General features: G+C 40.9%; 2 protein-coding genes across 2 annotated transcripts; one reads left to right on the top strand and one right to left on the bottom strand.

Annotated features, from left to right (window-relative positions):
- LOC107640833 lies at window positions 31,198–42,022 on the bottom strand. Its single transcript, XM_016344334.1, has 2 exons — window positions 40,748–42,022; window positions 31,198–31,392 (listed from the first exon to the last, which is right to left on the bottom strand). The coding sequence occupies exons 1-2, from the start codon at window positions 42,020–42,022 to the stop codon at window positions 31,198–31,200; spliced, it is 1,470 nt and encodes a 489-aa protein (XP_016199820.1).
- LOC107640834 lies at window positions 67,392–68,417 on the top strand. Its single transcript, XM_016344335.1, has one exon. It carries the CDS (start codon window positions 67,392–67,394, stop codon window positions 68,415–68,417), a length of 1,026 nt encoding a protein of 341 aa, XP_016199821.1.

Here is a 72,089-nt window from a genome sequence, read left to right as displayed (position 1 = left end):
CTCATCACCATTCTCAACCTATGAACGCGTGCCTGACAACCACCTCCGTTCTACCTTAGATTGAGTGTGTATCTCTTAGCCTCCTGGTTCATGATGCATGGTTGCCTCACCTGACAATCGAGCCTTCCATTCCATGAGATCAGAGTCTTCGTGGTATAAGAGAGAATTATTGGCGGCCATTCCTGAGATCCAGAAAGTCTAAACCTTTTCTATGGTATTCTGAGTAGGATCTGGGAAGGGATGACTGTGACGAGCTTCAAACTCGCGAGTGTTGGGCGTAGTGACAGACGCAAAAGGATCAATGGATCCTATTCCAACATGATCGAGAATCGACAGATGATTAGCCGTGCGGTAACAGTGCATTTGGACCATTTTCACTGAGAGGACGGGAGGTAGCCATTGACAATGGTGAAACCCAACATAAAGCTTGCCATGGAAAGGAGTATGAATGATTGGATGAAGGCAATAGGAAAGCAGAGGTTCAGAAGGAACAAAGCATCTTCATACGCTTATCTGAAATTCTCACCAATAAATTACATAAGTATCTCTATCTTATTTTATGTTTTATTTATCTTTTAATTATCAATTCTCCATAACCATTTGAATCCGCCTGACTGAGATTTACAAGATGACCATAGCTTGCTTCAAGCCGACAATCTCCGTGGGATCGACCCTTACTCACGTAAGGTTTATTACTTGGACGACCCAGTACACTTGCTGGTTAGTTGTGCGGAGTTGTGACAAAGAGTTGAGATTACAATTGTGCGTACCAAGTTGTTGGCGCCATCGATGATCACAATTTCGTGCACCAAGTTTCTGGCACCGTTGCTGGGGATTGTTCGAGTTTAGACAACTGACGGTTCATCTTGTTGCTCAGATTAGGTAATTTTATTTTATGATAAAGCTTTTTAATTTTTATTTTCGAAAAAAAATAATATTCTGTTCTTCGGAGTTTTTAAGAATGAATTCTAGAGTTTCATGATGATTTGTTGAAGTCTGGCTGGTTGTGAAACCATGTCTAAACTTTTGGACCGAGATTTCAACTTATCATCACAAGAGCTTGTTGATTTCTATCAATTTTGCTATTGAAAGTAATGATCTGCTAAAACTTGGCTGGCCATTGGCCATGTCTAGTGTTTTGGACCGAAGCTTTCACTGAAAGCTTGGCTGGCTAGTAAGCCATGTCTAATTCCTGGACCGGAGTTTTAGACTAACATTGCATGATTCTTGGAATTCTGATTAAAAATTTTGAGTTTAATTATTTTCTCTTTAATTTTCGAAAAAAATACAAAAAAATTAATAAAACCTTAAAACCAAAAATATTTTGTGTTTCTTGTTTGAGTCTAGTGTCAATTTTTAAGTTTGGTGTCAATTGCATGTCTTTATTCTTCTTGCATTTTTCGAATATATACATTATGTTCTTCATTCATCTTCAAGTTGTTCTTGATGATTTCCTTGCTCTGATCTTTAAATTCTCTTGCTTTGTGTGTTTTGTTGTTTCTCATATGTATTCTAAATTTGTTAGTATCTCTAATATGAAAATTTCTAAGTTTGGTGTCTTGCATGCATTGTTTATTTGATCTTAGTTTTCCATGATTAGTTTCATTTTGTTGTTTCTCATCATTAAAAAATTCAAAAAAAAATTTTAAAAACTATGTCTTTTCAAGTCAATAATACAGAGAATTGAAGATTCAGAATATTCAGCAGAGGAATTCCACAGAAAAAGTTGGGCGTTCAAAACGCCCAGTGAGGAAGGAAAACAGGCGTTTAAACGCCAGCCAGGGTACCTGGCTAGGTGTTAAATGCCCAAAAGGGTAGTATTTTGGGCGTTAAACGCCAGAATGGTAGAATGGATACCATTCTGGGCGTTTAACGCCAGGATGGCACAAGAGGGAAGATTTTGTTTTTAATTCAAATCTTTTTCAAATTTTCATAATTTTTCAAAATCAAATCTTTTTCAAATCATATCTTTTCAATCATATCTTTCCAAAATAAATTTCTTTCCATTTTTTTATTTTTTTACTATTTTCAAAAATCCTTGCTAACAATTAGAGATGTGATTCAAAAATTTCTTCCTTGTTAAGAAAGGTTCAATAATTGAATGTTAGAATCATATCTTTCAAATTTCTTGTTAGCCAAGGCATTAATTTTAAAAATCAAATCTTTTTAATTGTTTGTCAATCATATCATTTTAAAACCAGATTTTCTCAATCATATCTTTTCAACCACATCTTTTTCAAAAATGATTTTCAATCATATCTATTTTATTTCTGATTTCAAAATCTTTTTCAAAATCACATAACTACTTTCTCAATTTTAATTTTCGAAAATTACCAATCAATTTTTTCAAAATTTCTCTTAATTATTTCAAAATTTTTTTTATTATTTTCGAAAATTCTTCCCCCTTCTAACATTCTCTATTTAAAAGACCAACACTCCTCCTCAATGTGCAATTCGAACCCTATCCCTCTTGATAAGTTTGAACTCTCTCCTCTCTACCTCCTCCTTTCATTCAACTTTTCCTCTGACACCTCAAGGAATCTCTATACTGTGACATAGAGGATTCCATACTTTCTTCTCCTCTCTTTCATATGAGCAGGAGCAAGGACAAAGGCATTCTTGTTGAAGCTGATCCTGAACCTGAAAGGACCTTGAAGAGAAAGCTAAAAGAAGCTAAAGCATAACTCTCTGGAGAGGACCTAATAGAAATTTTTAAACAAGAAGAAGCCATGGCAGCCGAAAACAACAACAATGCCAACAATGCAAGGAAGGTGCTTGGTGACTTTACTGCACCTACTCCCGACTTCTATGGGAGAAGCATCTCTATCCCTGCCATTGGAGCAAACAACTTTGAGCTTAAGCCTCAATTAGTTTCTCTGATGCAACAGAATTGCAAGTTTCATGGACTTTTATTGGAAGATCCTCATCAGTTCTTGGCTGAATTCTCGCAAATCTGTGACACTATCAAGACCAATGGGTTGATCCCGAGGTCTACAGACTTATGCTCTTCCCTTTTGCTGTAAGAGACAGAGATAGGACATGGTTGGACTCACAACCTAAAGAAAGCCTGAACTCTTGGGAAAAGCTAGTCAATGCCTTCTTGGCAAAATTCTTTCCACCTCAAAAATTGTGTAAGCTAAGAGTGGAGGTCCAGACCTTCAGACAGAAGGAAGGTGAATCCCTCTATAAAGCTTGGGAAAGATACAAGCAATTGATCAGAAGGTGTCCTTCTGACATGCTTTCTAAATGGAGCATCATAGGTATCTTTTATGATGGTCTATCTAAACTATCCAAGATGTCATTGGACAGCTCTACTGGAGGATCTCTTCATCTGAAGAAGACGCCTGCAGAAGCTCAGGAACTTATTGAAATGGTTGAAAATAACCAATTCATGTACACTTCTGAAAGGATCCTCCATTAGAAATTTGGAGGCACAAGTGGGTCAGATGAGTAAGAAAGTTACTGAACTTCCTCCTAGTACTCTCCCAAGCAATACAGAAGAGAATCCAAAAAGAGAGTGCAAGGCCATCAACATAACCCACACGGCCGAACCTGAAGAGGAGGAAGAGGCAGTGATCTCCACTGAGGAAGACCTCAATGGACGTCCACTAGCCTCCAAGGAGTTCTCTAATGAGGAGGAACCATGGGAATCTGAGGCTCATACTGAGACCATAGAGATTTCATTAAATTTACTTCTGCCATTCATGAGCTCTAATGAGTATTCTTCCTCTGAAGAGGATGAAGATGTTACAGAAAAGTAAGTTTCTAAGTACCTTGGAGCAATCATGAAACTGAATACCAAGTTATTTGGTGATGAGACTTGGGAGGATGAACCTCCCTTGCTCACCAAAGAACTGGATGACTTGACTAGGCAGAGATTACCTCAGAAGAGACAGGATCCTGGAAAGTTCTCAATACCTTGTACCATCGGTACCATGACCTTTGAGAAGGCTCTATGTGACCTAGGGTCAAGCATAAACCTCATGCCTCTCTCTGTAATGGAGAAGCTAGGGATCCTTGAGGTACAAGCTGCAAGAATCTCACTAAAGATGGCAGACAATTCAAGAAAACAGGCCTATGGACTTGTAGAGGATGTCTTGGTAAAGGTTGAAGGCCACTACATCCCTGCTGATTTCATAATCTTAGACACTGGAAAGTGTATGGATGAATCCATCATCCTTGGCAGACCCTTCCTAGCCACAGCAAAAGCTGTGATTGATGTTGATAGAGGAGAATTGGTCCTTCAAGTGAATGAGGACTCCCTTGTGTTTAAAACTCAAGGATCTCCCTCTATAACCATGGAGAGGAAGTATAAAAAGCTTCTCTCAATGCAGAGTCAAATAGAGCCCCTACATTCAAACTCTAAGTTTGGTGTTCGGAGGCCATCAACCTGCTCTGACTATCTGTGAGGCTCCATAAGAGCTCACTGTCAAGCTACTGACATTAAAGAAGCGCTTGTTGGGAGGCAACCTAATTTTATTTAATCATATCTATTTATTTTCCATTGTTATTTTATATTTTCTGTAGGTTGATAATCATGTGAAGTCACAAAAACAACTGAAAAAGCAAAAATAGAATGAAAAACAGTATTAAAAATAGCACACCCTGGAGGAGAAGCTTACTGGCGTTTAAACGCCAGTAAGGGTAGCAGAATGGACGTTAAACGCCCAGTCTGGCACCATTCTGGGCGTTTAACGCCAGAAAGGGGGCACAGAACTGGCGTTTAACGCCAAAAATGGGCACAGAGCTGGCGTTTAAACGCCAGAAATGGGCAGCAACCTGGCATTTAACGCAACCTGGCGTTTAACGCCAGGATTGGCACAGGAAGGGGCGTTTACATGCCACATGGTGCAGGGATGAGAAATCCTTGGCACCTCAGGATCTGTGGATCCCACAGGATCCCCACCTACCTCATCTCTCTCTCTTCTTCACACCTTTCCATAACACCCTTCCCCAAATACCCTTCACCTATCACCTCAATACCTCTTCCCCAAATACCCCTCACCTATCAAATCCTACCCTCTTCTCCATAAACTCTTCACCAATCCACATCCATCCATCATAAACCCCACCTACCTCACCATTCAAATTCAAACCACTTTCCCTCCCAAACCCACCCAAACATGGCCGAACCCTACCCCTCTCTCCACTCCTATATAAACCAATCTTCACTCCTTCATTTTCACACATCATACACCCTACTCACCCCCTTGGCCGAAACACTAACCCTTTCCATCTCCTCTATTTCTTCTTTCTCTACTCTCTTCTTTCTTCTTTTGCTTGAGGATGAGCAAACCTTCTAAGTTTGGTGTGGTAAAAGCTAAAGCTTTTTGTTTTTCCATAACTATTTATGGCACCAAAAGCTGGAGAAACCTCTAGAAAGAGGAAAGGGAAGGCAAAAGCTTCCACCTCTGAGTCATGGAAGATGGAGAGATTCATCTCAAGGGTGCATCAAGACCACTTCTATGAAGTTGTGGCCAAGAAGAAGGTGATCCCTGAGGTCCCTTTCAAACTCAAAAAGGGTGAATATCCGGAGATCCGACATGAGATTCGAAGAAGAGGTTGGAAAGTTCTCACCAACCCCATTCAACAAGTCAAAATCTTAATGGTTCAAGAATTTTATGGCAATGCATGGATCACCAAGAACCATGATCAAAGTGTGAACCCAGACCCTAAGAACTGGCTCACAATGGTTCGGGCAAAATACTTAGATTTCAGTCTGGAAAATGTAAGGTTAGCATTCAACTTGCCCATGATGCAAGGAGATGCACACCCCTACACTAGAATGGTCAACTTTGATCAAAGGTTGGACCAAGTCCTCATAGACATTTGTGAAGAGGGCGCTCAATGGAAGAGAGATTCAAGAGGGAAGCCGGTTCAACTAAGAAGGCATGACCTCAAGCCTGTGGCTAGGGGATGGTTGGAATTCATCCAATGCTCAATCATTCCCACTAGCAACCGATCTGAAGTTACTATAGACCGGGCTATCATAATCCATAGCATCATGATTGGAGAGGAAGTAGAAGTTCATGAGGTTATAACCCTAGAACTCTACAAGGTGGCGGACAAGTACTCTACTTTGGCAAGGTTAGCCTTCCCTCATCTCATTTGTCACCTCTGTAATTCAGCTAGAATTGACATAGAGGAAGACATCCTCATTTATGAGGACAATCCCATCACTAAGAAAAGGATGGAGCAAACAAGAGATTCCACTCATGGACAAGAGCATGAGGAAATTCCTCATCCTGAAATCCATGAGATGCCTCAAGGGATGCATTTTCCTCCACAAAACTATTGGGAGCAAATCAACACCTCCCTAGGAGAATTAAGTTCCAATATGGGACAACTAAGGGTGGAGCACCAAGAGCATTCCATCAGCCTCCATGAAATTAGAGAAGACCAAAGAGTCATGAGGGATGAGTAACAAAGGCAAGGAAGAGACATTGAGGAGCTCAAGCACTCCATAAGATCTTCAAGAGGAAGAACAAGCCGCCATCACTAAGGTGGACCCGTTCTTTAATTTCCTTGTTCTTTATTTTTCTGTTTTTCGAATTTTTATGCTTTATGTTTATCTATGTTTGTTTCTTTACTACATGATCATTAGTGTCTTAGTGTCTATGCCTTAAAGCTATGAATGTCCTATGAATCCATCACCTTTCTTAAATGAAAAATGTTTTTAATTGAAAAAGAAAAAGAAGTACATGAATTTCGAATTTTAAAATAGTTTAATTATTTTGATATGGTGGCAATACTTTTTATTTTTCTGAATGAATGCTTAAACATTGCATATTTAATTTGTTGTTTATGAATGTTAAAATTGTTGGCTCTTGAAAGAATGATGAAAAAGGAGAAATGTTATTTGATAATCTAAAAAATCATAAAATTGATTCATGAAGCAAGAAAAAGCAGTGAAAAGCTTGTGAAAAAAATGGCGAAAAAAAGAAAAAAAAGAAAGAAAAAGAAAAAGCAAGCAGAAAAAGCTAATAGCCCTTTAAACCAAAAGGCAAGGGTAAAATAAAAAGGATCCAAGGCTTTGAGCATCAGTGGATAGGAGGGCCCACAGGAATAAAATCCTGGCCTAAGCGGCTAAACCAAGCTGTCCCTAACCATGTGCTTGTGGCGTGAAGGTGTCAAGTGAAAAGCTTGAGACTGAGCGGTTAAAGTTGTGGTCCAAAGCAAAAAGAGTGTGCTTAAGAGTTCTGGACACCTCTAATTGGGGACTCTAGCAAAGCTGAGTCACAATCTGAAAAGGTTCACCCAGTTATATGTTTGTGGCATTTATGTATCCGGTGGTAATACTGGAAAACAAAATGTTTAGGGTCACGGCCAAGACTCATAAAGTAGCTGTGTTCAAGAATCAACATACTGAACTAGGAGAATCAATAACACTATCTGAATTCTGAGTTCCTATAGATGCCAATCATTCTAAACTTCAAAGGATAAAGTGAGATGCCAAAACTGTTCAGAAGCAAGAAGCTAATAGCCCCGCTCATCTAATTAAGACTGATCTTCATAGATGTTTTTGGAATTCATTGTATATACTCGTCTTTTTATCCTACTTTGTTTTTAGTTGCTTGGGGACAAGCAACAATTTAAGTTTGGTGTTGTGATGAGCGGATAATTTATACGCTTTTTGGCATTGTTTTTAGGTAGTTTTTAGTATGTTTTAGTTAGTTTTTATTATATTTTTATTAGTTTTTAAATAAAAATCACATTTCTGGACTTTACTATGAATTTGTGTATTTTTCTATGATTTCAGGTATTTTCTAGCTGAAATTGAAGGACCTGAGAAAAAATCTGATTCAGAGGCTGAAAAAGGACTGCAGATGCTGTTGGATTCTGACCTCCCTGCACTCGAAGTAGATTTTCCAGAGCTAGAAAAGCCTAATTGGCACGCTCTTAATTGCGTTAGAAATTAGACATCCTGAGCTTTCCAGAAATATATAATAGTCTATACTTTGCCCGAGATTTGATGGCCCAAATCGGCGTTCTAAGTCAGCATAAAAATTCTGGTGTCAAAACGCCAGAACAGGCATAAAAGCTGGAGTTAAACGCCCAAACTGGCACAAAAGCTGGCGTTTAACTCCAAGAAAAGTCTCTACATGTGAAAGCTTCAATGCTCAGCCCAAGCACACACCAAGTGGACCCGGAAGAATATTTCTGCATTAATTACTTATTTCTGTAACCCTAGGCTACTAGTTCTCTATAAATAGGACCTTTTGCTATTGTATTTTCATCTTGGTTCTTCTGGTTCCCTCTCTGGGGCCGAAGCCAATGACCACCATTATCACTTTTGTATTTTCAACGGTGGAGTTTCTACACACCATAGATTAAGGTGTGGAGCTCTGCTATTCTTCATGAATTAATGCAAAGTACTATTGTTTTTCTATTCAATTCAAGCTTATTCTTATTCCAAGATATTCATTCGCACTTCAACTTGATGAATTTGATGATCCGTGACACTCATCACCATTCTCAACCTATGAACGCGTGCCTGACAACCACCTCCGTTCTACCTTAGATTAAGTGTGTATCTCTTAGCCTCCTTGTTCATGATGCATGGTTGCCTCGCCTGACAACCGAGCCTTCCATTCCATGAGATTAGAGTCTTCGTGGTATAGGCGAGAATTATTGGCGGCCATTCCTGAGATTCAGAAAGTCTAAACCTTGTCTGTGGTATTCTGAGTAGGATCTGGGAAGGGATGACTGTGACGAGCTTCAAACTCGCAAGTGTTGGGCGTAGTGACAGACGCAAAAGGATCAATGGATCCTATTCCAACATGATCGAGAATCGACAGATGATTAGCCGTGCAGTGACAGCGTTTTGGACTATTTTCACTGAGAGGACGGGAGGTAGCCATTGACAACAGTGAAACCCAACATAAAGCTTGCCATGGAAAGGAGTATGAATGATTGGATGAAGGCAATAGGAAAGCAGAGGTTTAGAAGGAACAAAGCATCTTCATACGCTTATCTGAAATTCTCACCAATAAATTACATAAGTATCTCTATCTTATTTTATGTTTTATTTATCTTTTAATTATCAATTCTCCATAACCATTTGAATCCGCCTGATTGAGATTTACAAGATGACCATAGCTTGCTTCAAGCCGACAATCTCCGTGGGATCAACCCTTACTCACGTAAGGTTTATTACTTGGACGACCCAGTACACTTGCTGGTTAGTTGTGCGGAGTTGTGACAAAGAGTTGAGAGTAAAATTGTGTGTACCAAGTTGTTGGCGCCATTGATGATCAAAATTTCGTGCACCACAACTCTTTTTAAATTGATAAGCGGAATTTTCGTCGGTTAAGAACTATACTTGCAACAATGTTGTTATTATAAATTCTTAATCGGCAATTTTTCGCCCGTCAATTTTTGGCACCGTTGCCGGAGAGTTGTAACAGTGTGCTAAATTTTTGGTTGGTGTAAATATTTTTAATTTTACATATTTGCAATTTATTTTATTTTATTACCATGAGTTGTATGCTTCTTTCATTGAATGACGCGTTCACTACCTGATCCGAGCTTAGCCACGTTTGATCCTGAAATCGAAAGAACTATTTCACGTATTAGGCGAGCTCGGCATCAATTAGCCTCTGAGGGTTGTGAAGTGGTTACTACCAATTCACCAGTCTCATCTGAGGGCGAATCTGAAGCGCCATTCAAGGAAGAAATAAGCTCCTCTTCTACTGATTCTGTCAATTTACGCGCAAGTAATATGGCGGAGCATAGAAGGATTACTCTCCAGGAAGTAGGAGCTCCGGACTTTACACTGCAACCGTATCAAGCGCGTCATCCAAATCTGTCTGCAGATTTTGAACTAAAGATTGCGCTAATCAACCTAATACCTAAGTTTCATGGCTTACCTGCTTAAGAGCCTATCAAGCACCTTAGAGATTTTCAGATAGCCTGCTCAACTACTAGGCGTCATGGTGCAGATGAGACTACTATTTGGCTATATGCCTTCCCATTTTCTCTTGAAGGAAAGGCAGGGGAGTGGTTCTACACTCAACCTGAAGAAGTTGTTACTAATTGGGATCTGCTCAGAAGGAAATTCCTGGACAAATACTTTTCGGCTGAAGTTACAGATAGACTGAGGAAAGAAATTTCGTGCATTATCCAAGGTGAATCAGAGACTCTTTATGAGTATTGGAAAGACTTCAGGAATCTCCTAGACTCATGTCCCCACCACAAGATTGACCAGTTGGTGTTGATTAGCTATTTCACACAAGGCATAAAGCCTCAAGACAAGACTATATTAGATGCTGCGAGTAATGGCTCTCTGACTAAGTACAAGACGGCGACAGAAGCGTGGCAACTGATCAACGATCTAGCTGAGTCTACCCAGAATGCAAGGCACAGAAACAACCATCCCAAGGCTATTACGGAGGTTTCCTCTAGAAGTGAGACTTCTGCTCTCACACAGACCCTGGGAGAGATGACCAACATACTGAAGCAGCTACAGTTGAATCAACAACAACCTCAACCTCCCCCACAACAACAGTGTCAACAGTTGGTTCCTCATAGAGTGTGCGGAATATATGCCTACTATTCCCATAACACTGATGAATGTCCCCAACTCCAACAAGAAGACAACACCTTGGCAGCTACTAGCAACTATTACAACCGTCCGAATCAAAAATACTATCAACAAGGCGGTAATTATAATCAAGGTGGGAACTACAATCAAGGTTGGCAAGATAACTCCAACCAGGGATAGAGAGATAATTCCAACCAAGGGTGGAGAGACAACTCCAACTAAGGGTGGGGAGATAATTCCAACCAAGGATGGAGGGACAACTACAACTGAGAAGGCAGAGACAACGGTGGAAATCAGAGGTGGAACAACAATAACAAACAGCAGAACCAAAATCAGCCTTACCGAGCACTTCACCAAAGGCAGTCACAAGTGCCTCAGAACAACCAAGAGCATGCCCCTCAAATTACTTACCCCCTTCTCCCTCTAATGATGATATGCTTCGCTCTATTGCGCAAGGATAATAAGACATTCAGAATACAATTAACTCTTCCATAAATGGTCTTAGCTCCACCATACAAGCTCTCATCTCCCGGATGGAATCATTAACTACCCCCAACAATCAACCTTCAAGCTCCAGTGCACTTCCTTCTCAACCTTTACCCAACCCCAAAGGTGAAATCAATGCCATTACTTTGAGGTCCGGAACCATACTGCAAGAGAGGAGTCATGAGGAGCCAAGCTCAAAGGAAGACATTCAAGTTGAAGACATTGTTGAGGTAGAGGATGTTGAAGAGGAGGATGAAGTAGAAGACATGGTTGAAGAAGAAGCAACTCAACCAGGGAATGGAGCACCAAAGGAAGATGCAGTTACAAGAGAAGCCATTCCCATTCCCTTTCCACACCTTGCTAGGAAACCCAGAAAGCAGATGGAGCTCAACCCCAAGATGGTAGAGATCTTAAAAAAGGTTAAGGTAACCATTCCCCTTTTTGATGCTATTCGCCAGGTACCTAAGTATGCTAAGTTTCTAAAAGATTTATGCATGAAAAAAGATAAAATACATTATTTAGAAACTACTGCTCCAGGTGGCTCTATTTTTGCTTTAATGGGTGATATACCAGAAAAATGTAGTGATCCGGGTCCATGCATAGTTACTATTACTATAGAGGGTGTGCAATTTTTTTACTGCATGTGTGATTTAGGTGCGTGTGTGAGTATTATGCCATTATCTGTATATGATGCCTTGAGGCTCCCTCCCTTAAAAAGATCGGCAGCACGTTTTATTTTGCCAGATAAAAGTATAATCTCGGTGGTTGGAATTGCTGAGGACGTGCTGGTGAGCATTAAAGGGCTAACATTCCCTATTGACTTCTACATCTTGAAGATGCCCCCTAATGACTCAGGAAGACCATCATCCATTGATAAACCCATATTTTATGATATATTTTGTGCTTAATCTGAGTGATTTATTCAATCCTTCACCCACTTATTCATATTAACTGCATGGTTTTACTTTCCCTTCCTTATTATGTGATGTATGTGAAAAACATGTTTCCTATGCTTTAAAATTAATTATTTTAATTACCTTTATTTCCATTCGATGCCGTGATTAGTGTGTTGAGTAGTTTCAGATCTTCTAAGGCAGGAATGACTCAAAGGATGGAAAGGAAACATACAAAAATGGAAGGAAAGCATAAAACGGAGTTTATGAAGAAACTGGCAGCCACGCGATCGCATGGACGACACGGCCGCATGCCAGTGCGATGTGAACGCGTGACTGACGCTATCGCGCGCCTCGAGCAAAACACATATGACACAGTCGCATGACTGACGTGACCGCATGCCAAGGAAAACTCCGAATGACGTGACCGTGTGACCCACGCAGACGCGTGACAGAGGCCACGCACCAGAAATTGCAGAAAACGCTCATAGCGATTTCTGAGGCCCTTTTTGGCCCAAATCCAAGTCCAGAAGGCATAGACCAGAGGTTATGAAGTGGAGGAATGCATCCATTCAAGGAGAGTCTCCACTTTAGTTAGTTTTCATGATTTAGATTTAGTTTAGAGAGAGGTTCTCTCCTCTCTTTCCTCTCTTTAGGATTAGGATTTAGAATTAGGATTTTATTCGCTTTCAGGATTATCTCTTTATCAGGTTCAATATTCCCTTTTATTTACTTTTGCAATTTAATTTATGAATTCTCCCATGTTACAGATTACTCTTTTGAATTAATGTTATTTGAGGTATTTCAGTTTAATATTGCTTTCTTTTATTTATGTTATTCCCATCTGAAGACATTTTTATTCCAGTAGATTTACTTTTCTCCTTTTGGTCTTGGTTAAGAAATCAGTAACTCAGGAGTTATCAAACTCAAACATGATTGATAATTGTTATCTTTGTTAATTAAATTGAACTTCAATAATCCCAATCTTTTCTTAGGAAATAAATAGGATTCGAAGATCAAACCAATTAATCCCTTGACCTTCCTTTATCTTAGTAAAGGTTAACAAAGTGAAATTAAGATTCAATTCTCATCATCATTGATAAGGATAACTAGGATAGGACCTCCAATTTCTCATACCTTGCCAAAAGTTTATTTGCAGTCATTTATTTATTTTACTTGCCATTTAAATTACTTGTTCTTCATTTACTTTATTTGCTAATTAGACTATTCACTTCTCATTCTCAAAACCCCAATTTACAATCTCCATAACCAATAATAAGAACATACTTCCCTACAGTTCCTTGAGAAGACGACCCGAGGTTTGAATACTTCGGTTATCAATTTATTTAGGGGTTTGTTACTTGTGACAACCAAAACGTTTGTACGAAGGGATTTCTCTTGGTTTAGAATCTATATCTACAACGCGACTATTTTTATAAAATTCTTTACTAGCAAAAAACCCCAACGTCAAAATGGCGCCATTGCTGGGGAGCTGCAATCGTGTGCCTTATTATTGGTTATTGTAAATATTTTTCTTTTACTTGTTTATTTATCTTTATTTTCCCCTTTTTATTTCTATTAGCTACTATGAATTCTCACCCCTTTCGCTTTGAGTTTGGTTCTAATGTTATTGAAAGGAATGGAAGTTATAACAGGAACATGCATCAAGGTCAGAACAATCAAAGATGGATGGAGCCAAGAGGATCTGATCAATCCTTTAGGCAACAACACCCTCCAAGATATCATGGACAAAGACCATTCTACAATGCATACCAAGCCAATAGACATGGTGGACAACCTTGCAATTACCCACAAGCCCCACCATGTACTTATAGACCATCCTCTTAACATAACTTCGAACCACCACACTCACAAGCTCCTTTTCACCATTCACCACCGTATGATCCTCATCTACCCCGATTCCAGTCAAATTACTCCCAAACATCACCACTTCTCCATGTACCATATCCAATTCTATCACCCCGAGAATCAGAAGTTCATCTCAAGAAAATAGTAGATCAACTTCAAACAACCCTTCATCAACTGGAGCAAGCAGTAAGTCTATTATCTTCTAGACGTTCGAACATTCAAGGACCTCCCACAGCCTCGTGTGGACAATCTAACGAAGAGCGGAGCATGAAGGAGATACTAGAAACTCCAGTGGATATGACAGAGCATGGCTTCGTCCTGGAACAAGTAGAGGAAGCTATCATTATTAAAGAAGAAGAGTTGGTTAAAGACTTAGGAGACGCTGAACTTCCATGGGAATCCAGAGTTGTGGAGCATTCTGTCAAGGATGTTACAATTGATGCTAAGGAGGATTGTGCGCAATCCCCAGAGCAAGTCCTTCAAGAAGAACTAGACAGAATAACCCAAGAAGCAAGTTTCCTTGATGATGATAATCTCAAGTCAAATTCTTCTAGTAATGAACTTGCATCCGCAAGTGAATTCTCTGAGATTGAAGGATCTTCCCCAAGTGACTACAAAGATGATACGGAGGTAGATTTCTCTCAACCTCCAATCTATGACTTAAGTGATGAGGAAGACATAGATGGCTTTGATCAGGACATGGATATGTTTGAAGAATCTTGCAAAGAAGTGGAGAAATTCACAGAAGAGCACAAGGGAGTAGAACTCACAGAACCACTGGAACCACCTATCCCAAGGCCATTACCACCCAATACAAGCTTCAAGTGGGTACAATCCTTAACCTTTAACTGTATTTTTCTATTTGAATATGGTTTGCTTGAAACAGATGGCCAGCTTAGAGCTCTCTGTGGCTTTAAGAGTAAGCGGGACATGGCTCGTACTCAGAGCTGGTGCACAAGGTTCAATAAGGTTCCACGTTTCAACTCGAAGTGTAAGGATTGGTTTCATATTCAATCAAAAGGATCTTGGAAAGCGTTTGGTCATCTCAGTGGGAATCCAATTTTTAAACCTCCCAGATGGAAAAGTATAGATAAAGATGAAGGCGGATTTAAAAGCAAAGTTTGGGATCCTGGAATCTATTCTGACATTCGTCACCCCGGGAGCCTGACAATCTGTTTGAAGCTGCTCGGAAGCTTTACATGCCTAGTTTGGGACCCCGGAGTCTATTGGCATTCCAAGCATTGGTGGAGATTTCTGGATGAATTTAAGCATAAGCCGCCATAACAGGAAGCTCATCCAATGTCCAACTTAAGGACTTTAACTAAAAGTGCTAGGTGGGAGACAACCCACTATGGTATGATCGTTCCTTTTTCAATTTTTTTATTTAGTTTTATTTGTTTTCAAGTCTTATTTCATTTTATTATATTGAACCTGGAGTTTTGCATCGCATTCATGTTAATCATTGCATTCTGCATACTGCATAAAAAAAAGGTGTGAGACGCGACCGCATCACTCATGTGATCGCGTCAAATTGCGAAAAACACTACCCACGCGACCGCGTCATTCACGCGGCCGCGTGATCTGGAGATCAGCGTAAACATCCAACGTCCAGAAAGTTAGGCTGTAATCGTGCGGCCATTGTGCGTTTTGCACAAAATGCCCACGCGATCGCGTCCCTGACGCGATCGCGTCCCTTGCACAACATCAATCCCACACGATAGCATGAGCGACGCGATCGCGTCGCATAGATTACACAACACCCCAAAAGGAGACAGAGAGTTGCGCTGAAACGACGCTGGATTTGTGCGTTTAGCACAATTTCCAGCGACGCGATCGCATGCCCCAGGCGATCGCGTCATTCACTCTTTTAGCTATTCCATGCGATCGCGTGCCCCACGCGATCGCGTCAACCACCATCTCAGCCCAATCACGCGACCGCGTACCCCACGCGATCGCGTGGATTCAAATTTATAACCCCTAGTCACGCGAACCCTAACATTCGCGCCCCCCCAACCCCTCTCCTCCCTCTCTTCTTCTCCACTCACACCACCACCACCCAGCCACCATCACCGACTGACCGCCCCTGCCCTCCTCCGCCGTGCCAGACACCACCGCCACCATCCCCAGCCACCTCTCTGCCCCACTCTCCTTAATTTGGCCTACCAGGTTTCGACAAATGCCACCCTTCTATCAATTCGTAGTTAATTCATATTCTTCTGTTTATGTTCATCTTTAGGCTAGTTAGATATGCATGTTGTAGTGGATTCTAGGTTGTTAGGTAGCCTAGGATGTGGTTAGTGGATTTAGGTCTGTTTAATTGTGCTGTTCGTGTTTCTTGTTTCATTATTTTCGCAATTCTGCTGTTGTTGTGAAGTTAGTAATGTTCATATGCTGCTCTTCAAGTTCATGCTGCTATGCTCTTTCTTATTCATAATATTTAATTGCAGCTTTAATTTTGATTCATATGCACTGTTCTGTTGCTGTTTATTTTCCGGGACAATCCAATTTTAGCTGGAATGCTACCCAAATTTCTGTAAAATGTTTCCATTCATGTCTTGGTTTTGACATTTTCAACTGTGCTTTCCTTAGATTTAACCAAACCAATTCATGAATGCCAGGGCAAGCTTTCTCATTCTCTTTGATTTCCTGGTTCATAAATTGCATTTTTGATGTTTAGATTCCAATTTTTGGTATTTCTATATCTATCTGAATCATCATCAACCTGTTTTCCTTGTTTGGTTATGAGTTACCTGTAACCTTTAATTGTGAATGCTTGTTACTTAGAAACTTATCATTATGCCACTTACATTAACCCACTTTTTCCTAACTCACTAATTTTAACTTCTTAAACTCTTTTTCAATTCTAACCAACCTAACCTTTCATACTCCCTCTTCTTGGTTTTTCACTTTCTCTTTAACCTTCTAACCATGGCATACTGATAATTTTTCCTAATTAACATGCCTTCTATTACATTTTGGATTGTGAATTCTTCTTTTCAGACTTTTAACTCCTATACAATCCTTAATGCACATTTACTTAACTCATTTTCCTTATCTTATTGCTCCTTTGCCACTTTGTGTTTCCTTTGACTATTTGCCTACTTGTTTTCCTGTTTTTATTATATCCTGGTTTTCTGTTTTTCAGGATTTCTGCCACCCAGAGAAAGGGAAAAACAAAGGCAACTACTGACAAATGTAAAAGAGGAGAATCCGCTATGTCCATCATCGATATCATGCACGATGACTCCTGGAGGGAGAAAAACTTTACCCCGCAGGAGAAGGCCGACCAGCTACTCCCTGCTACTGATCCAGTAAAGTTTGCAAACCGATACTGTGAGCTGAAGTATCCGGTGTTTGCAACCTCCAGGAACCTATACCTGGAGAGGACTTTGAAGATCCCAGAAGAACTCCAGCAATACACCTCTGATCAGATCAAACAAAGAGGCTGGTTCTTCTTGGAGAGAAACCTCACTGAGGTCAACGCATCTTGGGTTAGGGAATTCTACTACAATTACTTCAAAACTTCCCTAGATACAGTGAACCTAAGAGGGAAGCAGATTCTGGTCACTGAAGAGGCCATAGAGAATGTTCTGAAACTTCTGCCTAAATCTGATCAGCTAGATGGTTATCAAAAAGCTAAGGAGGATATGCGCTTCATGAAGTTTGATTGGGATACATTCAAGGCTAGGATAGCCCTTGACCCGACCATTCCTTGGATTATGGGTCAGAACACTACCATGCAAAAGGGAATCAAGCGGATTTACTTGAATGATGAGGCTCGGCTATGGCATCAGATACTTAGCAACTTCATTATGCCGAGTACTCACGAGACTGAGATACCAGCCGCTATGATCACCCTCCTATGGTGTGTGATGGAGGGTAAGGACCTGTACCTGCCACGCTTTATCCGGTACTATATGGCCAGGGTCCACGTCCGAGGCACTCTTCCCTTTCCTTATCTGATTACACAGCTACGCCGTCGAGCTGACGTGCCTTGGGAGGATGCTGATGAGAAGCCACCTGCTGCAGAATGCAAGAAGATTATCTCTCACAGCAGGAACTTTCTGGCTTTGGGCTACAGACCTCCATTCCTCACTGCTACTGCTGAGACAGCCACACCATCTGCTGGCCCCTCTTCTTCCACAGCTACCCCTGCTACCACCACTGCACCTCCACCTGCCCCAGAGCCCGTCTATCATCTAGTGCACCGCCTATTTCGACGGCTTAACCAGATGGAGCGTCGCAACAAGCGATGCTATGAGCACCTGAAGCTGATGATACGATCTGGCGACATCCCTTCCGAGCCTGACACACCATCCGAGGCATCTGAGGAGGAGGCGGATGATCACGAGGCAGAGACCCATCCATAGAGCGAGGCTACGCAGGCAGGCACAGAGGAGGCCACATCACATCAGGAGGCTCCGCCTCAGATTCAGGCTGTAGATCCTGAGACCCCTATCCAGTCCACACCTCCTCTGCAGCAGGCAGATCCACCGACCACCACCACAGAGACTCCAGCTAGTTTACCTTACCCCTCCTCTGTGAGGAAAGTCCGTTCGTTCCTTGGTCATGCAGGTTTCTACCAGAGATTTATCAAGGACTTCAGTAAGGTAGCATTGCCTTTATCTCGACTGCTGCAGAAGGATGTGGAGTTTGAGCTGAGTGAGGATTGCATGGACACGTTTGATAAGCTGAAGATTGCCTTGACTCAAGCTCTGATAGTGAGAGGGCCCGACTGGAGTCAGCCATTTGAGATTATGTGTGATGCCTCCAACCATGCGATAGGAGTGGCACTGGCTCAGCGCAAAGGTAAGGACCCTTTTATAATTGCTTATGCTTTTAAGACCTTAGACGCTGCTCAGTATAATTATACTACCACTGAAAAAGAGCTTCTAGCTATTGTTTTTGCTCTAGATAAATTTCGAGCCTACTTACTTGGTACTAAGGTGGTAGTATACTCAGACCACGCAGCTCTAAAATATTTGTTAGCTAAAAAAGAGTCTAAACCAAGGTTAATACGTTGGATATTGTTGCTGCAAGAATTTGATTTAGAAATCAAAGATAGGAGTGGTTCCCATAATTTAGTAGTAGACCACTTGAGTGGCCTAGAGCACATTAAGAGTGACTCCACTCCTATCAATGATGCTTTTCCATTTGATAGCTTGCACACAATATCTGAGGTAACTCCTTGGTATGCACCTATAGCTAATTATCTGGTTAGTCATACCTTCCCTCCTAATTTTACTAAGCATCAAAGGGACAAGCTTAAAAGCGAATCCAAATATTATATATGGGATGACCCATATTTATGGAGGTATGGTGCTGACCAGATAATTAGACGGTGTATGCCTCAATCATAATTGTAGTTAATTTTAGAGGCCTGCCACTCCTCTGAGAGTGGTGGACATTTTGGTCCTCAAAGAACAGCTAGAAAAATTTTAGACTGTAGATTCTGGTGGCCCACTCTTTTTAAGGATGCTACTGCCTTCTGTAAATCTTGCTCTCCATGCCAAAGGTTTGGGAATATATCCAGAGGAATGAGATGTCCCAACAACTTATGTTGTTCTGTGAAATTTTTTATGTTTGGAGCATTGACTTCATGGGTCCATTTCCAAACTCTAGTGGTTTCTTATACATATTGTTAGCTGTTGATTATGTCTCTAAATAGGTGGAAGCGATTCCTACCCGTACTGATGATGCTAACGTTGTTGTCTCCTTTGTTAGATATCATATTATCTGTCACTTTGGATCACCACGAGCAATCGTGAGTGATCAAGGCACCCATTTTTGTAATAGGAGATTGACAGGTCTACTGAAGAAACATGGCATTGTTCACAAGGTAGCAACGGCTTACCATCCCCAGACCAATGGGCAAGCCGAGGTGTCTAACAGGGAGATAAAGCGCATACTGGAGAAGATTGTCAAGCCTCATAGAAAAGACTGGAGCACCAGACTTGTAGATGAGCTTTGGGCTTATCGGACAGCATACAAGACACCAATCGGAATGAGTCCCTTCCGCCTAGTATACGGAAAGGCTTGTCATTTTTCAGTGGAGGTGGAGCACAAAGCTTTCTGGGCGGTAAGGGAATGCAACATGGGATTTGAGCAAGCCGGTGCTGAAAGGAAGCTGCAACTAGCAGAACTAGAGAACCTTCGACTTGAAGCATATGATAACTCCAGGCTATTTACAACTAAAGGTTGAGGCTCATGCCAGGCAAGCTGAGATCAAGGTGGGAAGGACCCTATAGAGTAGAGAAGGCAGAGCCATACGGAGTCTTTCACCTGAGTCATCCTTCAAGCTCCAAATTCATCAAAGTCAATGGCCACCGCTTGAAGCTGTATCATGGTGAGAAAATGAAGAACAATAAGGAGCTGGAGGTCTTCCTCTTGGAGGATCCACCAACAGAAGAAGACTGAGCTTGTGGACTGTCCAACTTAAGGACGTAAAAGCAAAGTGCTAGGTGGGAGACAACCCACTATGGTATGATCGTTCATTTTCATTCCTAGTTTTATTTTCTTTTCTTTTTATCAGTGTTCATTCATAATTTCTGCATAATCACCTGCATTCTGCATATAAAAAAAGAGCATTTGACGCGCAAGCGTCTATTATGCGTACGCGTCATACGTGAATGCAAAACACATTGGTTTTGAATAGAGAGTTGCGCGGGAGGGGCGAAGGAAGCATGCTTTGTGCACAATCAAGCCCACGCGTACGCGTACCTCACGCTTGCGCGTCATTTGCAACCTTGGCAGTCCACGCATACGCGTCACGCACGCACACGCGTGGATAAGGAAATCGGCGTAATTAGCATGTTGAATAGAGAGTTGTGATGGTCTGGCGCAGGTGCTGTACTAGAGGCACAATTTTCATCACACGTACGCGTCTCTGATGCGTGCGCGTCCTTTCACTTGATGGCCATCCACGCGTGCGCGTGCTTGACGCGCACGCATTGTGTGCACTTTTTTACCCCAACCCAGAATGAACAGAGAGTTGTGCGTGCACGGGGTTGGTTTCACGCGATTAGCACAATCATGGTCACGCGTATGCATGCCAGACGCTTATTCGTCAACCTCAACTTTGCGCGACCCATGCGTACGCGTGCGCATCGCATGCGACGCATCACTTAATCAGTCCGCCGCCCAGAATTCAATTATTCCCTCCTCCAATCCTAATTCTCTTTCACTCCTAATTCTTCCTTCCTTCTTCTTCCTTCTCTCCTCCCTCTTACTTCTTACTTCCTACTACTTTCTTCCCTTCTCCATCTTCTCCCTCAGGTTTCTTTTCTCCATCCCCTCTGCTCTTTCATTCTTCTTTCAATTATTACATTTATTTATTTTTCTTTCTTCTTAAATATTATATTAGCTTAGTTATTTATGGTTTCTTTTTTTTCATTCTTTTATCATGCATTTTTATGTTAGTGTTGGAACTTTATTTGGATATTACTTTATTATCATTGAGGTTGTGGATATTATGAGGAGTGATTTGACAATTGACATTTAATTTTAGCTCTCATATACATTCGGATCCATTAATTTAATTCCTATTTTAACTTGCACACCAAGTGTTTGTGAAAAAGTTCTCATGGCATTTTGAACTCTTTTCTACTTTACTCTTACACTTTAATGCCTCTCTTTTTCACAACACTTGTAATCCAAATGTATTGGGATTATCATTCACAATTGTCATCATACACATGCTCTTTAATTTGGTACATTAAATAATTGATGCTTGAGTTTATGCTTCTCATGCCTATCACTTGCATGCTTTTAACCCTCTTGCATCTAATTGTTATGAATTGCCTTTATGAATTTTACTTAATGTCTTCCATGCATGTTGTAGCTACCATGTATAGGACATCATTATTACTTTGGCATTCATTATTACTTGGATTCCCTCCTTCCAATTGTTAGCACTCTATATTTGAATTTAATAATCTTTCTTCCTTCCTCAGGATGGCCGCTAAAAGAGGAAAAGAGAAGGCTTCTGAAAAGCCACCGGCAAGGAGAGGAACCAAGAGAGCTCCGGCTAAGGTGCCACCATCTACCAGCGTCAAGCTTCCAACAAAGCGGGTAAAGAGGATCATTAAAGTTGATGAAGCAGAGAAAGTCTTTCCCGCACGGGACTTCATACGGTTCACTAATCGTTATTGCGAGCAGATGTTCCCTATCCTAGCCGAGAGGAACTACAATAATGAGCATCTACTTATTGTCCCAACCCATTTTGTTGATTTTGTAGAGCCTCGCATCGAGAGGAGACATTGGGAATTTTTGAGGAGGCAACCATGGGAGGCCAATCTATCATGGGTAGTTGAATTCTACTCCAACTTCTACTCGCCTACCCTGCAGACTGTCTATGTTCATTAGCAGCAAGGCCCTGTCTCCGAGAGTGCATACAGAGAGCATTGGATCTTCCACCTAGCCCAGAGGGATTGGATGCTTATCAAGAGACCTCTTTTAAGCACCAGATGTATCAGTTCGACTGGGATAGCATCCTTGGAGTTATCAACCGGGCAGCACCTGGATCTATGGGCAGCATCGGTCAAAACCCAAGAGCATCTCAGCCCAATCACTTACCTTGGAGGCTCGCGTGTGGGCACAGATCATGTCCCACTATATTTTTCCGAGCACTCACAAGTCGACCTTCACAGCAGACATGGCTGTTCTCATCTAGTGCATCCTGACAGAGCAACCTCTCAACCTGCCCCGACACATCCAGCAGGACATGGGACACATGTAGGTTACGGGTAACCTGCCTTTTCCCACATTGGTTTCAGATTTAGTCTCAACAGCAAGTGTTTCCTATAGGGCTGGAGACACAAAGGTCATGATCCCTAGGGCAAATCAGCATATCTCGAATGGAAAATACATCAGACCACCAGTTTCTTCTGCGAGCCGGCCTCTAGGCCCAACCTTGGACACTCCTCCTTCTTCTACTCCACCATCATCCACACCACAAGCACCATCCATCCATCAGATGTTCCTTCAGATCCTTGAGAGGTTCGACCAGCAAGACCGGCAGATGGAGCAATTGGAGCACCGCAACAAGCGCCGATACAACTATCTGAAGGAGCTCATTGTTGGTACTCACCCACCTCTGAAATAGAAGGACACCCTGGACTCCCCTTCACCTAGTAGCACAGGGAGCCATGGCGAGCCAGACAGCGGAGGCGATGCTTCCAGCCCTACCTTGCTCCTTATTGATGGCACGGAGGACCGTGCCAAGCCTTAAGTGTGGAGAGGTCAGTCCCTAACTTCCGGAGGTAATCTCTCTCTTAACACCAACACTTTAGATTTCTTTTGTTAGATAGGATAGATTGCATGATAATAATTGTTTGCATGTATGTTTTGCTTAGTAAAAGTAATGAGTTTCTTTTCAAGACCCCATTTTATAATCTTTCACTACTTCAAATTAAAAATTTTTGTGTTAAACTTGTTTGAAGATTGTAATTTGGAACATGGTTTTTGAGCTAAGAACACACAACCTGTGAGATTTTTAGTTTAATTATATGGTTACATTATTTAACCATGATTTTTATTCTTGTGTGTTTTCTTCTCTATGATTGCAATATATGGTTTGTTTCATTCTATATGTCCATTGTTTAGTGTATTTGCATGCATACATATGATTGAGGCCATTAATTGTTATTAGCTCACTTATCCCAAATAGCCTACTATTTCAATTACACTTGTTTGCCACTTTGAGCCTTTAATCCCCATCTGTTCTTTATATTACCACATCACTAGCCTTAAGCGGAAAAACAATTAACTATCCCATTTGAATCTTTGGTTAGCTTAAGATAGAGATTGTGTGTCAACTAAGTGTGGAGAATTGTGGGAACTTGGGTTGATGAGAATGTGCTGTGTTTTATTGACAAAAATATTGGGAATTTGGGTGCATACTCATGTGAAACTAGAAAAAGCATATGCATTGACATGTTATGTTTGCTTTCATGTTCATAAAAAAATAATAAAAAAATATTACAATATAAATAAATAAATAAATAGGGGACAAAATTACCCCAATGTTAAGTTTAATAAAAGAACAATGCATAGGTGGTGAAATTAAAGAAAATTTGATACATGAGTATGTGAAGTATACAAAAGTGAGATTATGGGTAGCTAGGCATGATTTTAGAATTATATAGAGTGTGTGTATGTTAGGTGAGAACTTAGGTTAGTCAAAGATTCATATTATAGCTCACTTGGCTATACATATATCCTCACCCTTACCTTAGCCCCATTACAACCTTAAAAAGACCTCATGATGTTTGCATTTGTACACTAAATATTTGTTGATTAGTTAGATGAAGAACAAGGTTTTAGAAAGCATGACTAGAGAAGAGTAGAGTGGATTAACCCTAGACACCTGAGAGATTATAGTGCATATACACTTCCAGTGAGGGTTCAATGCTTGATTCTATGTTCCTTGCTTTCATGAGCTACCTTCCTATAAGTTTACTTGTCTTTTATTGTGTGATTTAAATTAGTGAAATCTTATTTATGTTTGTCTTTGAGAACTTGTTTACTTCTAACCAAGTAAGCAAAAACATCTTAACATATAATTACATTCATATACATAGGTTACATTGCATGAGTCTTACTTTTCCCAATTTATTCTTTTGATCTCCTTGAGCTTAGCATGAGGACATGCTAATGTTTAAGTGTTGGGAGATTGATAAACCACTATTTTATGGTTTATCTTATACTAAATTGAGTGGTTTTTATCAAGTCTTTGCACACTTATTCATACAATTTGCATGATATTACAATTCCTTCCCAATTTTGTTCTATGGTTGAAAACTTGCTTCCTAAGCTTTTAAATTGTGTACTTTTAATTCTCCTTTATACCATTCAATACCGTGATCTGTGTGTTAAGTATTTTCAGGCTATATAGGGTAGGAATGGCTTAAAGGATGGAGAGAAAGCTTGCAAAAATGGAAGGAACACAAGAAATAAAGGAGATAACCAGCGAGGATCGATGCTCACGCATGGCTCACGCGTGCGCATGACTTGAAGCCTTTCACAGAGACACGTACGCATACCTGACGCGTACGCGTGACACGGGAAGAGGACCATCGACGCGTATGCGTGACTGACGTGTATGCGTGATGTGCGCCACACGCAGAACTCATCGTGCGTATGTGGGAGTCGGTCTCTGTCAACACCAATGCATACGCAAGCAAGACCCACTGCCCAAACCTTCCGCATATGCAAAGATGGTCTGCGTGCGCAAGTTTTGAAAATTTACACTGATACGTACGCGAATATGTGCATGCGTACGTGACCACTCTTGTTTTTCTAAAAAGTGAATTTTTAAGTTCTCAACCATTCTTCGAGCCTTCTAAATCTTTATAAACCCCGATAAGAATTGGGAGCCAGTGTAATTAAGAATAGAGGAGTTATACAATGGAGTTAATAAAATGTGTTAGTGAATTGATAAGAGATGAACAAATTGTGAAGTTGGTGTATGATGAGGAATAATGTGATGATGAATGGTAGGTGATTATGATGAAGGTTGATGATGAATGAGTTTAATTACTATTGAATATAAATTGAGATGAGATCGATGGGGAGATTATTAATGAGATTGATAATAAGATTTATGATGATATTGATAATAAAATTGATAATGAGAATGATTCTGATTAAAATATACCTGCTTAGCTAGATGCAGTGGTGTTGTCCCACTTGCTCCGGGTTTGGGTTTAAGCCTCCCGAGGTAGATGCAGTGGTTCGCCCCCACTGGTTCTTGGGGATGCGCGCTTAGGGACTGTCCAGGGTTCGCTACCGGACATGTCGAGTTGGCTTGATAACCGACAAATGAGACTCGTAGGTCATAGGGCAAACATACATCATTTGCATATGTTTGAATTGTTTGGGTTTACTTATTTTTTTTCGATTTGCCTAATTGTATATGCTATATGACTATATGCTAATTGCTTTACCTAAATCTACTTGTGTATTACTTGTGATTGCACACTTGAGAGGTTCCTCATGTTGGCGTTGATTGATGTTGAGGGCTGGTTCTAGTCTATTGGAGAGTTGTAAAAATAGGAGAAATATTGAATTAGATTTAGACTCCATTATGATTGTAACACCCTAATTAGTCTAAGCTTTATCTCGTGTCGTAAAGCAAAGGTTAATCCGAGATTACGACAGTTCTAAGCTCATACGTATAGTATATAGAAAGAATTATTATAATCTAGAAGGCCGATGAAGGATATAGCCCAAAAATAGGATTTACAAAGCGCAAACGTACTAACGAAGCTACTACTTAAAGCACAAGAATTAGATACAAATATATCAAAATATAATAGTATGGTATCATAGGAATCTAGCCACGACTTGCGGAGTTTAAGCCGGCTAGCCATATACAGATATACAGAACCTGACAGTAAAAACAGCTTATACAAGTTTTGTTCTCTCATTACACGCCTCTAGGCTAAAACAAATACAAAAGTGAGAGATGTATAAACAAATAAACAAAAGACTCCCAAAAGGTATCATGATTCTCCGCTTCTGCTACCATCCAACAACTCACCGAGGTGGGTTGCGACCTGCATCTGAAAAATACAACCGAAATATGGTATGAGAACCGGAGGTTCTCAGTATGGTAACAGTGTCCAGTGATGTAGGATATAAGACCCCGGGACGCTAAAGGCAATCCTAAGCTCCATGTCCATCACAAGATTCAAACTTAAGGCATAACTAAAACAATAAAGTATGATTATATAAACCTTAACATAAATAAACCGGGTAATCTATCTTAGGGGATTTCTATTCTAACCAAACACCGCTGTCCCACATCCTTCTCCAACCTAACTTTCCATGCGGCCCTATCGCCACTACCTACCTAACCTCCTAAAAAATCCAGACAAACACAAATAATACAAGCAAGGAAAAACACAAGTAATATTCAAATATATAGCAATTAATTCAAGAAGCAAGTAGGTATATTATACAATTAGGGAAACCCAAATAATCAAAGCAAACGAGTACATAAAAGATGCATATGATGAATGTCTATCCTATTGGCTCATGATATTGATGGGTGAAAAATAGATTCCACACAAACTCACCGGCAAGTGTACCGGGTCGCATCAAGTAGTAATAACTCACCAGAGTGAGGTCGAGCCCACAGGGATTGATGGATTGAGCAACTTTAGTTAGGTGATGAATTTAGTTAAGCGAATATTTGATAATTTAAGTGAAACTTGATTAACAGAAGTAAAATTGCAAGAAAATAAAAGGGAGAGAGTAAATTGACAAAATCTTAAAGTACAGAAGAAGTAAATTGCAGAAACTTAAAGTGCAAGAAAATAAACAAGCTGAAACTTCAACTGCAAGAAAGGTAAATGACTGAAACTTAAAGTGCAAGAAATGTAAATTGCTGAATCTAAATTGACAGGAAACTTAAATTACATTAAGAGTAAGGGGATTTGGGTACTGGGATTCAAAATTGAGCTAGAAAATGTAAATTGAAGTAAATCAGAGAACTATAAGATGAAGAGATTCAGACCAGGGTCTCAATAGAAAAACAGAAATAGCAAATTGCAGATGAATTCAAAACAGCAAGGAAACTTAAATCAATTCTGAAATCCTAAAGAAAAATTGATAAATTCAGTGAAGTAACAAAAACAGAAAAAAATTCTAGATCTCAATTACTCTTTTGACCAAAAAGTAAAGAAGAAATTGCAGAAGAAATTAAATGAAAACAGAAAAGAAGATTGAGATCCAATTTCCAATTCTTAGAGCTATAACAAGGAAAAGTAAAAGATGATTCTCAGATGAAGAATTTCAGTGGAGTTCTTCAATCTGAGTTCAAAACCCAAAACAGAAAATAGAAGTTGCAGAAGAAAGAACAAACAGAAAGAAAACTTAGATCTAATCCCCGACTCTAAAATTCTAAAAGGAAAATTTTAAAGAGAGCAAAAAGGTCCTTCTCAAATCAAGTTTGTTCCTATTTATACATTTTCTATTTTCAGTCATCGAGCAATTAGAATGGGCTTTTGGGTTGGCCTTGAATGAAAGTGGGCTTGAGGTGCTTGGTGGCTTGGGTCAGGGTGCATGCTTGCTCCCTCCAGTAGAGCGTTCCGTGCACAAATTGAGCGCTGTGCTCACTTCTCCTTTGGTGCGCATGTTGCCTCCTACTAGTGCTCCCTTACTGAGCACTGCGCTCACTCATTGAGCGCTCTCCCTTAGTGTGCCCCTTTTGGTGCGCATGTTGGCTCCCTTATCGCTCCCCTAATGAGCGCTTTGCTCACTATTTGAGCGCTGGCTCTTTGGTGCTTCTCTGGTGCGCACCCTTCCTTGGCGTTCTTTTATTGAGCGCTACGCTCTAATTTTGAGCACTGCTTAGTGAGCAGGATGGCCCAAGCTTGCGTCCCAACTTGAAAAGCCCGAAAAAGGTGGAAAAGTGAGCGTGACGCTTCCTTTTTGAACGTAACGCTTTACTGTTTTGCCTCCTCCTTTCTTCATTTCTTCACCTACAAGCAACCAAACAAGCAATCAAAGTCTCACCAAAATGACAAGGTCTTTGCATCATTCATAAAATCAATTAATTCTAGCATAAACCTTATGATTTTGTGTAAAATAAATGATGTTTGATTGATTCAAAATAACCATGAAAATCCACTCCAATCACTTACTTATTGTGCAAGAAAGCGCATAAAACCTAATGAAACAAGTGAAAAAAAAACTTGTAAAACTAACATAAGATGACTTGTCATCACAACACCAAACTTAAACCTTGCTTGTCCCCAAGCAAGCACTAAACATGAGAAGAAATGAAATAAAACAGAGAAGTATATATGTCCTTATTTAGCAGGTAATAGAATTTGGGCTCTGGGGTTTTATGCAGACAAGATGCAGCTCAATTATTCTTAGCTGACAGATATGAAATGTCTCGTTGAGGATTCACTGGAGTTACTGCTATAATCCTTTGTTCTTTGATTGATCCCTGTTAGCTTTTTCCTTCTTTCTTTTGCTTAGAAAATTATTTCTCAATGATAGCTCAGTGTCAAGTGTTGCAGCAGTCTTTTGGCTCAATTTTTCTCAACACCTCTTCACTACAGACACTTGGCTCACAATTCTTCTTAGGAACATTGATGCCCAGCACCTCTTTGGGTTACTAAATACTTTGTAACTAGGTTGCTCTTGATAATGGACTTTCGGTTGGTAATCTCGGATTAGTTAATCCAAGTTATCAAGTTTTAAAAGACTCCTCAGAACCTAATTGTCCAAGCAGATCCTAGTACAAAAAGCATCACAGACATATGTCCTAAGGTCTAAGCTATTGGTGTCTAGCCTTATTATTTGTTTCTTTCATTTTTGTTGCTAATCATTGGCTTTTCTTTTCTTTTTCCTTCTTACTTTTCCTCATTTTCTAGGGATGTTCATTAATTGAAGGTTTTATAATAGCAAATGAGTTCACACTACAAAGAACATTCTATTCTGTAGCTTTTATTATTGAGCTTATCATCCAATCAAGCAATTACCACCACAAGTCTTTATTCTAATTTCTACTACATTGGACAATCACTTTCTATTTCAAACATTTTTCCTTATTGATGCAAAAGGAAACAAGACAGAATTTAATGCAGATGAGTGATAACAAGCATTTCAACTAGTGCATTTAACAGACATCAAAATTTGCACTATTTGCACTAAGTATCAAGGTAAACATCAGCTTCTCATTCAGAATATTTCGAAGCATAGTCAATTTTGTGACAATACAACCTCTCAGGAGTGTCTTGCAGCTTTCCTTTTGTCATCATCATCTTTTACTTTTGCATTTCCCTTGGTGATGATTCCTTTAAGAGGCTGACTGTCTTTTCTGCACAATTATTGGAAGTTGCTTGTTTTTCCAAGCACTTAGGCAGATGATTAGCATGCATGAATTATTGTAGGTTCTTGAACTTACTTTGGTGAGGGAACACCAAACTTAGTCCCTTGCTACTGTCTATGATGCATCAGTTACATGAAACCTTGTGCTTTTGCTAAAAGTAATAAAACTAAAAACTAGAAAACAGACAATGGTTTAGTGATTTTCCTGATTGCTTGGAGCTAGTAACCATTTATGCAGAGGGTTGAAATTTGTTTTTAAATGAGATTTTTGGTGGAACACCAAACTTAGCATCCTTCATTCACCCTTAAATTATTTTGGTGTGCAACACCAAACTTAGCTCCTTGCAATACAGATAAGTCTACTTAACCTTTTTATTGAAATAGTTTAGGAGAAAAAAAACTACCTCTGGTTGGGTTGCCTCCCAACAAGCACTCTTTTAATGTCACTAGCTTGACATCCTTCATTCTTGCTCAACTTAATTTCTGAATCTCCTTCTCTTTGTCCCAAGGGCCTCCCAAATAATGCTTTGCCCTGTGACCGTTTGCTGTGAAATTGTTCTTTGTTGCTTCATCTAGGAGTTCAAGGCTTCCATAAGGGAAAACCTTTGTCACCAAGTAGGGGCCAGTCCATTTGGACTTGAGTTTGCCAGGGAAAACTTTGAGTCTGGAGTTATACAAGAGTACTTACTGTCCTGGTTTGAACTCCTTCTTTGATATCCTTTTGTCATGCCATCTCTTAGCTTTTTCCTTGTATATCCTAGCATTTTCATAGGCTTCCAGTCTAAACTCATCCAACTCATTTAGTTGCAATAGCCTCTTCTCTCCTGCTGCTTGAGAATCAAGGTTGAGGAGTTTAGTGGCCCAGAAGGCTTTATGCTCAAGCTCTACAGGGAGGTGACAAGACTTGCCATATAATAATTGAAAAAGAGACTTTCCAATAGGAGTTTTGAATGCTGTTCTATATGCCCAGAGATCATCTTCTAATTTTCTGGCCCAACCCTTCCTTGTGTTCCCCACTGTTTTCTCCAAAATCCTCTGCAACTCCCTATTTGCAAGCTCTGCTTGGCCATTGGTCTATGGATGATATGGTGTGGCTACTTTATGCATCACCCCGTATTTGTGAAGTAGTTTCTCCATCTGTTTGTTGCAAAAATGACTACCACCATCACTAACAAGACCCTTAGGCACTCCATATCTAGTGAAAATGTGCTTCTTAAGGAATTGAAGGACAATTTGTGCATCACATGTGGTTGTTGCTATGGCTTCCACCCACTTTGAGACATACTCTACTGCCACAAGTATGTATTTGAAAGAATATAAAGGTGGAAAAGGGCCCATAAAATCTATGCCCCAAAGATCAAAGAGTTCTACCTCTAAGATGTAGTTCTGAGGCATCTCATTCCTTCTTGTTAATCCTCCAGTTCTTTGGCACTCATTGCATTGATGAACAAACTCTCTAGCATCCTTGAGTATGGTTGGCCAATAAAATCCACTTTGAAGTACTTTGGCTACTGTTCTTTCTGGCCCAAAATGTCCACCAAAAGCTGAACCATGACAATGCTATAGTATGTCTCTCATCTCACTCTCAGGAACACATTTCCTAATCATTCTATCTGGACACCTCCTGAATAAGAATGGTTCATCCCATAAGAATTTCTTGGCCTCATTGAGCAGTTTCTTCACTTGTTGCTTGGTGAATTCTTGGGAAATCTTCCTTCCAACCTTGTAGTTTGCAATGTCATCAAACCAAGGTGCCTGCTGGATTTGAAGAAGGTATTCATCTGGGAATTTTTCATTCACTGGTTGTGGTGTATCTTGGTTAGTTTCTTGAGATAGTCTTGACAAATGGTCTGCCACTTGGTTCTCATTCCCTTTCCTATCTCTCACTTCAATGTCAAATTCTTGTAGCAGCAATACTCACCTAATAAGCCTGGGCTTCGAATCCTGTTTAGACATGAGATATTTGAGAGTAGCATGATCAGTATATACTATTACCTTTGAACCAATCAAGTATTGTCTAAATTTATTAAATGCATATACAATTGCCAAGAGCTCTTTCTTGGTGGTGGTATAATTTTTATGTGCTTCATTCAACACCTTGCTAGCATAGTATATAACATGATGCAGCTTGTCTTTCTTTTGCCCCAATACAGCACCAATTGCAAAGTCACTTGCATCACACATAAGTTCAAAAGGCAATTCCCAATCTGGGGGTGTGATGATTGGTGCTGTAGTGGGTTTTCTTTTTAAAGTTTCAAAGGCATGCTTGCAATTGTCATCAAAGATGAAAGGAATATCAATCACTAGCAAATTGCTTAGTGGTTTTGCTATTTTTGAAAAATCTTTGATGAATCTCCTGTAAAAACCAGCATGTCCAAGGAAACTTCTTACTGTTTTCACATTAACAGGTATAGGAAGCTTTTCAATGATTTCTATTTTTGCTTTGTGGTGCACGAAATTGTGTATGTCAATGTCAATATTACTATTTCTCACAAATTCGCACAACTAACCAGCAAGTGCACTGGGTCGTCCAAGTAATACCTTACGTGAGTAAGGGTCGATCCCACGGAGATTGTTGGTTTGAAGCAATCTATGGTTATCTTGTAAATCTTAGTCAGGAAATCAATTATAATTATCAGTATGAATTGCGAAGAATAAAAGAGCATGAATTAAATACATGTTCTGCAGTAATGGAGAATATGTTGGAGTTTTGGAGATGCTTTGTCTTCTGAATCTCTATTTTCTCCCTGTCTTCTTCTTCACGCACGCAAGGTTCCTCCTATGGCAAGCTGTGTGTTGGTGGACCACCGTTGTCAATGGCTACCATCCGTCCTCTCAGTGAAAAAGGTCCAGGTGCGCTGTCACCGCACGGCTAATCATCTGTCGGTTCACACTCATGCTGGAATAGGATCCATTGATCCTTTTGCGTTTGTCACTATGCCCAGCCCTTGTGAGTTTGAAGCTCGTCACAGTCATTCAATCCCTGAATCCTACTCGGAATACCACAGACAAGGTTTAGACTTTCCGGATTCTCAAGAATGCTGCCAATGGATTCTAGCTTATACCACGAAGATTCTGATTAAGGAATCCAAGAGATATTCATTCAATCGAAGGTAGAACGGAGGTGGTTGTCAGGCACACGTTCATAGGTTGAGGATGATGATGAGTGTCATGGATCATCACATCCATCATTTTAAAGTGCGAATAAACATCTTAGATAGAAACAAGCGTGTTTGAATAGAAAAAAGAAATAATTGCATTAATTCATCGAGACACAGCAGAGCTCCTCACCCCCAACAATGGAGTTTAGAGACTTATGCCGTTAAAGAGTACAAAGTTCAGATCTAAAAAATGTCATGAGGTACAAAATAAATCTCTAAAAGTTGTTTAAATACTAAACTAGTAACCTAGGTTTACAGAAAATGAATAAACTAAGATAATTGGTGCAGAAATCCACTTCTGGGGCCCACTTGGTGTGTGCTGGGGCTGAGACTTAAGCTTCTCACGTGCCTAGGCTGTTTCTAGAGTTGAACGCCAGGTTGTAACCTGTTTCTGGCGTTCAACTCCAATTTGTAACCTGTTTCTGGCGTTTGACGCCAGACTGCAACATAGAACTGGCGTTGAACACCAGTTTATGTTGTTTATCCTTGAGCAAAGTATGGACTATTATATATTTCTGGAAAGCCTTGGATGTCTAATTTCCAACGCAATCGAGAGCGTGCCATTTGGACGCCTGTAGCTCAAGAAAATCTATTTCGAGTGCAGGGAGGTCAGAATCCAACAGCATTTGCAGTCCTTTTTCAGCCTGAATCAGATTTTTGCTCAGCTCCCTCAATTTCAGCCAGAAAATACCTGAAATTACAGAAAAACACAGAAACTCATAGTGAAGTCCAGAAATATAATTTTTATTTAAAAACTAATAAAAATATAATAAAAACTAACTAAATCATACTAAAAACATACTAAAAACAATGCCAAAAAGCGTATAAATTATCCGCTCATCACAACACCAAACTTAAATTGTTGCTTGTCCCCAAGCAACTAAAAATCAAATAGGATAAAAAGAAGAGAATATACAATGAATTCCAAAAACATCTGTGCGGGGCTATTAGCTTTTTGCTTCTGAACAGTTTTAGTATCTCACTTCATCCTTTGAAGTTCAGAATGATTGGCATCTATAGGAACTTAGAATTCAGATAGTGTTATTGATTTTCCTAGTTCAGTATGTTGATTCTTAAACACAGCTACTTTATGAGTCTTGGCCGTGGCCCTAAGCACTTTGTTTTCCAGTGTTACCACCGGATACATAAATGCCACAGACACATGACTTGGTGAACCTTTTCAGATTGTGACTCAGCTTTGCTAGAGTCCCCAATTAGAGGTGTCCAGGGTTCTTAAGCACACTCTTCTTTTTGCTTTGGATCTCGACTTTAACCGCTCAGTCTCAAGTTTTCACTTGACACCTTCACGCCACAAGCACATGGTTAGGGACAGCTTGGTTTAGCCGGTTAGGCCAGGATTTTATTCCTTTAGCCCCTCCTATCCACTGATGCTCAAAGCCTTGGATCTTTTTTATTACCCTTGCCTTTTGGTTTTAAGGGCTATTGGCTTTTTCTGCTTGCTTTTTCTTCTTCTTTTTTTTCATTTTCGCTATTTTTTTTGCAAGCTTTTGTATTCACTGCTTTTTCTTGCTTCAAGAATTATTTTTATGATTTTTCAGATTATCAAATAATATTTCTCCTTTTTCATCATTCTTCAAGAGCCAACAATTTTAACATTCATGAATCAACAATATCAAAAATATGCACTGTTCAAGCATTCATTCAGAAAGACAGAGGTATTGCCACCACATTAAAATAATTAAACTGTTTTAAAATTCAAAATTCATGCACTTCTTTTTCTTTTTCAATTAAAAACATTTTTCATTTAAGAAAGGTGATGGATTCATATTCATAACTTTAAGGCATAGACACTTAGACACTAATGATCATGTAACAAGATACAAACATAAACAAAAAGCACAGTAAATGAAAAATAGAAAAATAAGAACAAGGAGATTAAGGAATGAGTCCACCTTAGTGAGGGTGGCGTCTTCCTCTTCTTGAAGAACCAATGGTGCTCTTGAGCTCCTCTATGTCTCTTCCTTGTCTTTGTTGCTCCTCCCCAATAGCTCTTTGATCTTCTCTAGTTTCATGGAGGATGATGGAGTGCTCTTGGTGCTCCACCCTTAGTTGTCCCATGTTGGAACTTAATTCTCCTAGGAAAGTGTTGATTTACTCCTAATAATTTTGTGGAGGGAAGTGCATCCCTTGAGGCATTAGTGGTTATGGAAAAACAAAAAAAAAAGCACTGCTTTTTCCACACCAAACTTAAAATGTTTGCTCGTCCTCGAGCAAAAGAAAGAAAGTAGTAGAAGAAGAAGAAAATAGATGAGATGGAGAGGTGTGAGTGGTTTGAATTTGAGTGGGTGGGGGTAGGTGGGTTGTATGATGGTTTTGGAGGAGTAATGGAGGTGATTGGTGGAGGTTAATTTGGGGAAGAGTGTTATGGAAAGGTGTAATAAGGAGAGAAGAAGAGGTGGGGATCCTGTGGGATCCACAGATCCAGTGGGGTTAAGGACTTAACATCCCTGCTCCAATTAGGCGTGTAAAACGCCCTTGCTGTGCAATCCTGGCGTTTAACGCCAGACTGCTGCCTGTTTCTGGCGTTAAATGCCAAAATGTAGCTTGTTTCTAGCGTTTAACGCCAGGTAGATGCTTGCTTCTGGTGTTAAACGCCAGCTTGGTGCCTGTTTCTGGCGTTAAACGCCAGACAGATGCTTGTTTCTGGCGTTTAAACGCCAGACTATTCCTCCTCCAGGGTGTGCTGTTTCTAATGCTGTTTTTCATTCTGTTTTTGATTTTTCAGTTATTTTTGTGACTTCACATGATCATCAACCTAAGGAAAACATAAAATAGCAATAAAAAATAAAGAGATATAATTAAATAACATTGGGTTGCCTCCCAATAAGCGCTTCTTTATTTGTCTTTAGCTGGACTTTGCTGAGCTTTTAATCTAGCCTCAGCCTTGAGCACTCTTGCTCAACATTGCCTTCAAGATAATGCTTGATTCTTTTTCCATTAACAATGAACTTCTTATCAGAATCAATGTCTTGAAGCTCCACATAGCCATATGGTGACACACTTATAATCACATATGGTCCCCTCCACGGGATTTCAGTTTCCCGGGGAATAGCCTGAGCCTAGAGTTAAACAACAGAACTTTCTGTCCTGGTTCAAAGACTCTAGATGACAACTTTCTGTCATGCCATCTTTTTGCTTTCTCTTTGTAAAGCTTGGCATTTTCGAAAGCAGTGAATCTGAATTCCTCTAGCTCATTCAGCTGGAGAAATCTTTTTTCTCCAGCTAATTTGGCATCAAAGTTTAGGAATCTGGTTGCCCAGTAGGCCTTATGTTCCAGTTCCACGGGCAGATGACAGGCCTTACCATACACAAGCTGGTATGGAGAGGTCCCTATAGGAGTCTTGAATGCTGTTCTGTAAGCCCACAGAGCATCATCCAAGCTTCTTGCCCAATCCTTTCTACGGGTACTTACAGTCCGTTCCAGGATTCTTTTTTGTTCTTTGTTAGAAACTTCAGCTTGCCCATTTGTCTGTGGATGATATGGAGTCGCCACCTTGTGGCAAATCCCATACCGGACAATGACAGAGTAAATCTATTTGTTGCAGAAGTGAGTGCCCCCATCACTGATTAGTACTCTAGGGACACCAAACCTACTGAAGATATGTTTCTGGAGGAACTTCAGCACTGTTTTAGTATCATTGGTGGGTGTGGCAACGGCCTCTACCCATTTTGATACATAGTCGACTGCCACCAGAATATAAGTATTTGAGTATGATGGTGGGAAAGGTCCCATGAAGTCAATTCCCCATCCATCAAACAACTCAATCTCCAAGATTCCCTGTTGAGGCATGGCGTAACCATGAGACAGATTACCAGCTCTTTGGCAACTGTCACAGTTACGTACAAACTCTTGGGAATCCCTATAGAGTGTAGACCAGTAGAAGCCACATTGGAGGACCTTGGTGGCTGTTCGCTCACCTCCGAAATGGCCTCCATATTGTAATCCATGACAATGCCATAAGATCCTCTGTGCTTCTTCTCTAGGCACACACCTACGGATTATTCCGTCTGCACATCTCTTAAAGAGATAGGGTTCATCCGACAAGTAGTACTTTGCATCAGTAATTAATTTTTTCTTTTGTTGCCTGCTGTACTCCTTGGGTATGAACCTTGCAGCTTTATAGTTTGCAATATCTGCAAACCATGGTGTTTCCTGAATGGCAAACAAATGCTCATCCGGAAAGGTCTCAGAGATCTCAATAGAGGGGGGAAACTCCCCTTCTACTGGTTCTATCCGGGACAGATGATCAGCCACTTGGTTCTCTTAGAAGATAGAGAGCATGCACCTCTGAAAGGTTGCAGGTGCATTACACAGACCAAAAGGCATTCTTCTGTAAGCAAATACTCCAGAAGGACATGTGAATGTTGTTTTCTCTTGGTCCTGAGGATCTACTACAATTTGGTTGTAACCTGAATAGCCATCCAAAAAGTAGTAATATTCATGACCTGCTAGTCTCTCTAGCATCTGGTCTATGAATGGTAAAGGAAAATGATCCTTTCTGGTGGCTGTATTGAGCCTTCTGTAGTCAATACACATGCGCCACCCTGTAACTGTTCTTGTAGGAACCAGTTTATTTTTTTCATTATGAACCACTGTCATGCCTCCCTTCTTGGGAACAACTTGAACAGGGCTCACCCAGGGGCTATCAGAAATCGGATAAATAATCCCAGCCTCCAGTAATTTGGTGACCTCTTTCTGCACCACTTCCTTCATGGCTGGATTTAGCCGCCTCTGTGGTTGAACCACTGGTTTAGCATCATCCTCCAATAGGATTTTGCGCATGCATCTAGCTGGGCTTATGCAATTAAGGTCACTTATGGACCACCCAAGAGCTGTCTTGTGTGTCCTTAGCACTTGAATTAGTGCTTCCTCTTCCAGTGGGTTTAAAACAGAGCTTATGATCACTAGAAAAGTGTCACCTTCTCCCAGAAATGCATATTTCAGGGATGGTGGTAATGGCTTGAGCTCGGGTTTAGGAGGTTTCTCCTCTTCCTGAGAAAATCTCAGAGGCTCTTTCAGTTCCTCTGAACCCTCCAAATCAGGCTGAACATCTTTAAATATGTCTTCCAGCTCTGATTCAAGACTCTCAGCCATGTTGACCTCCTCTACCAAAGAGTCAATGAGATCAACTTTCATGCAGTCTTTTCGTGTGTCTGGATGCTGCATGGCCTTGACAGCGTTCAACTTAAACTCATCCTCATTGACTCTCAGGGTTACTTCCCCCATTTGGACATCAATGAGAGTTCGTCCAGTTGCTAGGAAAGGTCTTCCTAGAATGAGAGTATCACTCTTGTGCTCATCCATTTCCAGCACTACAAAGTCAGTGGGAAAGGCGAATGGCCCAACCCTGACAATTATGTCCTCAATCACGCTTGATGGGTATTTAATGGAGCCATCAGCAAGTTGGAGACATATCCGGGTTGGTTTAACTTCTTCAGTTAAACCAAGCTTTCTGATAGTGGATGCAGGTATTAAGTTGATGCTTGCCCCAAAATCACATAAAGCTGTCTTGCTGCAATTACCCTTTAATATGCATGGTATCAGAAAGCTCCCGGGATCTTTAAGCTTTTCTGGAAAGCTTTTCAGAATGACTGCACTGCATTCTTCAGTGAGGAGAACTCTTTCAGTTTCTCTCCAATCCTTCTTATGACTCAAGATCTCCTTCATGAACTTGGAATAAGAAGGTATTTGCTAAAGTGCCTCTGCAAATGGAATCTTTATTTCAAGAGTCCTGAGATAATCTGCAAAGCGAGCAAATTGCTTATCCTGCTCCTCTTGGCGGAGTTTTTGAGGATAAGGTATCTTGGCTTTATATTCCTCAACCTTAGTTGCTGCAGGTTTATTTCCTACAGAGGTGGTTGGGGAAGCCTTTTTAGAGGGGTTGTTATCAGCACTTGTAAGTGTCTAATCCCTCACTGGCATTTGAATGCCAGGGTTAGAAGCTGGAGTGGCGTTGGACGCCAACTCCTTACTTGTTCCTGGCGTTTGAACGCCAGAACTGAGCTTTCATTGGGCGTTTGATGCCAAATCCTTGCTTGTTTCTGGCATTTGAACACCACAATTATTCCTCTCTGGGCTCTTACTGTCCTCAGAGGAATTTTGGATAGCAGTTTGTTCTTTTCTTGGCTACCTGCTGCCTTGAAGTGAGGTATTTAATATTTTCCCACTTCTTAATTGAACTGCTTGGCACTCTTCTGTTATTTGTTTTGATAACTGTTGTTCTGTTTGCTTCAACTGTACCTCCATATTTATATTAGCCATTCTTGTGTCTTGTAGTATCTCCTTGAATTCGGCCAACTGTTTTGTTAGAAAGTCTAATTGCTGATTGAATTCAATAATTTGTTCTGCAGGACTGAGTTCAGCAGTTACTGTTTTAGCCTCTTCTTTCAATGTCAATATTACTATTTCTCACAAATTCGCAAAACTAACCAGCAAGTGCACTGGGTCGTCCAAGTAATACCTTACGTGAGTAAGGGTCGATCCCACGGAGATTGTTGGTTTGAAGCAATCTATGGTTATCTTGTAAATCTTAGTAGGGCCCACTTGGTGTGTGCTGGGGCTGAGACTTAAGCTTCTCACGTGCCTAGGCTGTTTCTGGAGTTGAACGCCAGGTTGTAACCTGTTTCTGGCGTTCAACTCCAATTTGTAACCTGTTTCTGGCGTTTGACGCCAGACTGCAACATGGAACTGGCGTTGAACACCAGTTTACATCATTTATCCTTGAGAAAAGTATGAACTATTATATATTGCTGGAAAGCCCTGGATGTCTACCTTCCAACGCAATTGAGAGCGTGCCATTTGGACTTCTGTAGCTCCAGAAAATCCATTTCGAGTGCAGGGAGGTCAGAATCCAACAGCATCTGCAGTTCTTTTTCATCCTGAATCAGATTTTTGCTCAGCTCCCTCAATTTCAGCCAGAAAATACCTGAAATTACAGAAAAACACACAAACTCACAGTGAAGTCCAGAAATATGATTTTTATTTAAAAACTAATAAAAATATAATAAAAACTAACTAAATCATACTAAAAACATACTAAAAACAATGCCAAAAAGCGTATAAATTATCCGCTCATCACTTTGTCAACTTCTATACCTTTGCTTGAAACCTTATACCCAAGAACTATCCCTTCAGGAACCATGAAATGGCATTTCTTCCAATTCAATACCAGATTAGTTTCTTGACATCTTTTCAAAACAAGAGTTAAATGATGCAAGCAAGTGTTAAATGAATTGCCAAAGACAGAAAAATCTTCCATGAAGACTTCTAAAAATTTTTCCACCATGTCAGAAAATATAGAAAGCATACACCTTTGAAAAGTTGCAGGGGCATTGCGCCCAAAGGGCATCCTTCTGTAAGCAAAGACTCCAAATAGACAGGTGAAGGAAGTCTTTTCTTGATCCTTGGGATCCACCACTATTTGATTGTATCCAGAGTACCCGTCCAGGAAGCAATAGTATGCATGGCCAGCCAATCTTTCCAGCATCTGGTCGATGAATGGGAGAGGAAAATTATCTTTCCTTGTAGCATCATTCAATCTTCTATAATCGATGCACATTCTCCACCCTGTCACTGTCCCTATGAGAATGAGTTCATTCTTCTCATTGAAGATGACAGTCATGCCACCTTTCTTTGGCACTACTTGTACTGGGCTCACCCAAGAGTTGTTAGAGATTGGGTATATGATTCCAGCATTCCATAGCTTCATCACTTCTTTTTGAACCACCTCCTTCATGGTTGGGTTAAGCCTTCTTTGGGGTTGAACTATAGGCCTTGAATCTTCCTCCAATAGAATTTTATGCATACAAATGGTAGGGCTTATGCCCTTGATATCATCAATCGTCCAACCCAAGGCTGTCTTGTGAGCTTTCAACACTTCAATCAGCTTTGTTTCTTCTTCTATATTCAAGGAAGAATTTATGATCACTGGCAGGGCCTCTGCTTCTCCAAGAAATACATACTTGAGATGAGGGGGAAGAGGCTTTAACTCTTGTTTTGGCTTCTCCTCTGTCTTGACTTCAGAGGAGATTTTTACTACTTCCTCTTCTATGAAATCTTGTTCCACTTCTGTTTCCACTTCTTGTTCCTCTTGGTTGTTGTTCTCAAGTAACCCCCTCTCTACTTCTTCCACCATTTCCACTCTCATATGCTTTTCTTTCTCAGGGGGGTATTGCATGGATTTAAAGACATTGATGATCATCTTTTTATCATGCACTCTGAGTGTCATTTCACCTTTCTCTACATCAATTATAGCCCTTGCTATGGCTAGAAAGGGCCTCCCCAAGATGATTGAGTTGTGTCTTTCTTCCTCCATGTCTAAAATGACGAAGTCAGCAGAAAATATGAATTTTTCTACTTTCACCAACAAATTCTCCACAACTCCATTAGGTATTTTGAGCGATCTGTCAGCCATTTGAAGTGACATTCTAGTTGGCCTGAGTTCCTCTATTGCAAACTGCTTCATTAATGAGAGAGGCACCAAGTTGATGCTGGCTCCTAGATCACAGAGGGCTTTGTCCAATGTTTTGTTGCCTATAGTGCAAGATAGGATGAAGCTTCCTGGATCTTTGAGCTTTGGTGGAAGACCTCTTTGGATGACAGCACTGCATTCTTGGGTCAAGATTACCGTCTCTTTTTTATTCCAGCTCCTCTTCTTGTTGATAAGCTCATTTAGGAATTTTGCATACAGAGGCATCTGCTCCAACGCTTCAGCAAGAGGAATATTAATTTCCAGCTTCTTGAAAACCTCTAAGAACTTGGGAAATTGTTGGTCCTTGAGCTCTTTATGTAATCTTTGAGTGTATAGCAAAGGAGGGGTGTAAGTCTTCACTATCTTCCTCTGTTCTTGTGATTGCTCCTCCATGACTTGCTTTCCCTTCTTTAAAGCTTGTGGCTGTTCTTCTTTCTCCCTGAGCTTTTCTTGGTCCTTCTCCTTAAGTGTCACTTCTTCCTTGCTGCTAGCCTCATCATTCTCAGCTGGCCTCTTGTTAGTTTCCTTGTCATTTACCAAGGTTCTTCCACTCCTTAATTGGATTGCTTTGCATCCTTCTTTGGGATTGGGAATGGTGTCATTTGGTAATGCATTGGGTGCTCTTTTAGCTACTATTTGCTTGGACAATTGGCCAATTTGCCTCTCTAGATTCCGTAGTAAAGCTTCATGGTTCTTATGGGCCAATTCTTGATGCTTGATCATCTTTTCCATCATTATCTCCAAGTTGGAGAGCCTTTGAGATTCTTGGGGTGGTTGTGGTTGATTATAGGATGTTGAGGGTGGATGATAGTTATTTTGGTTAGTGGAAGGGTTGTTGGGTAGATAGTAGTTGGGTTGGGGTTGATTGTTTTGTGGTTTTCTGTACTGGTTTTGGTTAGTGTTTTGATAGTTTTGATGGTTGTGTTTTTGGAATTGTTCTGGTTTGAGTTTTTCTGCCAAGGCTGCTGGTTTTGGTTGTCTTCCCACCTCAAATTGGGGTGGTTCCTCCAGGATGAGTTGTAGGTATCTCCATGAAATTCATTCTGACCAGCACCTTGATTGTGCATATAGTTAACTTGCTCTTGCTGCTGCTCTTCATAGTTTTCCTCATTTTGCCCCCACCCAGCTGGTGGTTGATTTGTAGTGTTCACTGTAGCTACTTGAAGACCATCAATCCTCTTGGCCATCATCTCCATTTGTTGTTGAATCTGTTGGTGCATCACCTTGTTTTGTGCCAAAATGGTATCCACACCTTCCAGCTCCAATACACCCTTCCTTTGAGCTGGTTGGCGTTACCTTTGATGAGAATAGAAGTATTGGTTATTTGCCACAGTGTCTATGAGGTTCTGAGCTTCTTCAGCTGTCTTCATGAGTTGTAATGAACCTACTGCTGAATAATCAAGGGCTTCTTGAGCTCTCAGTGTCAATCCTTCATAGAAATTTCGGAGTTTATCCCATTCATTGAACATCTCCGGTGGACACTTTCTGATCAAGGCTTTGTATCTCTCCCAGGCCTCATAAAGTGACTCTCCATCTATTTGGGTGAAGGTTTGTACCTTCGTCTTCAATCTTATGATCTTCTGAGGTGGGTAGAATTTAGCTAGAAATTTGCTCACTAGATCCTCCCAATTGTTGATGCTTTCTTTTGGAAATGCTTCAACCATTGGGCAGCTTTGTCCCTTAATGAAAATAGGAATAGCAGCAACTTATAGATGTCTGGATGTACACCATTTGTCTTAACTGTGTCACATAACCTTAGAAAGATGGCTAAGTGCTGATTTGAATCTTCCAAAGGACCTCCTCCATAAGAACAGTTGTTCTGCACCAAAGTGATGAGTTGAGGTTTCAACTCAAAGTTTTTTGCATGAACATTTGGAGTGAGTATGCTACTCCCACAGTTTCTTGCATTGGGGAAGGTGTAGGAAGCTAGACCTCTCCTTTGAGGCTGGCCATTGTTATTAGCCACACCCTCAGGGTGATTTGGGATGTTATCCTCCATCTCTTGATCCTCTTCTTCTGATGCTTCTTCTCCAATAATTTCCTTTACTCTTGCTTCTCTTCTTCTTCTCAGTAATGTTCTCTCCGGTTCAGAATCAAAAGATGTAGATTCACCTCCTCTTTCTCCTAACATAAGACACACACAAAACCAGAAACCAAAAGCAATTCACTCTACTGCTAGAGTGAGGTTAATGTTAACTTAAACAAAAACTCAAACAGTTAGTGTGCTTGACAAAACTAAAGAAAAATGCTTAATCTAGATTATCACCCTACTTAATCATTGTCAATCTATATCAATCCCTGGCAACGGTGCCAAAAACTTGATGGGTGAAAAATAAATTTCCACACAAACTCACCGGCAAGTGTACCAGATCACATCAAGTAGTAATAACTCACCAGAGTGAGCTCGATCCCACAGGGATTGATGGATTGAGCAACTTTAGTTAGGTGATGAATTTAGTTAAGAGAATATTTGATAATTTGAGTGAAACTTGATTAACAGAAGTAAAATTGCAAGAAAATAAAAGGGAGAGGGTAAATTGACAAAATCTTAAAGTGCAGAAGAAGTAAATTACAGAAATTTAAATTGCAAGAAAATAAACAAGCTGAAACTTAAACTGCAAGAAAGGTAAATGACTGAAACTTAAAGTAAAAGAAATGTAAATTGCTGAATCTAAATTGACAGGAAACTTAAATTACATTAAGAGTAAGAGAATTTGGGTACTGGGATTCAAAATTGAGCTAGAAAATGTAAATTGAAGTAAATCAGAGAACTATGAGATAAAGAGATTCAGACCAGGGTCTCAATAGCAAAACAAAAATAGCAAATTGCAGATGAATTCAAAATAGCAAGGAAACTTAGATCAATTCTGAAATCCTAAAGAAAAATTGATAATTCAGGGAAGTAACAAAAACAGAAAGAAAGTCTAGATCTCAATTACTCTCTTGACCAAAAAGTAAAGAAGAAATTACAGAAGAAATAAAATGAAAACAAAAAAGAAGATTGAGATCCAATTTCCAATTCTTAGAGCTATAACAAGGAAAAGTAAAAGATGATTCTCAGATGAAGAATTTCAGTGGAGTTCTTCAATCTGAGTTCAAAACCCAAAACAGAAAATAGAAGTTGCAGAAGAAAAAACAAACAGAAAGAAAACTTAGAGAACAAGGAAAAATCAATAGCGCTCGGTTCACTTTGTTAACTTTAACGGGCTCCTCATGAAAAAAAAAAAGCAAGGCACAATGTCAAGGAAAGGTGGAGACAAGGTTCGAACCAGGCACATACAAGGGAGCGTCACTTTGCTTAACTTCAACTAAGCGCTATTGCAACAAGGAAATTGCTAACAAATGCAGTCACCAAGAGTCGAAGAGGAGACCTTGCACAAGCACAAAGGGCGCTGCTGAAGTCCCTTCACTGAGCGCTAGTGTGTAATGAAATTGGCACAAAATGGGAGGAGCAAGGCTCGAAGAAGGGACCCTGTACAAGCTTGAAGCGCTAAGTTAACTTACTTAACTGAGCGCTAGTGTACAAAGCTTAGCACAAAAGGAATTGGCACAAATGCATCCACCAGGATTCAAAATGGGGACCTTATGCTAGCAAGGAAGGAGTGCTACAAGGCTTGGCAAGAAAAATTTCCAAAATGACTTCACCAAGGCTCAAAGGGGGAGACATAAGAAAAACAAGTAATGCTGCGCTAGAAGTCTTCACTGAGTGCTATGCTTCACAAGGGAATTGGCAAAATTGAAGCCACCAAGGCTCGAAGTGGGAGCCTCACTCCAAGGAAAAGGGCGCTACGTTATTTTACATAACTGAGCGCAACTTTGCTATGCATATGGGCTTGGCACGAGCCCAGGAAGAAGGCAAGGGAGCGCTACGTTATTTTACATAACTGAGCGCTCCACTGGAGGTGGTTCCTGAGTCCATTTTTCAAGCAAAAGCCAATTTGGATCCACTTCTTCACCAATTTGAAAAGCTCACTCCAAATTCTAAAATCAAATTAGAATGTGTATAAATAGGAATTAGTTTGATTTGTAGAGGACCTTCTTTCATTTTTTATTTTAGTTTTACCTTTTAGCTCAATTTTAGTTTTCACTTTAGCTTTCATTTTGAATTTGGAAATTGGGATTGAGAGTTGAGTTCTCTTCCTCCTTGTTCTTACTTTGGCAATTTCTACTTTCTGTTTCTGAATTTTAGATTGAGATTGAAGGAATTTTGTTTCAATCCTTGATCTGTAATTCATCTTTCTTTTCTTCTGCATAATTCTAAGGATTTGGAATTGGATTTAGCTTTCTGCCTTCATTTTCATTTCTTCTGTAACTCTTGCTATTTGTTCTTGGAATTTGAATTGAGATTGAAGAGCTTCATTGATTCTAAGTTTGAGAATCATCTTTTACCTCTCTTCTCAATTGTTCTAAGAATTGAATCTGAGTTTTATTTGCTGTTTCTTTTACATTTCTTCTGCAATTTATTTTCTGTTTGATCAAGGGTGCAATTGAGATCTAGATCCTTGTTCTAATCTCATTGCTCCTCTTGGATCTTCAATTTCTCTTTTAGATTTTGCAATTGAGCTAAGTTTACTTTCTATTTTGTTCTTCAAGCAATTTTCCATTTCTATTTAGATCTGCTGCACTTACTTCATCTTCTACTTCTCTGCTTGATTGCTCTTTACATTGTCTTGCTTTATTTTGAATCCCAACTCCCCACATCCCTTTAATCTTTCAGCAATTTAAGTTCCACAACAATTTAAATTCAGTAGTTTACATTTCTTGCACTTTAAGCTTCAGCCATTTACATTTCTTGCAATCTAAGTTTCAGTCATTTACATTACTTGCTCTTTAAGATTCAGCTCTTTTACTCTCTTGCAATTTAAGTTTCATGCAATTTACTCTTCTGCACTTTACTTTTCTGTCAATTTCCCCTCTCCCTTTTAGTTTCATGCAATTTAGCTTCTGTTGGTCACAATCCACTCAAATCATCAACTGTCTGCTTAACTAAATTAACCACCTAACTAAAATTGCTCAATCCATCAATCCCTATGAGATCGACCTCACTCTTGTGAGTAATTACTACTTCATGCGACCCGGTACACTTGCCGGTGAGTTTAGGTGTTGGAATTCCAATTTCAACCCATCAAGTTTTTGGCGCCATTGCCGGGGATTGATCTAGATTGACAATGATTAAGTAAGGTGGTGGTCTAGATTAAGCACTTTTTCTTTGTTTTTCTTTATTTTTAATAAGCACACTAACTATTTGAGACTTTGTCTCTACTAACTCTCACTGCACTCAAGCTACAGAGTGCTCTTGTGTTTCTTGTTATTTTGGTTATATGACAGAAGCAAGGAGAGAGGTTTCCACCTCTGGAAACTTCTGAAGAAGAGTACCAAAAAATGGAGGAGAATCTAATAAATCCACCAGTGGGAGTGGCCAACAACAATGGTCAGCCCCAGAGGAGAGTCTTGGGTTCATATATGTTTGCTAATCCTAGGCATTGTGGGAGTAGTATCCTTACCCCAAATGTCAATGCAAACAACTTTGAATTGAAGCCCCAGCTCATCACCTTGGTACAAAACAACTGCTCCTATGGAGGAAGTCCAATAGAAGATCCAAATCAGCATTTATCTACCTTCTTGAGGATCTGTGATACAATAAAGTCCAATGGTGTGCATCCAGACATATATAAATTGTTGTTGTTTCCATTTTCATTGAGGGACAAGGCTGCTCAATGGCTTGAAGCCTTCCTATAAGAAAGCATCACTAGCTGGGAGGATCTAGTGAGTAAATTCTTGGCCAAGTTTTACCCACCTCAAAGGATTATCAGTTGAAGACAGAGGTGCAAACTTTCACACAGATGGATGCAAAATCTCTCTATGAGGCTTGAGAGAGATACAAGGCTCTGATTAGAAAATGTCCCCCTGAAATGTTCAATGAATGGGACATACTTCAAAATTTCTATGAATGGTTGACCCTGAAAGCTCAGGAAGCACTAGATCACTCAGCAGGAGGCTCATTGCAATTAATGAAGACAGCATAGGAAGCCCAAAACCTCATTGATATGGTGGCAAATAATCAGTACTTTTTTACTCATCAAAGACAACGCCAACCAGCCCAAAGGAAAGGAGTCCTGGAGTTGGAAGGTGTAGACACCATTCTAGCTCAAAACAAGGTGATGCAGCAGCAAATCCAGCAACAATTTGAGCAGATGGCTAAGAGGATTGATAGCTTACAAGTTGCATCAGTGAATGTCACCAATCAACCACCAGTTGGGTGGGGGCAAAATGAGGAAAATTGTGAAGATCAGTAGCAGGAACAAGTGAACTACATGCACAATCAAGGATCTAGCCAGAATGAAGTCCATGGAGACACATACAACCCCTCTTGGAAGAACCATCCAAATCTAAGGTGGGGAGATAACCACAGCCGGCAACCATGGCAGAAAAACTCAAACCAAAACAACTCAAGAAACATAACTTACACAAACCACGACCATCAAAACACTAACCACAATCCATACAGAAGACCCCAAAGCAACTACCCCAATTCCATCTATTATCCAACCAATAACTCAGTCACTAACCAAAACAACCATCATCCACCTTCCACATCCACATTCCACCCACAAAATAACCCCACAAATAGTTTAAACAACTTCCAGCAACAACCATCTCATTTTACACAACCACAACCAAATCCAGACTCCCAAAGAATCTCTAGTCTAGAGATAATGATGGAGAAACTCATGAAAAATCAAGAGATGGCAAGACAAGATCAGGAAGCAACACAGAAAGATCAAGCCATAACAAGTAAAAACCAAGAAGGTTCAATCAGAAATCTTGAGAGGCATATGGAACAAATAGCTAAACGAATTGCAGAGATGGGTGAGAAGTAATCAAATGCATCCCCTAGTGCCACTCGAGACCACCCAAGGGACAAAGGAAAAGCTACAAAGTGGGAGGAGTGCAAAGCAATCATAGTGGGAAGTGAGGAAGAAGCCATCAACCAGGAAGAACACAATAGAGAAGTTCCACAAGAAGAGATAGAAGAGAGAGGTGAAGAGGATAGAAAGGCCAAGAATGCAAAAAGCTTAGAGAGAGATAAGAATATCCTTGAAACACAACCATAAGAGACGAAGGAAGGGGTGAAGCCATATATCCCCAAACTTCCATATCCTCAAAGATTCAAGAAAGAGAACGAGGATAAGCAATATTTAAAATTCCTGGACATATTCAAGACACTCAGCACCAATATTCCCTTCTTAGAAGCACTTGAACAGATGCCATTATATGCCAAATTTATGAAAGAAGTGCTAACAAAGAAAAGACCCTTGAAGGAAGGACAGATTGTTGAAATGACAATGGAGTATAGTGCTATTCTCCAAAGAGGTCTACCAGAGAAGAAGGATGATCTTGGAAGGTTTTACATACCTTGTACCATAGGAAACATAACTATTGAGAAATCATTATGTGACCATGGTGCAAGCATAAACTTGATGCCTCTATCTCTTATGAGGAAGCTTCAAATTTTTGAACTGAAATCCACTCGAATAGCTCTTCAAATGGCTGAAAAATCCATTCAGCAAGCACTTAGAGTTGTAGAGAATGTACTGGTAAAAGTGGGGAAATTTCTTCTCCTAGCTGATTTTGTCATCCTGGATATGGAGGAGGACCCTAACACTCCCATCATTCTGGGGAGGCCTTTCCTAGCTACGGGCAGAGCATTGATAGATGTTGAAAAAGGGGAATTGTTGCTAAGAGTGCATGATGAGCACCTAGCATTTCATGTCTTCAAGACTTTACATGAGCCCACTCAAGAAGAAGAATACAAGAAGGATAAGGCCAGAGATCATAGCTCAAAGAAGACAATTAAGGAGTCAACACCAAGGTTTCTAAACCCATGCTTGAAAAAAGTAGAGATGGTGCAACAGACCAAAGAAATCAAGGAGGAACTAGATCCATAACCCCCAGATGAGAACCTCGACACTCCAGATAAAGAACCACTAAGGAATGAATTATCTTCTGAGAAAGAAAAGAAGAAGTGGCCAAAAGGGTGGAGAAACAAGAAAATCCCCACTGAAGGCTTCTCACCAGGGGATAAAGTGATGTTAAACACCCAACCAATGAAGGTGTGTCCACAATTATCTGAGTACTATACTGTGAACCGGATCCTTTCACTTGAACACCTAGAGATCATCAAAGAGGAAACCGGAAGGAAGTTCACAGTAAGAGGAGAAAAGCTAAGGCACTATGATTTTTAGCCTCCATGATCAAAGAACAAGATGTCAAGCTAGTGACATTAAAAGAGTGCTTGTTGGGAGGCAACCCAACCAAAGGTAGTTTTCTTTTCCCAACTATTTCAATAAACAGGGCTGAGTAGCTTTATCTGTATTGCAAGGAGCTAAGTTTGGTGTTGCACACCAAAATAATTTAAGGGAGAATGAAGGATGCTAAGTTTGGTGTTCCACCAAAAATCTCATTTAAAATCACATTTTCACCTTCTGCATAAAGGGTTGCTAGCTCCAAGCAATCAAAGAAACTACTTAACCAGTGTCTATTTTCTAGTTTTTAGTTTTATTGCCTTTAGCAAAGACAAAAGGGTTCACATATGGTTGACTTGATGCATAAGAAACATTGGCAAGGAACTAAGTTTGGTGTTCACACACCAAACTAAGTTCAAAAGCCCACAAACAATTCATGCATGCTAACCATTTGCCTAAGGGCTTGAGAAACAAGCAACTTCTAAGGATACTATAGGAAAACATTCAACCTGTGGAGAGGGATCTGCATCATCATCCAAAAGAAGTACAACAGAGAGAAATAATGATGACAGAAGGAAAAGCTGAGAGACATTCCCAACAAGTTGTATTGACATTCAATCCTTGTTTCTTTGAAGTATTTTAACTTAGAGTCCCCTATATGTCTTGCTGAAGTGTCAATTAAGTGTAAGTGTGAATGTTTGCTAAGAATGCTAGCCTGCATATTTTACTCGTCATAACTCATCAGCTTGAATTCTGCTTTGTTTACCTTCTGCATAAATAAAAGAAAGATGTTTGATATAAAAAAGTAATTGTCCAATATCGTAGAAATTAGAATGAGAATTCAGTGGTGGTACTTGTTTGATTTAATGATTAGCTCAATAATAAAAAGCTGCATAATAACATGTTCTTTGAAGTGTGATTTAGTTTGCTGCTATAAAGTCTGTTATCAATGAATATCCTTTGAGAATGAAGCCAAATAAGAAAGAAAAAGAAAAAGAAAAGCCAAGAATGGGCAAAGAAACAAACAATAAGGCTAGACACCAATAGCTTGGACCCTAGGACATATGCCTGTGGTGTTTTTGTTCTAGGATATGCTTGGACAAGTAGGTTCTGAGGAGTATTTTAAAACTTGGCCACTTGGATCAACTGATCTGGGATTGCCAACTGAAAATCTACTATCAAGAGCAACCTAGCTACAAAGCATTTAGTGATCCAAAGAGATGCTGGGCATCAATGTTCCTAGGAAGAAATTGTGAGCCATGTGTCTGTGGTGAAGAAGGAGCAAAATTGAGCCAAAAGGGCTGCTGCAACACTTGCCACCGAGCTTTCATTAATAAATAAGCTTTCTAAAGCAAAAGAAAGAAAGCAAAAGCCAACAGGGATCAATCAACAAGCAAGGCAGCTTAGCAGCAACTCTAGTGAACCATCAAAGAAACATTTCTCATTTATCAGCAAAGAATAAGTGAGCTACATTTGTCTGCATAAAATCCCATGAACCAAGTTCAATTATCTGCTAAATAAGGACATGTATGCTTCTATGTTTCATTCCATTTTTCTTATGTTTAGGGCTTGCTTGGGGACAAGCAAGATTTAAGTTTGGTGTTGTGATGACAAGTCATCTTATGCTAGCTTTTCAAGCATTTTTCACTTGTTTCATTAGGTTTTATGCACTTTCTTACATTATAAATAAGTAACTTGGAGCGAAATTACATGGTTATGTCAATTCAATCAACCATTAATTATTTGACACTAAATCATGAGGTTCAAGCTAGAATTAGTTGATTTTTGAATTATTTATAAACCTTGTGAATTTGGTGATGCTTTGATTGGTTGTTTTAATTACTTGTAGGTTAAGAAAAGAAATAAACAAGGAAAGCATGGCCTAAGGAAACAAAAGCGTGGTGCATCAACCAAGGCAAGGCCATGGCGCTCACTTATTAAGCGTAGCGCTCTCTATTTGAGCGCTAGTCCAAAACCAAGGGAGCAAGGCCAAGGTGCTACATTGGGTGATTTAACTGAGCGCTACAAGGAACCAAAGAGAACAAGGCAAAATCAATAGCGCTCGGTTCACTTTGTTAACTTTATCGGGCTCCTCATGAAAAAAAAAAAAGCAAGGCGCAATGTCAAGGAAAGGTGGAGCCAAGGTTCGAACCAGGCACATACAAGGGAGTGTCACTTTGCTTAACTTCAACTAAGCGCTATTGCAACAAGGAAATTGCTAACAAATGCAGTCATCAAGAGTCGAAGAGGAGACCTTGCACAAGCACAAAGGGCACTGCGTGAAGTCCCTTCACTGAGCGCTAGTGTGTAATGAAATTGGCACAAAATGGGAGGAGCAAGGCTTGAAGAAGGGACACTGTACAAGCTTGAACCGCTAAGTTAACTTACTTAACTGAGCACTAGTGTACAAAGCTTAGCACAAAAGGAATTGGCACAAATGCATCCACCAGGATTCGAAATGGGGACCTTGTGCTAGCAAGGAAGGAGCGCTACAAGGCTTGGCAAGGAAAATTGCCAAAATGGCTTCACCAAGGCTCGAAGGGGGAGACATAAGGAAAACAAGTAGCGCTGCGTTAGAAGTCTTCACTGAGCGCTATGCTTCACAAGGGAATTGGCAAAATTGAAGCCACCAAGGCTCGAAGTGGGAGCCTCACTCCAAGGAAAAGGGCGCTACGTTATTTTACATAACTGAGCGCTACTTTGCTATGCATATGGGCTTGGCACGAGCCCAGGAAGAAGGCAAGGGAGCGCTACATTATTTTACATAACTGAGCGCTCCACTGGAGGTGGTTCCTGACTCCATTTTTCAAGAAAAAGCCAATTTGGATCCACTTCTTCACCAATTTGAAAAGCCCACTTCAAATTCTAAAATCAAAATTAGAAAGTGTATAAATAGGAATTAGTTTGATTTGTAGAGGACCTTCTTTCATTTTTTATTTTAGTTTTACCTTTTAGCTCAATTTTAGTTTTCACTTTAGCTTTTATTTTGAATTTGCGAATTGGGATTGACAGCTGAGTTCTCTTCCTCCTTGTTCTTACTTTGGCAATTTCTACTTTCTGTTTCTGAATTTTAGATTGAGATTGAAGGAATTCTGTTTCAATCCTTGATCTGCAATTCATCTTTCTTTTCTTCTGCATAATTCTAAGGATTTGGAATTGGATTTAGCTTTCTGCCTTCGTTTTCATTTCTTCTACAACTCTTGCTATCTGTTCTTGGAATTTGAATTGAGATTTAAGATCTTCATTGATTCTAAGTTTGAGAATCATCTTTTACCTCTCTTCTCAATTGTTCTAAGAATTGGATCTGAGTTTTATTTGCTGTTTCTTTTACATTTCTTCTGCAATTTATTTTCTGTTTGATCAAGGGTGCAATTGAGATCTAGATCCTTGTTCTAATCTCATTGCTCCTCTTGGATCTTCAATTTCTCTTTTTAGATTTTGCAATTGAGCTAAGTTTACTTTCTGTTTTGTTCTTCAAGCAATTTTCCATTTCTGTTTAGATCTACTGCACTTACTTCATCTTCTACTTCTCTGCTTGATTGCTCTTTACATTTTCTTGCTTTATTTTGAATCCCAACTCCCCACATCCCTTTAATCTTTCAGCAATTTAAGTTCCACAGCAATTTAAATTCAGTAGTTTACATTTCTTGCACTTTAAGCTTTAGCCATTTACATTTCTTGCAATCTAAGTTTCAGTCATTTACATTACTTGCTCTTTAAGATTCAGCTCTTTTACTCCTTGCAATTTAAGTTTCATGCAATTTATTCTTCTGCACTTTTCATTTCTGTCAATTTCCCCTCTCCCTTTTAGTTTCATGCAATTTAGCTTCTGCTGGTCACAATCCACTCAAATAATCAACTGTCTACTTAACTAAATTAACCACCTAACTAAAATTGCTCAATCCAACAATCCCTGTGGGATCGACCTCACTCTTGTGAGTAATTACTACTTGATGCGATCCGACACACTTGCCGGTGAGTTTAGGTGTTGGAATACCAATTTCAACCCATCAGTTCCGTGCACAAATTGAGCGCTGCGCTCACTTCTCCTTTGGTGCGCATGTTGCCTCCTACTAGCGCTCCCTTACTGAGCGTTGCGCTCACTCATTAAACGCTCTCCCTTGGTGTGCCTATTTTGTTGTGCATGTTGGCTCCCTTAGCGCTCCCCTAATGAGCACTTCACTCACTATTTGAGTGCTGGCTCTTTGGTGCTTCTCTGGTGCGCACCCTTCCTTGGCGCTCTTTTATTGAGCACTACGCTCTAATTTTGAGCGCTGCTTAGTGCGCAGGATGGCCCAAGCTTGCGTCCCAACTTGAAAAGCCCGAAAAAGGTGGAAAAGTGAGCATGGCGCTCACTTTGAAAGTGAACGCTAGCTTTGTTTCGATTGAGCATGGCACTTCCTTTTTGAACGTAACGCTTTACTGTTTTGCCTCCTCCTTTCTTCATTTCTTCACCTACAAGCAACCAAACAAGCAATCAAAGTCAAGGTCTTTGCATCATTCATAAAATCAATTAATTCTAGCATAAACCTTATGATTTTGTGTAAAATAAATGATGTTTGATTGATTCAAAATAACCATGAAAATCCACTCCAATCACTTACTTATTGTGCAAGAAAGCGCATAAAACCTAATGAAACAAGTGAAAAAAACTTGTAAAACTAGCATAAGATGACTTGTCATCAGATATCACTTGTCGGTCTATGAATGCCAACCCGACACATCCTTTCGGATGTCGCCTTTTCTGCCACTTCCGAGGATATAGCGCCTGGCACGCTTTTGTTCCGAGGATATAGTGCCTGGCACACTATCGTTCTGAGGATATAGCGCCTGGCACACTTGCATGCTCAATCCGAGGATATAGTACCTGGCACACTCTTGCGGCAGATAAGGAAATCAACTACAACATATATTTCATCATAAATCATTCCAAGGATATAGTACCTGGCACACTATCATTCCAAGGATATAGTACCAGGCACACCTTCATTCAACATCCAACTAGCTCATAATAACCATCATCAGCCTCTAATTTCATATATCTTTCTCCCTTCCCATTCCACCAGACCCATCCTCAGTACACCAGAAACCTAAGCCTCCGTTCACTAATTTTCTATAATAATCGTCAAATAAAACCCTTTAGCTATATCTCATATCCTTTATACTCAAAATTAAGCCCAAAAGCCTTAAAATGGTGTTTTAGAAGCTTACAACCGTGTTGGGAAGGTGAAATAGTTGAAAACAAAGTTTAAATTTGTGAAACAGGGCGTGTGCGCACGCACAGGGGTGTGCGTGCGCACGCCCAGGAAGATTTTAAAAGTGTGTGTACGCACAGGGGTGTGCGTACGCACAAGTGCCAAATCTTGTAAGGTCTGTTCGCTCGCACAAGGTGTGCGAGTGCCCCCAATAGACGACCTTTCCCAACTTTTGCGTGCGCACAGGACTGTGCGTACGCACAGGTTACAATTCATCCTTGGTATGTGTGCGCACAAACTGTGCTAACGCTGCAAACAGAGAGCTTTCCCCAGCATGTGCATATGCACAGGTCTGTGTGTGTTTATGGGTGTGTTGTGTTGAATGGGTTCATTAATGAACCCTTATATATGTTGGGCTTGGGCCCGGTCCAACTCGTTCGCGTTTTTAGCTTGTTCGGCCCAACTTTGGGCCAAACCTTTAACACTAATGCCCAGTTTTCCATTTCTAATATTTTTCTAAGGTTTTCGACTGTTTTCACTTTTTCTCGCACAGTACCAGGCAGACTTGAACCGGTTCGCAGTTTTTCATAGTTTTTCGCAGATAACACATTTTCTAACTCAGAAAAACCTACTGAGTCCAAAAATCATATTTAAATCTCCAAATTCTCCTCCTAAATTTCCAGAATCTAATTTGGGCATTTAAATAGTTTTATTCGTGAAAACCTCGGTTCTTACATCCTCCCCTCCTTAAAAAGATTTTTGCCCTCAAAAATCTGAATCACGCGATGTAATATGTATATATATATATATATTCTCCACGAAGTATCCTACTTTCAATGTTAACAACCCAACAAGTTGCCAAGACATCTCGTTCACCATCATCCCACCGTATTGATGTTCTCTCTCGCCTTCCGCTGCGTCACTCTGATTATCATCACTAGGAATCCGAAAATTCTTTCTTTTAAACCAATTACTGATTTTCTAATACTTTTCAAAACCTTTAAAACAAGTTCCATGTAAACGAGTTTCATTGTTAAAACTTTTTTTTCAAAAGAGTCAAAAATTATTTATTTGTAAATCAATCATTTTAAAGCATGATTTTCCTAAATTCATTGAAACCCGTAAATCAAAACCTTTCCATTTGAATTCCTTCTGATAAGTGAAATTACAAACCCAAAATTACAAGTTAACAAAATCATACAATCCTAGTTTCAAAACCAAATCATTTAAACCAAAATTTCAAACCAGATTTGAAAATCATTCTAAACCTTAAAACCGCAAAAATCATAGTTAAAAACCGCAAAAGTGTCAGTCAGTACTTCGGTTGCCACTAGTGCTGAACCACATCCATCACCCATACAGGGTACCGACAAGACTTCCAATCATGCCTAGTAACCATTCCGGCACTCCCACTCTGATCGTTCGTCACCACAAGTCCGAAATCCTCGGCTACCGCCACTAGAATCCTCCTTTCCCATGGTTCACTCCCAACAAAACTCTAAGCTCTGGTAATCCTAACAGCGACTTTGGAAAAGATAGAACTAAGCTACTGTCAGGTCCAAGCAATATAATACTCAACGCATATGCTTACCTCTCGTCGGAGGATCCGACCCTGTCGCATCACGTACATCCAACGCAACCACACGGTCTAATTGTTGACTTTGACCCATGTTCGGGTTTTTCTTATGACGGCAGTTCTTGGCTAGGTGTCCAAGTAGTCCACAAGCATAACACAGGCGACTCCCCTTCATATAGTGAAACTGGGCATTGTTGTCCCTCCTAAAATTCCCTTGACTTAGCAGATGCTGAGGAGCGTGTCCATCTCTCTTGAAGTTCTGTCCCCTTGGTCCAAGGTAATCGTCACGTTCCCTACTAGGGTTGCTTCTATGAGCATCCCTTGACGAGGCTACCGTCTTTGCGTACTCTTCAACCACTCTTGCCTTGTTCACCAGATCGGAGAAAATACGAATCTCCATAGGCGCCACAGCAGTCATAATGCTATCCTTTAAACCCCTCTGGTACTTGATGCACTTCCAGCTCTCGTAAGTCTCCGGGGCACCCTAACATGCCCTAGAAAACCTACAGAGTTCCTCAAACTTGTTGGTGTAGTCCGCCACAGATAGGGAACCTTTCTTCAGCTGCATCAATTCCATCTCCTTTGCTTCCCTTGCAGACTCAGGATAGTATTTCTTATAGAAGGTCGTTTGGAACACATCCCACGGAACGTCGGCATTCTGGAGCTGTAGCAAGCGGCACTCAGCTTGCCACTAGTGCTGGGCCTCTCTCGCTAGCTGATAAGCGGCAAATTCAACATATTGATTCATTGGAACATGCTGCGCCTGTAAAGCATGCTCCATAGCCTGAAACCAGTTGTCTGCTTTAGTAGAATTAGTTGATCCTCAGAAAATTGGCGGATGAACCTTGAGGAACGTCGCCAAGGTCATCGGAACACCACCCGTGTTATCGTCGTTTCCCTCAGCATTATCATTAGCATCTCCTTCACCATTTTCGTTTCTATTTCCCGCCGGTTGACCTAACCTCTGCACAGCTTGCAGAGTCGCAGCAGCGGTAGCCCCATGGTGTTCACAAGATTCGCCATTACCGCCATGAACTCAGCATGGTTATGAGCCGGTCACTCATTTCTACTCTCTCGTGAACGTGGATGACCTCGTTCGCGAGTGGCCATTAGGGTTTCTGTCTACACCAAACAATTGATATCAAGATGAAAAGTCTCAATATCAAAAGCCTAGTACTTCAATTATCCCAAATAGGCACTCACAAACAAGCATGCTATGTAATATCAAGCAGATAACCTAATAGCATCAAAGAAAAAGACACCCAGAATATACAATGAAGCACAATCGGTCCATCCCTCAAGCTCACGAGGACGAACCGCTTTGATACCACTAAATGTAACACCCCAATTAACCCAAGCCTTACCCCGCTCTGATACCACTAAATGTAACACCCTAATTAGCGTAAGCTTTACCTCACGTCGTAAAGCAAAGGTTAATCAGAGATTACGATAGTTCTAAGCTCATACGTATAGTATATAGAAAGAATTATTATAATCTAGAATCCCGATGAAAGATATAGCTCAAAAATAGGATTTACAAAGCGCAAACTTACTAATGAAGCTACTACTTAAAGCACAAGAAATAGATACAAATATATCAAAATATAATAGTATAGTATCATAAGAATCTAGCCACGGCTCGTGGAGTTTAAGACGGCTAGCCATATACAGATATACAGAACCAGACAGTAAAAACAGCTTATACAAGTTTTGTTCTCTCATTACACGCCTCTAGGCTAAAACAAAATACAAAAGTGAGAGATGTATAAACAAATAAACAAAAAACTCCCAAAAGGTATTATGATCCTCCGCTTCTGCTACCATCCAACAACTCACCGAGGTGGGTTGCGACCTGCAACTGAAAAACACAATCGAAATATAGTATGAGAAACGGAGGTTCTCAGTATGGTAACAGTGCCCAGTGATGTAGGATATAAGACCCCGGGATGCCAAAGGCAATCCTAAGCTCCATGTCCATCACAAGATTCAAACTTAAGGCATAACTAAAACAGTAAAGTATGATTATATAAACATTAACATAAATAAACCGGGTAATCTATCTTAGGGGATTTCTATTCTAACCAAACACCGCTATCCCACAGCCTTTTCCAACCTAACTTTCCATGCAACCCCATCGCCACCGCCTACCTAACCTCCTCAAAAACCCAGACAAACACAAATAATACAAGCATGGAAAACACAAGTAATATTCAAATATATAGCAATTAATTCAAGAAGCAAGTAGGCATATTATACAATTAGGCAAACCCAAATAATCAAAGTAAACGAGCACATAAAAGATGCATATGATGAATGTCTATCCGATTAGCTCGTGATATCACTTGTCGGTCTATGAATGCCAACCCGACACATCCTTTCAGATGTCGCCTTTTCTGCCACTTCTGAGGATATAGCGCCTGGCACGCTTTTGTTTCGAGGATATAGTGCCTGTCACACTATCGTTCTGAGGATATAGCTCCTGGCACACTTGCATGCTCAATCCGAGGATATAGTGCCTGGCACACTCTTGTGGTAGATAAGGAAATCAACTACAACATATATTTCATCATAAATCATTCCAAGGATATAGTGCCTGGCACAATATCATTCCAAGGATATAGTACCGAGCACACTGATGAACGGATTTTTGACGATTTAGAATTTCACTAATGAAATCTTGTCGAAGTATAGTTTCTAAACCAAACAATAATCCTTTCATACAAAAGATTGTTTGTCACTAAAACAAACCCCTAAAATTAATAACCGAAGTATTCAAACCTCGAGTTGTTCTCCCTAGGAATTGTAATAAAGTGTTCTTGTTATTGGTTATGAGGTGTGTTTTGGGGTTTTTGAGATAAGAGACATGAAATATAAATGGCAAGGAAGTAAACTAATAGCTACAAAGGTCTTGGCAAGGGTTGGTGGTCAAGGATCTCTATCCCTATCACTAACCACAACATGAGAATTGGCAAGGATCAATCCCACTAAGTCATCCTCTAACTAGTAGTAAAGGAAAGTCAAGTGAGCTATATCAATCTAAGTCCATAAGTCCTAACTCTCCACTAATTCAATTAGTGAGAATTAGAGTCAATGGCTCCCAATCATCAATTACTTGACAATTAGTAACTCAAGAGTTCCTAAGTTACCTTCCCAAGCTAAGAGCATAAAATTCTACTCTAACATCCTTCGAAGAATTTCATCAAACACTTGGAAGGCATAAAAGGAAAGCATAGTAAAATTGCAAGGAAAGTAAATCTAAACTACTCAATTGCAAGGAATTAAACAACAACAAATCAAATCAACAATAAAGGAACATGAATCATAAATTGCATTAAAGGAAAAATGGAAGAACAAAAGTGCATCAACATGAAAGTAGAGAATTACAAGAATTGAAATACAAAACTAGAGAGAGGAGAAGTAGAGGAAGAAAAATTGATAAAGGAAAAGTAAATCTAAGCATGAAATTAACCTAAATCTAAGAAATTCTAATTTGGATCTAACCTAATCCTAATTCTAGAAAGAAGTGAGAGCTTCTCTCTCTAAAACTAACTTTCCCTCCAAAACTAATCTAAACTAAACTAATCATGACCAAAGATGTTGATTTTCCTTCAATCTTTGGGTTAAATAGCATCAGAAATGAGTTGTATTGGGTCTACAAGGCTTCTAAAATCGCTGGCCACGAGTTGCATTAAGTGAATCATGTGCAACCATCGGCGCATACACGTACAGTGCGCGTACGCATCCCTAAACGCAATGCAACTATGGCAAATTTTATATCATTTTAAAGTCCTGAATGTTAGCTTTCCAACGCAACCAGAACCGCATCATTTGGACCTTTGTAGCTCAAGTTATAATCGATTTAAGTGCAAAGAGGTCGGGCTTGACATCTTTGCGATTCCTTCATTTCTTCATGAGTTCTCCATTTCTACATGCTTTTTCTTCATTCCCCCAATCCAATCTTTGCCTCCTAAATCTAAAATCACTTAACAAACATATCAAGGCATCTAATGGAATCAAGGTGAATTAAATTTAGCTATTCTAAGACCTAAAAAGCATGTTTTCACTTCTAAGCACAATTAAAGGAGAATTTACAAAACCATACTATTTCATTGGATAAATGCGGCAAATGTTGACAAAACCCTCTAAATTCAACACCAGATAAACCCTAAAAATGGAGTTTATCACACACCTTCATTCAACATCCAACTAGCTCGTAATAACCATCATCAGCCTCACATTTCATATATCTTTCTCCCTTCCCATTCCACCAGACCCATCCTCAGTACACCAGAAACCTAAGCCTCCATTCTCTAATTTTCTATAATAATCGTCAACTAAAACCCTTTAGCTATATCTCATATCCTTCATACTCAAAATTAAGCCCAAAAGCCTTAAAATCGTGTTTTAGAAGCTTACAACCGTGTTGGGAAGGTGAAATAGTTGAAAACAAAGATTAAATTTGTGAAACAGGGCATGTGCACGCACAGGGGTGTGCATGCGCACGCCCAGAAAGATTTTAAAAGTGTGCATACATACAGGGGTGTGCGTACGCACAGGGGTGTGCATACGCACAGGTACCAAATCTTGGAAGGTCTGTTCGCTCGCACAAGGTGTGCGAATGCCCCCAACAAACGACCTTTCCCAACTTGTGCATGCGCACAGGGCTGTGCGTACGCACATGTTGCAATTCGTCCTTGGTATGTGCGCGCACAAGTCTGTGCGTCCGCACAGATCAAGATTTTCGTAGGGTTGTGTGTGCACGAGGCTGTGCGTGCGCATATACCAGAATTCACAAAATTCTGCAACTTTGCAGAATTTCAGATTTTTAACACCAACTTTGAATGATCATAACTTCCTCTACAAAAACCCAAATCTTGCAAACTTTATATCAAATTTAAGGGTTTTCAATAAGCTTTAATTCTAAATAATTTTCAACGAATTTGGAAAATTGAGGCAAAAGTTATGATCAGACAAAGTTCACCAAAAATTCAGTTTTACCAAAAGTCTCAAAACCTCAACATTACCAACATTCCCAACCAAAACCAAACCAAAACCACTTCAAACTCCAATTTCTATCATGATCTACCCTTTATAGCATACTATACCATTCCCAGCCATCAAAACCTCAATTATATGATACCAAAATCAATCCTCCACCAACACTTTCCTCAATCCTAATTCAATCATTATCAAACATCAAAATCAATCCCATTTCATTTCAATTTCAATCTCTCACACCCTCTTTACCAATTCCAACATCATGATTTATCAACATATTCCCAAAAATTATCAACTCATCATAATTCACATCATCTATCAACAATCTCAACACTCACATTCCATATACCAACAACATCACTAACCATCATCAATCATCAACCATATCAACAACATTCAACACCTCAACAACCATTATAATTCATTCCTATCCTATGGGTCACTAGCCTAAGTGTCCATGAATATTATATACTACATAGAAAAAATCAAAACCATACCTTGGCCGATTTTCAAATGCTCCAAACACCAAAACGAAGCCACCAAACCTGATCCAAAGCCTCAACCAACTCTAACAAACACCAAAGCTCAAACTAACAACACATATATCACCAAAATCAAAACCTAAGGTACACAAAACAACTAAACACAAGGGTTTAGTGAAACCTTACCTTACCCAACGAGATTAGGGGTAAAATCCAACAATTACCCGCTACTAGAGACCACCTAAACAAGCAAAATCATAAAAGTTGCTCAAAAACCAAATCCAAAATGTACAGAATCTAGGGCACGAAAATGGGGAGTGATATGCGAGCCCTTACCAGATTTCTTTAAATAAAAAGGAAGAGCTCGCCAAGAGCTTCGCGTGGCCGTGAACTGCTCGTCAATCGGAGGTCCGTAGCTCAAGTTATCCCGAGTCGAAGTGTGGAGTGAATAGTGTTTTCTTCTCTCTTCTCCCCTCTTCTTCTTGCAGCTGGTGTGTGTGTGTTTATGGGTGTGTTGTGTTGAATGGGTTCATTAATGAACCCTTATATATGTTGGGCTTGGGCCCAACTTGGGTCCGGTCCAACCCGTTCGCGTTTTTAGCCCGTTCGGCCCAACTTTGAGCCAAACCTTTAACATTAACACCCGGTTTTCCATTTCTAATATTTTTCTAAGGTTTTCGACTGTTTTCACTTTTTCTCGCACAGTACTGGATAGACTTGAACCAGTTCAGCTACCAGTTCGCGGTGTTTCACGGTTTTTCACAGAAAACACATTTTCTGACTCAGAAAAACCTACTAAGTCCAAAAATCATATTCGTGAAAACCCCGGTTCTTACAATGATAGTTGCCTAATTACATATTAGTGAAAATTTAGGATGGATATGATGAGGTATGGAGTTTAAGATTGCTTAGTGAGTTCGTGTTGCCTTATGGAGTATCTATTTGGCATTTTTACCGTACTGGGAACCCATAGATCAGGGGTTCTCATTCCGTATATATCTCTTGTTTTTCATATGTAGGTCCTAGGCTTAGCCGTAAGCTGTGATTCATCTGAGAGATGGCGAAGCTTATTGGACTTCTGTTTTACTTTTGTTTAGAATCTCTCCTCACTTATTTTGAAAAACTTATATGTATATATGAATTTCTTTTGGAACTTGCCTATAGAGGCCTTGATGTATATTTTGGGAGAGATAGGAAATGCTCTTATCAACTGATTTTTATTACTGTAACCCTAGCCGGCCTAAACTTCGCAGGTCACGACTAGTGCTATTATATTTATATTTATATATATCTTGTCTTTCTCCTATTCTTCCTTAATTTTTTATCTTATCTTCGCTTTCCGAATGCGTTCTATCTTCTTCTCATCGATATGCGAGTGTTTCCATTTGTGATTTTTCTTTTACTACTTTTCAGACATCTCGTTTAATAATTACATTCAATTATATATGTATTATAAATCCACCTTGAGTCATACCACCTTATTATCATTGATTTATGACTCGAGTATAAAGATTTGAATATTAGGATGTCACACAACTTCCCAGCCACCAAACCACCTCAAATTCCTCATGATACAATCTTGAAAACAGCACCAAACTTGGCTAAAACATTCGATTTTTTAGCAGCACCATGGAACCAAATTGTTTAGCTTAATAATCACCAAATTTCAGCATAAATCAAGTAGATAAACATTCAATTTTAAGTATCAAACATCACTTTAATATTCACACATCAAGAACACAATTAATCAATTTCAAATCAGTCAACCCTTACCTCTTACTGCTGCCTCCAAAATTGGTGCACACACAGCTTCCTAGTTCACTTTTCACTTAATTTTTAATCAAAATAAACTTTTAAATCATGGTGTGCCTAGTAATCAAACCATCATCAAGGGGTTTAAGAAGGATTTTCTCATCTCTCGAGCTGAAAATGAAGCTTTCTTGATTTACAAGGCACCTAGACAAAAGATCTAAAGAGAAAACATCAAAAGCTAGTTTAGCCAAGCTTAGCCATGGCCGAACCAAACTTTGAGGAAGAGCAGCCATGAAACAGCAACATACCTTAGAAAAACCGGTATGGTTGTGTAGAGAATGAAGAGGAAAATACTTTAATCGATTTAGATTTGTGGTGAGGGTTTTAGGAAGTGAAAGAATCAATCTTGAAGCTCATGAGTTCATGAAGTTTTCATGGAAGTTCCCAAGAGTTCCACGGTTGGGAGAAGAAGAAAGAAAGTGCTGGAATGTTTTCCAAGCTTGGCCGTGTGGCATAGAGTGCTTAGTCATCTAAATTTGTTGCAAAAATATCTTAAAATGAATAATTACTAAAATTAGAGGTATTAGAAAACAAATAATAATACATTTAGAGATAAATATATGAGTTATTAGTATAAATGATATTAGTATTATGATAATCATGAGAATAGAAGATCTATGATAAAATATTAGCATAGTTAAGTTCATCGAAAAATTTTAGTAGATTTTGAATTTAATTATTATATTATTATTATTATAAAATATCATTATAATAATATTAATATAAGCTAATTTAGTAACTAATGACATGACAAAGTATTTAATGATGCAATGCATGTGCAGTAAAAATGCCTGTTACTAAACTTTCAGTAAAATTCTATTTTGTCGAAAATTAGGTCATTACATTTGATCACTTTCCTCCATGGCTTAAATCATGGATTTCAATCACATGATCTTTCTTCCATTGCTGGATTTTTTTTCTGTTGCATTTTTTCCTTTTATCTTCCTTTTTTTGTTAGTCGTTTTTTTTCTATTGTGTTTCCAGTAAAAACAAAATGGAGAAATAAAAATTAATGAAAACAATAGACTTAAATGAAGGAATAAAAGAAAAAATAATTATTACAATAGTTTAGTTTATGCTCTCTTTGAATATAGAATTTACGTGCTTTTATCTATGAATTTTTGTATTTTTTGTATAAACTTTTTTTTGCTTGTTTTCTTCTAAGTTTTTTCTGTGTGTTTTTTAAATTTATGTATTTTCTTATTTTATTCCTGTTACGGCCTGGCCCAAGTCCCCTTACGGGCTGGCCCGACCCGAGAGCCACCCGACCCGAACGGTCGGAGGTGGGACGCCCCGCAGCCGACCCGGACACGCGTCCCTGACAGCTCTGTTACAGCTGTGAGGAGCACGCCTCGAAGAAAGTGGGCCTACCCTTATCGGGCCCACTTCTGACACAGTATATAAGGGGAAGGACCTACTCTTCCCCCAAGGTACGTGACATGACTCTATCCCTTTTTCGCCTGCACACTTCATTGACTTGCGCATCGGAGTGTCTTTGCAGGTGACACCCCCCCACATCCACAGAGTTCGGGACCTCGCCTGCTCCAACCCGAAGACGTACGACCAGACGACCTCCCCCCTTTGTTGATCAGGACATTCACCCGATCGGTCCGGTACCCGACCTACCGAACATTGGCGCCGTCTGTGGGGACGGTCCATGGACTTCGTACTGGTCCAAAGTGGAACAGGCCGCGAGGCTGAGCCCGGAGGGGATGCTGCCGCAACTACTTCCCAGCAGCGCACGAGATCCCCCCCAAGACACCCAACACAATCTCGCAAAGGACGACCCTTCGGGGGAACTGGCGACAACCACGCCAGAATAATGCAAGAACTGCGCCATAGGATGCAAGATCTGGAACGCCGGTTGCAAGACAGGGAACACGACCAGCACACCCCAGAACAAAGCCACTCCCGCTCTCACTCTAGGAGCCACTCCAGACGCACGCCCAGCCCCCAGGCCGAATCCGAGAGCGCTGGGGAAAGAGGACGCACTAGGAGACGCCATGACCCTGTCATCTACGCCAGACAAGAACGGCGGTACACAACAGGTCGGGGAACCGAAGACGCTCGTCAGGAGGACGACGAAGGAAGAATGAGGAGAACGCGGGGACCCGTGATAATGGGGCGACCCCATTTCATCGTTCCATACTCGAGGTCCGGCTACCAAAACACTTTGACAAGCCAACGGACATGAGGTACGACGGAACGCAAGACCCGCTGGAACACTGATGAGCGGATAATTTATACGCTTTTTGGCATTGTTTTTAGGTAGTTTTTAATGTATTTTAGTCACTTTTTATTATATTTTTATTAGTTTTTAAATAAAAATCACATTTCTGGACTTTACTATAAGTTGTGTATTTTTCTGTAATTTCAGGTATTTTCTGGCTGAAATTGAGGGAGCTGAGCAAAAATCTTATTCAAGCTGAAAAAGGACTGCTGATGCTGTTGGATTCTGACCTCTCTGCACTCGTAATGGATTTTCTGGAACTACATAAGTCCAATTGGCGCGCTTCCAATTGGGTTGGAAAGTAGACATCCAGGGCTTTCCAGCAATATATAATAGTCTATACTTTACTCAAGGATAAATAACGTAAACTGGCGTTCAACGCCAGTTCCATGTTGTAGTCTGGCGTTCAGCGCCAGAAACAAGTTACAAGTTGGAGTTCAACGCCAGAAACAGGTTACAACCTGGCGTTCAACTCCAGAAACAGCCCAGACACGTGAGAAGCTTAAGTCTCAGCCCCAGCACACACCAAGTGGGCCCCAGAAGTGGATTTCTGCACCATCTATCATAGTTTATTCATTTTCTGTAAACCTAGGTTACTACTTTAGTATTTAAACAACTTTTAGAGACTTATTTTGTACCTCATGACATTTTAGATCTGAACTTTATACCTTTTGACGGCATGAGTCTCTAAACTCCATTGTTAGGGGTGAGGAGCTCTGCAGCGTCTTGATGAATTAATGCAATTATCTCTGTTTTCCATTCAAACACGCTTGTTCCTATCTAAGATGTTCATTCGTGCTTCACTATGAAGAAGGTGATGATCCGTGACACTCATCACCTTCCTTAATCCATGAACGTGTGCCTGACAACCACCTCCGTTCTACATCAGATTGAATGAGTATCTCTTAGATTTCTTAATTAGAATCTTCGTGGTATAAGCTAGAATTGATGGCGGCATTCATGAGAATCCGGAAAGTCTAGACCTTGTCTGTGGTATTCCGAGTAGGATTCAAGGATTGAATGGCTGTGACGAGCTTCAAACTCGCGATTGTTGGGCGTAGTGACAGACGCAAAAGAATCAAGGGATTCTATTCCGACATGATCGAGAACCAACAGATGATTAGCCGTGCTGTGACAGAGCATTTGGACCATTTTCATTGAGAGGACGGGAAGTAGCCATTGACAACGGTGACACCTTACATAAAGCTTGCCATGGAAGGAGCCTTGCGTGTGTGGAGAGGAGTACAAGAGAAAAGCTGAAATAAAGAGGACAAAGCATCTTCAAAACCCCAACATATTCTCCATTATTGAGTAACAAGTATTTATTTTATGCCCCTTGACTTTTACAATTAAAACTAAGAATTATTATTGATATTATATCCTGACTAAGAGTTACAAGATAACCATAGCTTGCTTCAAGACAACAATCTCCGTGGGATTCGACCCTTACTCATGTAAGGTATTACTTGGACGACCCAGTGCACTTGCTGGTTAGTTGTGCGGAATTACATAGTGTGAAGTAATTTTCGTGCACCAAACACCTCATGGCCTTTGAGGCCAGAATGAACCTTGAGGGAGTGGGAGACGAGCTAAGATGCCGCGCCTTCCCGGTCACCCTGGCAGGGCCTGCAATACGGTGGTTCAATAACCTCCCGCAGGGCTCGGTGACCGACTTCGCAGACATCAGCCACGCCTTCTTAGCCCAATTCACGACCAGGATCACAAAGGCGAAGCACCCAATCAACCTGCTCGGGGTAACCCAGCGACCCGACGAGTCGACTAGGAAGTACCTAGACAGATTCAACGATGAATGCCTGGAAATCAACGGACTGACGAACTCGGTCGCGAGTTTGTGCCTGACGAATGGACTCCGGAACGAGGACTTCAGAAAGCATCTTACCATGAAACCAGTGTGGAGTATGCAGGAAATCCAATGTGTGGCCAAGGAGTATATCAACGACAAAGAAGTGAGCCGAGTCGTGGCTACCAACAAACGGCAGCCCGCTCACAATCAAGATCGGCACCGCGGAAGCGGAGAAGGACAAAAGGAACACGCCAGAGACGGCGGCCCGAGCAAGGCTCCCAGACCATTTCCTCGTGTTAGGAAGTTCACCAACTACACCCGCCTCACCGCGCCGATCATGGAAGTTTATGAACAAATTGCCGAAAAGGGGATCTTGTCGAAGCCCCGACCACTAAAGGAACGAATAGGGGAAAACCGAAGCCTCTACTGTGACTATCACAAGGGCTATGGGCATAAAACCCAAGACTGTTTCGATCTAAAGGATGCACTGGAGCAGGCCATCAGGGATGGAAAGCTAGCCGCATTTTCCCACCTCATAAGGGAGCCGAGGCGACAAAATCGCAACCACGACGGTGAGGATAGGACTCGGACACCGAAGCGACGCCAAGAACTGGAGGACGACGACCAGGGCCTCACCATAGTGAACGTGGTAACAGCTAGGAATGCAGCACCTAGGTCAAAGTCGGCACACAAGAAAGACGCCAAAGTCCTGGCAGTCTCCTCATCCTCCACACGAAGCACTAGGAAGCTCCCACCCATTTCGTTCGGCCCGGAAGATCAGTGATTCGACGAGATCGGAGAGAGTCCTCCCATGGTCATAATAGCCAGGGTAGGAACTGGTCTCGTCAAACGAATCCTTGTAGATACGGGGGCAGACTCGAACATCATGTTCCGTAATGTGTTCGATGCTTTGGGCCTGAGGGACGCTGACCTACAGACGCACCAGCACGGTGTCGTAGGGCTTGGCGACCATTTCATCAAGCCAGATGGCATAATTACCCTGCCGATCTCACTGGGACAAGGACAGGGGAAGAGAACGGTAATGGCCGAATTTGTGATCCTACGGGACTCCACAGCCTACAACATCATCCTGGGGAGAAAGACAATCAACGACCTAGGAGGAGTCATCAGCACAAGGATGTTAGTAATGAAGTTCATAACTGAAGAAGGGTCAATAGGATCTGTGAGAGGAGACTTGGAAACGGCAGTCACTTGCGACAACGCCAGTCTCTCGTTAAGGAAAAAGTCTAAAGAGGCATCGGGAATATTTCTCGCCGACCTGGACGCCAAAGTCGATGACAAACCGAAACACGAACCCGAAGGGGACCTGGAGAAGTTCAGGGTCGGGAACTCAGAGGAAAAATTCACGTTTGTGAATAGGAACCTCCCCCATGAGTTAAAAGAACCTTTGATAGAAATGATCAGAGCTAATGGCGATTTATTTGCCTGGACACCCGCCGACATGCCGGGCATAAACTCCAGTCTCATGTCGCACCACCTAGCTGTCAGACTGGAAGCCAAACCAGTGGCCCAAAGAAGGAGAAAAATGTCTCAAGAGAGAGCAGAGGAAGTGGCCAGACAGACGGCCGGCCTCCTCGAAGCAGGGTTCATCCGGGAGCTAGACTATTCGACCTGGCTATCAAACGTGGTCCTGGTAAAAAAGCACAATGGGAAATGGAGAATGTGTGTGGACTACTCCGATCTTAATAAAGCATGCCCTAAGGATTGCTACCCCCTTCCCAACATCGACGCACTCGTCGATGCGGCTGCGGGATACCGGTATCTGAGTTTCATGGATGCCTACTCCGATTACAATCAGATACCGATGCACCGGCCAGACGAGGATAAAACGGCGTTCATAACGCCAGGGGGGACCTACTGCTACAGAGTGATGCCTTTTGGCCTAAAGAACGCGGGGGCAACGTACCAGAGACTGATGAACAAAATATTCAGCAACCTCATCGGCAAAACAGTGGAAGTTTACGTGGATGATATCCTCGCAAAAACCACCCGCCCTGACAATCTCATAAATGACCTGGAGAACGTGTTCGCGTCCCTCCGACAACACGGCATGAGGCTCAACCCGCTTAAGTGCGCTTTTGCCATGGAGGCCGGGAAATTCCTGGGATTCATGATAACCCAGAGGGGAGTGGAGGCCAACCCTGAAAAGTGCCAAGCAATACTCCAGATGAGGAGTCCGGGCTGCATCAAAGACGTTCAGCGGCTGACGGGAAGGCTCACAGCGTTGTCCCGATTCCTCGGTGCGTCGGCAGCAAAGGCCCTACCCTTTTTCGCTTTGATGAAAAAGGGAATAGCATTTGAGTGGACCCCCGCGTGCGAAGAAGCCTTCAACCACTTCAAAGAGATTCTAGCAGCACCCCCAGTGCTCGGGAAGCCGAAAGCCGGAGAACCACTCTATCTATACCTAGCCATCACAGAGGGAGCACTCGCAACGGTATTGGTATGGGAAGAAGGGAAGGCCCAGCAACCGATCTACTTTGTGAGTAGAGCACTGCAAGGGGCAAAACTCAGATACAGCAAGCTGGAGAAGCTGGCGCTGGCACTTCTGGTCTGCTCCCGCCGATTGCGACAATACTTCCAGAGTCACCAGGTGGTCGTGAGAACGGACCAGGGGATTCGTCAGGTGCTCCAAAAGCCCAATCTAGCGGGAAGAATGATGACCTGGGCCATCGAACTATCCCAATACGACCTAGGCTACGAACCCCGACACGCGATTAAGGTGCAAGCAATGGCCAACTTCCTGGTAGAAGTAACTGGGAATCCAACGGAGGACACGGACACACGGTGGAAGCTCCATGTAGACGGAGCCTCCAACCAGACGTCCGGGGGCGCCGGGATCATTTTAGAAAGTCCGGCAGGAGTCGTCTATCAACAATCGATTAAGTTTGAGTTTCCCGTATCAAACAACCAAGCAAAATACGAAGCCCTCCTAGGGGGTTTGGTTCTAGCCCAGGAAGTCGGAGCCAAGAGGCTGGAAATATGCAGTGACTCGCAAGTCGTCACTTCGCAAGTGAACGAGAGCTACCAAGCCAGAGACTCATTACTACAGAAGTACTTAGAGAAGGTCAAAGAGCTAGGCAAACAATTTGAAGAGGTCACGGTCCAACACGTTCCCAGGGAGAGGAACACACGGGCAGACCTCCTATCCAAGCTGGCGAGCACAAAACCTGGAACCGGCAACTGCTCCCTCATCCAGGGCATCACGAAAGAGCCAGCAGTTGCCCTCCACCTGACCAAATTAGCCCCTTCTTGGATGGACCCTATCGCTGACTTCTTGGAAAACGGCAAACTCCCCCAGGACGAGAAGGATGCCAAAGCGATAAGAAGGGAGGCCGCCAAATATATGATCATACAAGATCAGCTATTCAAAAAGGGACTCAGCCAACCTTTGCTGAAGTGTCTGCACCCCGACCAGACGGACTACGTTCTCAGAGAAGTCCATGAGGGGTGCTGCGGCCACCATATCGGGGGCAAGGCCCTGGCAAGGAAGCTCATCCGAGCTGGGTACTACTGGCCGACCATGATGAATGACTCCAAGTAGTTTGTAAGGAAATGCGTGAAGTGTCAACAAAACGCCAACTTCCACAGAGCGCCAGCCTCCGAGCTGAGTTTACTAACGTCCACTCGACCCTTCGCGCAGTGGGGAGTCGACCTCTTGGGACCCTTCCCAATTGGCCCAGGACAGGTCAAATACCTCATAGTTGCCATCGACTACTACACCAAATGGATAGAGGCCAAACCGCTTGCCAGCATATCCTCATCCAATTGTAGGAAGTTCATGTGGAGGCAGGTGATAACTCGCTTCGGCATCCCGGAGATCGTCATCTCGGATAACGGGACACAATTCACTGACAAGAAGTTCGCAGAGTTTCTCACCGGCTTGGGGATAAAACAGAAGTTCTCCTCAGTCGAACACCCCCAAACAAACGGGCAAGTGGAATCTACGAATAAGATCATCTTACTAGGTCTTAAAAAGCGTTTAGATAGCAAGAAAGGCGCGTGGGCCGACGAGCTCACCTCGGTTCTCTGGTCCTATCGGACAACCGAGCAAAGCTCCATTGGGGAAACCCCCTTTCGCTTAATGTACGGGGTCGAAGCTGTGATACCTGTGGAGATCGGAGAGCCGAGTCCGCGGCTACTCCTTGCCGGAGTAGAAGAAGCAGTGGACAAATATCTGGTGGACGAGGTCAGAGAGATGGCCCATTTGTCAGAGGTAGCGCTGAAACAGAGGATAGCCCTGCGATACAACACCAAGGTCCTCAGAAGGGAATTTGAGGAAAGAGACCTCGTCCTACGACGAAACGACATCGGGCCGCCGTCCCCAGGAGAAGGAAAGCTGGCGGCAAACTGGGAAGGCCCCTACAGAGTCAGAGAATTACTTGGCAAAGGCGCCTACAAGCTGGAAAGACTCGACGGCAAAGAAATCCCGAGAACA

Source organism: Arachis ipaensis, chromosome B05 (genome assembly GCF_000816755.2).
Source record: "Arachis ipaensis cultivar K30076 chromosome B05, Araip1.1, whole genome shotgun sequence".
Lineage (NCBI taxonomy): Eukaryota > Viridiplantae > Streptophyta > Magnoliopsida > Fabales > Fabaceae > Arachis > Arachis ipaensis.
Note: the sequence above shows the minus strand (reverse complement) of the source record. Positions and strands in the feature narration are given on the sequence as shown.

Bases quoted from the DNA above. Each gene is read 5' to 3' on its own strand.
- LOC107640834 (XM_016344335.1), top strand. From the start codon at position 67,392: ATGAACCTTGAGGGAGTGGGAGACGAGCTAAGATGCCGCGCCTTCCCG.
- LOC107640833 (XM_016344334.1), bottom strand. From the start codon at position 42,022: ATGGAAAAGATGATCAAGCATCAAGAATTGGCCCATAAGAACCATGAA. The intron at 31,393-40,747 runs GTGATCATAAAT...CAAATCCAGCAG, and splicing joins GAGAAGCAGAGGCCCTGCCA to GCACCTTGGTTTGATGACAT.